Source organism: Ammospiza caudacuta, chromosome Z (genome assembly GCF_027887145.1).
Source record: "Ammospiza caudacuta isolate bAmmCau1 chromosome Z, bAmmCau1.pri, whole genome shotgun sequence".
Lineage (NCBI taxonomy): Eukaryota > Metazoa > Chordata > Aves > Passeriformes > Passerellidae > Ammospiza > Ammospiza caudacuta.
The window spans coordinates 13,226,981-13,287,928 of record NC_080632.1 but is presented as its reverse complement, the minus strand read 5'-3'; the positions used below and the strand labels follow the sequence as shown (position 1 = coordinate 13,287,928).

At 37.7% G+C, this 60,948-nt stretch overlaps 1 protein-coding gene across 2 annotated transcripts; it reads left to right on the top strand.

The window, feature by feature from the left end:
• Positions 1-876: 876 nt before the first annotated feature.
• On the top strand, positions 877-38,801 carry CEP120 (centrosomal protein 120). 2 transcript variants are annotated; one of them, XM_058823587.1, is made up of 21 exons: positions 877-1,061; positions 2,158-2,314; positions 3,227-3,341; positions 4,237-4,378; positions 6,421-6,569; positions 7,593-7,790; positions 9,818-10,045; positions 10,301-10,508; positions 11,553-11,654; positions 12,913-13,099; positions 14,970-15,119; positions 15,938-16,120; positions 18,431-18,527; positions 18,618-18,770; positions 19,402-19,491; positions 19,869-19,961; positions 21,570-21,731; positions 25,345-25,467; positions 26,898-26,996; positions 35,798-35,943; positions 36,635-38,801. In XM_058823587.1, the coding sequence occupies exons 1-21, from the start codon at positions 1,010-1,012 to the stop codon at positions 36,870-36,872; spliced, it is 3,072 nt and encodes a 1,023-aa protein (XP_058679570.1). In that variant the 5' UTR covers positions 877-1,009; the 3' UTR covers positions 36,873-38,801. The 2 variants fall into 2 exon arrangements, with proteins under 2 accessions (XP_058679570.1, XP_058679571.1); XM_058823588.1 differs by lacking the exons at positions 35,798-35,943; positions 36,635-38,801 and adding an exon at positions 28,280-28,437.
• The last annotated feature ends 22,147 nt before the right edge of the window (positions 38,802-60,948 follow it).

Genomic DNA, 60,948 nt, shown 5'->3' with positions numbered 1-60,948 from the left:
AGAGTGCTTGTGAAAAACCTTTTAACACTTTTATTTGTGAGGTTTTCGACTACGGTTCCGCGCCGCGGCACTGCAGCTCACCCTCAGGCCGTGGGTCGGTGCGGGGGGCGGCGGCGGCGCGGAGCCGGGTCCCCGGAGCGGCGGTGTCGGGGCGTGCCGGGGCCTGGGAGTGGCGGTGCCGGGGCGGTGCCGGGGCGGTGCCGGGGCGGTGCCGGGGCGGTGCCGGGGCGTGCCGGGGCCTGGGAGTGGCGGTGCCGGGGCGGTGCCGGGGCGGTGCCGGGGCCTGGGAGTGGCGGTGCCGGGGCGGTGCCGGGGCGGTGCCGGGGCGGTGCCGGGGCGGTACCGGGGCCTGGGGGTGGCGGTGCCGGGGCGGTGCCGGGGCCTGGGAGTGGCGGTGCCGGGGCGGTGCCGGGGCGGTGTCGGGGCGGTGCCGGGGCGGTGCCGGGGCCTGGGAGTGGCGGTGCCGGGGCGGCGCCGGGGGCCCTGAAGTGGCGGTCTCGGGGCGGGGCCGGGGCGGTGCCGGGGCCTGGGAGTGGCGGTGCCGGGGCCTGGGAGTGGCGGTGTCGGGGCGGTGCCGGGGCGGTGTCGGGGCGGTGTCGGGGCGGTGCAGGGGCCCTGAAGTGGCGGTGTCGGGGCGGGGCCGGGGCGGTGCCGGGGCGGTGTCGGGGCGGTGCCGGGGCGGTGCAGGGGCCCTGAAGTGGCGGTGTCGAGGCGGTGCCGGGGCGGTGCCGGGGCGGTGTCGGGGCGGTGCAGGGGCCCTGAAGTGGCGGTCTCGGGGCGGGGCCGGGGCAGTGCCGGGGCCCCGGAGCGGCGGGGCGGGGCCGGCGGCGGAAGCGGCGGGGCCGGCGTTGCCGGGCGGAAGCGGCGGCAGTTGGTGTTTAAAGGCTCCGCGGCGGCAAAAGGGCGGCGGGCGGCGGCAAGGCGGGCTCCAGAGCTCACGGCTCTCTCCGCTCCGCCTCGGGAGTGGTCGCGCTTGCCTGCCCTGGCAGCGCCCGGGCGGAGCGGGGAGATGGTCTCCAGAGCCGCCGATCGGCTGCTGATCGTCGTCTCCGTGCTGGAAGGTAGGCGGGAGGGTCGTGGCCTCCCGGTTGCTGCGCGTCCCCTCTGTCCCGAGGGGAAGATGAGGGCTGGCTTTGCCTCCGAGGTGAGCGGGGTAAACTGAGCAGCGTTGAGTAAACCGATGTTCTTAAAAAAGCTTTGGACGTACGTATTATAAGGCCAGGGATGGCTACCCTCTGTTAGGTTTTGGAGGTATTTACGCAATGTATTAAGTGAATGCGAAAAGTTACAGTCGTTCCCCGAGGATCTGGGTTTTGTTGGTTTTGTTTTTTAAAAAGTATTCTGGTATTTTTATCCCTTCGTAGAAATCAGCCTTAGGTGTTGACACAAACGTATATCCAGTTGGTCATCTTGCATTTTCAGGGGTTATAGGTTCTGTAGTCTAATTAGAGTGTGTGTGCGTGAGTTATTTGTTAGGATGTCTTTTTCTCTTTTGGAGATTGGTTTGGGAGTTTGGGTTGTTTTGGCTGAATGCTTTCCTTTTGTCAAGTAAATCCTATTATTTCTCTGTCCGTTCATGTAGTTTGCCAAAGGAGCTTACAAATAAGATCCTGTCGTCTGATATGCTTGTAGTATGGTCTCCCCACACTGTGATATAAGTAATGTTTTACTTCTTTTTGTCATCTCAAATCAGAATACTGGATGATCCTGAGCCCAGGACCAATCCTATACGGTTTTAGGCACTCTCCTAATCTGGCAATAAATTTTTTTTCCAGCAAGTGGCAGGAGAAACACCATTCAATACTTTTACAAGATCATGGATTTCTGTTTGGATGTCAGACAGTTCATAACCGTTTCACTTAAAGCAAAACTTTCACTCTTTCTCATGCCTGCTCCCTTACCTATTGCCAATCCTACATTTCTCAAATAATTCTAATTGCTTGCTACTTTGCTTTGTTACTTAGTTTCCTGTTTCTTCACAAATAGTCTGTTTCATGTTACATTCTTTCATATTTCTGTATAGTGCAAACTTTTTCTTTCAAGATCAGAGCAGGGAAGGTGACATGGGAAGGTTATTTCACGTAACTGATTTATGGCATCCATCTGAGCTCTTGCATCTCTTTTACTGATGGCACATGCAATGCCACTCTTTTACAGGGCGCTGTTTCCCAAAACGACCCAAGCACATGCTTATAGTTGAAGCCAAGTTAGATGGTGAACAGTTGGCTACTGACCCCGTGGAGCATACTGATCAGCCAGAATTTGCTACAGAATTGGCCTGGGAACTTGATAGGAAAGCACTTCATCAGCACAGGTAATGTTAAAAAGTGAAGTCTAATATGCAGATAAAATTTAACTTTCTTGTCTTTACAGTTAGTGAAATACAATTTTTGGTGTACTGTCATCTGAATTGTTCTATAGAAAATTTATTTTATCTACAATAATGTTATGGAAAAATGTACAAAAAAAGGTAATGTGTGGCAAGATAAGTGATGTTTAAAAATTCTAAAGGGTATATTTTCACACTACTAAAAAACACCCCGCAGGCTCTTAGAGCAAACTAATAATTCTGTAATTCAAACATTGCAGTCAAGCTTTCTTATGTATACTGTGGCACAAAATTAACTTAATTTCAAGTCTGAAAAGCCTGTGTAAATAGTTTTTGAAAATTTCAAAGAGATAACCTGAGAAATTGAGTGTTTTCATAACTGTTATTTCATTTCATAAATCTTACAACTTACAGGTTGTAATGTTATGACCATATTAATAAAGAAGTTTAAAAAAGCTGTATAATTTTTATTTGACAGAGAAAGATGCCTACATTTGCCATGTGCTACATGTCTTATACGTGCCTTGCAATAGTCAGGTGCTTTACCCAAAAATCTTGTCCAGAGTCCTGTTTTTAAGATGCCCTTCCAAGTGAAATTCAAATTTTGTGTGAGACTCTGTACTTTTTTTCTTTTATGTGAGTGAAGTGTTTATTTGTAGCTAATGTCTTTTTAATAGCGCTTGAGACTGAGGCTCCAATGCACTCTTCCTCAAGAATTAAACCACTTGCTCATTCTCTCACTTAGTGATGACTTTTGTATGTTCAATATAAGTTCAGTTTCTGACCTAATGAATCTAGTTTGTATCATTGGCTTGCTGGAAACTTATGAACTATTTTTGAGAAGTAATTGCAGGTATACATTTTATATTTAATGTTTCAACTGAGTTACTTTTTCAGGCTGCAGCGTACACCTATCAAACTCCAATGTTTTGCATTGGATCCTGTATCTTCAACTAAAGAGAATATAGGCTACATTGTACTGGATCTAAGGGCTGCCCCAGAAAAGAAACAGGTACTTTATGGGATATCAAGATTTAAAATTTTGTTTTGACAACAATGCTGTTACAGATAATATAATTTGAATTAAAGCATAGGCTAAACTTTTGAGTCTCACTTAGGAGTATAACTGATCATATGTGGGGGATTTTGTTGCTTTTTGTAAGAGGAGAGACATCTTGATTCTGAGAACATGCACAAATTAAAAAATACAGTTGATACTAGTCTTGCTTACTTCTGAATTGAATAATAGGATCACTAGCAACCAGTTAATCTACACAATTTCATTATTTAATCAACTGGAAAGTTTTATCTAAGCAATAGATATGGAGCAATTGAATTGAGTCTCCATCATGAAATCAAGTCTTAAGTTGTTTTTTTATAGTGGACCTCCATGGAGAATGATGTGTTAGGTGATTGTTTCTAGCTCTTTAATACAGCATAGAGAAAGCACAATATCATTGTTTATATAAATTTAATTAGCCAACTCCCTTGTATCAAGCTTGACCAAAACATAACTTTGATACGGGTCATACGAGGAGCCTGGTCCTATTCTGGCATCATTCTTCTAGAGCATTTTCAATGCATATGACTTACTGTGCAGCCGAGGACTTGAAGGTTTTCTAAATAAAGATTTGTGGTATATTTCTCTATCTAACCTTTTCACTGTACAAGTCAGTCAAAAAACCAGTATGTTCAGGTAGTTATCCAGTAACCATTCTATAGAATATATTAGTACAATAGTGTACTAAATACACCAAATTTTTAGAAATAAAAACCAAAGTGTATTTCTGTAGATGATAAAGTAGAAGTGCTAGATTAAGACTGAGTTACCTGTAAAAGTATTATACTATTTTTTTCTGTTGTATTTAAACACTTTGTGGTCTTATTTTTGTTTTTCCATTCTGTAGGCACCTAAATGGTATCCTTTGCTTAGTAATAAGTACCCTAAGTTTAAACCTGAAATACAAATTGGTGTTGCATTGGAGACGGACTCAAAAGCCCTAGTTGATGATTTTAAAGCAAAGGAGGCACCCCCTAGAGAAGGCAAGTGTAAGTAACATGACATCGCTCACTTTGACTTAAAAATCTTCCTCTGGCAGATGACATATCACTTGTTGAAAATCTGTTAAGTCTCAAGAGAATTTTAATATCACAGCTGTTTCAGTGCAAACCCTTTGCAGCTGATTAGTGTACCTTGTGGTAGTAAGTTTTTCAGGGATTCTTTACTGTGATAATTGTGTGACTTTTAGGTGGACAAGTTGCAAACCAACTGGTATTTAAAATGAGAATCAGGGGTTCATAGTTAACTCCCTTGAGTATTTAACTTGTATTTATGTGCTTTGGAAAGTTATGAAAGAAATAGGGAAAGAGCTTTACCTTTATAGAAAGTAAGGTTTCAGTAGTTTGGGCTTGGAACTGTAAAGTAGTAAAATGGTTCATTTGCTGGGTAGGCTTGCTTCTTTTTTGGTCAGTTCTTCTTCTAATCTTTAGGTACTTAAATTATGTACTATTGTTAAGATTTTTTGTAGTAACATCTGCTTACTGTTGGGACTCATTCCAATTCTGGATTCTCTTGTTTACTTTTCTTGAAGGAAATCAGTGAAATGTGTCAAAAATCTATTGGACCTCAAATGTTAATGTTTGGTGCCTTTCTGTGCTATGCCTTCAAGTCACTTTTTCATCTGTGTGTTTTGGTTTTCTTTTTAATGCAAGTTAGTAGATGTTGAAAGAACAAAAGCAAGATTTTAGAAACAAAAACATATTTCCATCTTGCCCTGTTCTCTCACCCGAATGCCTATCTACTTAACTTTTGAAAAATGACCCTTTTGGTAAAACTAGTGGATTTTCTCCTCCATACCTTACAATACTTGTGTTGTTGCCCTGAAGGTACATTTTCTCTAATTCTAAATCCATCAGCTCTCTGCTGGTGATCTGTGGCCGTAATTTTGTAGAAGTAGAGTGATCAGTAAATGTTTTATAAGCTTCTGGCCCAGAATTCACTGACTTGGCTGCATTTCAAGATTGGTTAAGACAGGATTTAAGTTTCAGTGTAAGATAGCTTTCTCCATTCTTTCAGGATTACAGCAAAACTCAGGGAACTTTCCATATTGTAACATCTGTCAAGGAGGCAAAAAACTACTCTAAATTATTCCTTAGTCTGCACTTCCCATGTGGTCTTTGTTCCTGCAAGTTCTCTTATCCCTCGTGACACTGGCAAAAAAAAATCTTTCTGCCTTTACTCAGCACGATTTCCCATTTCATGTTTTCTGTGGAATAATTGCTACAAACAAGTTTGCCAGCTCTTTCCTTTTTTGCATCATGTCAAAATTAGTCAATATAATATTTATGTGATGGGGAAAAATGAACTTCTGGGTTTTTACAGTTGTAAAGCTAATGTTCCATACTGGCTGTAACAAAGCTGTATTACCCGGTTCTAGTCTGGTCAGATACTTTTCCGTTTAGTATTCATACACTCTTTTCTTTCTTTACTGACTTAAGTTGTCTAAAGCTTCTAGTATTTGAAACAGAACTATTTTGTTCACAAAATGCTATGTCATTATTTCTATTTCGTGTAACCTGAGGGCACTATAGAACAAAAACTAGCAAACCAGAATACAGAGTTTTATGCACTGAAGACTTGAGATGAAAAATCTTTAAATGAAGCATTCTGAAGATCTGTGGAATGTCACAGCATCCTTGTTCCAATAGATTGCTCATTAAAGAAAATGCAGGGCAGTAACTGCATATTGCAAAGTAAAGAAAAAGCGTGGTACACTCTAGCCTAGTGAAATAAACTTCCAGTTACTGTAATCTTTCTCATTGTAACACAGAATAAAAATAGGAGCTAGAATTCTGTTTAGCATAGTGTTCAGCGTAACAGTCGTGAACAAAAGTTAATTTCAGAATTTTTTGTAGCTGTTTCGAAGTATACCTAGAGACTTCTTTGTGTTTTGCAAAACTTTGGTAGCAGACATCAAGATTTTTTTTTTGTAGTTTTTCTTTCCACATGTAATTTCCATGTGTAATGCTTAAAATATATCAAAGCAATTACAAAGGCCACTAGTTACTCATGTTTTTTTCTTCTCTCCTAGTACTAACCCTTTTTCGTGAACTGGACCCTAAAAGTCTTGTGCCAGTCTTGAATGAAGAAGAGGGCTATCATCAAATTGGACCAGCAGAGTATTGCAAGGATCACTTTGTTTTGTCTGTAACCATTGCATTTGCCACACAGTTGGAGCAGGTCTGTTTCCTTGCTATGTGTAGTTTTTAAGAAGTGTTATCCCACATTAATATTTTCACCCTCCCATTCCTCATTTCTAATTTGTTTTTAATGTTTTTTTGAGCTTATTTCCAGAAATAACCTTGTCCTAAAGTGAATTTATATTCATTTTAAAACTTTTTGAAGTTCTTAACATCTCAGACTGCAGATGAAATATAATTCTTTTGAAGTACTAAAGCTGTATTTACTTCAAATGATGCATTCGTATGAAATCCATACTTTTCTACTGCAGTATTGTGTAAGAAGTTTATGTGTGGATAATACCAGTCTACAGTGTGGTGCCTGTGCACTGGAGTTCAAACAAGGTGAAGTGCTTTTCAAGTATGTAAGACAGAGCTTGTATATTGCCTGAGGGAAGGACTTATTAGCTTGGATAAAGTGGCATGCTAATGGTTATTTCAGCTTTAGACCTTAGCTGCTGTGTTTTTGCTGTACTGACAGCATTGTTTTAATTGGTATAGAATTCATGGTGTGTGATAAACTCTCTTCAGTCTGGTCATGTTTCTTTTTTTCAGGGAAAATAGTTTTCCATGTCAGAATTGTAGGACCTTGAGAAGCAAAATTGACAGTGATCGTGCTTGTTGCATGTGCCTCTTTAGGCATTGAACTCACAGTTGCCTACAGGATGAAGTTCGTCTGTTTCAGTCTTTTATTTAATCACATAAATTATATAACAGTTTCTAATCTGCATTATTTAATAATTGGATATATTTTATGAAGGCATAGCTTATTTCTGAGTATTTATGAGGTACTTGATGTTAGTAAATACGTGTCAGTTACAACCTTTGGTGTTGACAAGTCTTGCTCTTTTTTACTTTAAGTAAAACATTTTTGAGTATTAATATAATAAGTTTTATGTGGAGTGCAAGTTATGATTTAGGTCAGCTGGTCAGTCTTTAAGTTCTAATTTCCAAACTAGTGCTTCAGAATTACTGTAACTGCATCAAGGAAAGAGATACATAATTCTCTTCTGATCTCTTTCAGTTAGTTCCTAGTACTATGAAGCTCCCTGACCGACAACCTGAGTTTTTTTTCTACTATTCGTTACTGGGAAATGATGTCACAAATGAACCTTTCACTGATTTAATTAATCCAAACTTTGAGCCAGAAAGAGCTTCAGTTCGAATACGTAGTACAGTAGATGTTCTTCAACTTTATCTTTGTGCACAGTCAAAATTGCAGGTAAGCTGTTTAATTTCAAGTGTGAATGAAAATAAATAATTAAAATTAAAGAAGTAGAGTGTGTCTCAGGTTGAATCTGTGAAGCATTTCTGTTTCCAAACTAAGACAGTATTATAGTATTTTAGCTCAAATATAAGGTGATCAGCTTGCTGATGTGAGGGAAACCATAGCACCAAGTTTCCTAGCTAGATGGAGTGCTGTCTTTTTAATTAGTTGCTGTTACTGCAAGGTGGTTTGTATGCCATGATAAAAGGTGTTGCTGAAATATGGTCTTCCCAAAGAGCTAATGTGGCTCTCTGAAGAGCTCTGAGCTTTGGGGTCTGCGCTGCAATCAGACCATCTGCAGCCCAGAGTCCTGCTTTGTGCTACCTATGGTAATCCAGTACCAGCTGCTCAGGTCACTTTTGCCTCAGTTCTAAAGTCACTGTCCTCAGCACATCTTGTGTGAATTATAAGGAAGGTCTGTCTTTTTTACCTGCTCTGTAGACAAATGTTGTTTCTAAATATACTACAGACATTTTTGGGCTGTTATGGGATATTGCTTATCTTTTTTAGCCTTGCCTTTAAATGGAGGACAGTGGTGAGTTGGCAGAGTTAGGTTAACAGCTGGACTGAGTAGACGTAAGGGTCTTTTCTGAACTAAGCAAGTCTATGATTCTAAACATCAGGTAGTACTTAGAGTATTTATGGTAATCTGTGCATGTCTCAAACTAATTACAAGATTACAAAACAAGAGTCTGCTTTGTTGAGTGAGGGTGGTATAGGGTTTCTGATAATGTAGCTGGTAAATAAGACAGAATTAGTTATACAAAGTATTTGTGGATCTGGACTCTTTAAAGTTATTTTCTTTAAGTTTATACAAACCATTCTAGGGTTTTTATGCAGAGTGGTTAAGAATGCTTTAGTTCAAATCTTGTATTGTTTCAATTTTTTTTTTTTGCCACAAGTTTAAGTATTTTTGGAGCAATGTCCACTGATGTGTTTGGAATTTATTCTTAGTCTAAAACAGTCTTTAAACATATATGATACATAAATGGGGAATTATGCATGTTTGCATCATATGTAAAGAACAATTTTTTGAACAAAAGTTCTTTTGTGGTCAGATCCACATATTGATTTGGAGTTCCTTTGAGTTCTCACTCAGCATCTTAAGTCTTAGGATACAGGATCAGAGCACTGTGTTCTGATTCTTAATTTTAACATATATTTCCAAAAATGGAGACTTTGGTTGTAAAAGGTGCTAGCTGCCAGACTAGAATGTGTGTATGTATGTATTGTATGACCATATTTATATGTATGTACGTATATATGTGCACTTAGATATGTATACTGGCAACTCCCACCTTTCAACACAACAGTTCTCCTTAAGTGCAATAAATATTAAGGATGGGAATACAGTCTTCTGATCTGCTAAATCAAAACTGAAGTGACTCTTATTTGGGAAAAAGCAAGTTAGTATTTGAGTTTCAAAGAGTAACTTTGAGGAAAATAGAATACCTTTTGTGTTGTTTGTTTTTTTTTTTTTTTTTTAAGATCAATCTTTCACTTGTAGGTATAAATATAAACTCCGTAAGAAACATACAGTTGAATCAAGTTTTCAAATTATTATATTTACCAGGAATTAAAACCACAGTTAATTCCAAAAATCCTTTCCAGTTAAGTGGTATCTAAATATATGCCCAAAGCCTTCAAGTAATCTTTTTCATTACTTTGCAGTCATGCATTTTATATGCCTATGCATGAATGGCAGTGTTTAAAAGCCACTGAGTACTGAATTTATCCCACAGAAGGAATGATATGACAGGTCCTCAGAAGAGCAGTGCAGTGATTTGCTGCTGCCCTATCAGTGAACAAATCCCACCTGATCAAAACTGACATTTCATAGCTGTTCTTATTCTCAGCATGCAGGGACTGGGTTAGGCATGATAACTTGTTTTATTTATGCTACCTTTAGTGGAGGGTGCACAGATGGTTCCAGTGCAAATTACACATACCAGTTACTTTCTAATGCCTTTGTGTGTGTGCAGATCCATCTTTGCTGTGGGGACCACTCTCTTGGAAGTACTGAAGTTCCCCTGTCAGGACTGCTGAAGAGAGGAAATGTGGAGATTGACCAACACCCTGTGGCAATAGAGGGACCATTTGTTCTTGTTCCACCAAATAGAGCTAAACAGAAGCTGCCACAACTGCCTCTAGATCTGGCTCCTACTGTTGGGGTATCTGTAGTTCTGCAAAGGGAGAACTTGACTACACAGGTATGTCTTACCTGTTCATTGTTGGTTTAGACACAGTTTAATGTTAAAAAATTATTAGTGTTTCTTAATCATATTTGACTGGGTTTTGTGTTAAACAAAAAAAAAAAAAAAACTGAAAGAATTAATTGCTTTATATGAATAACTCTTTCATTGGCATTTTTCTGTGTCAGAAAAATAATCTCATACTATGAAGTGTCATAGACAGAATTTTTCAATGCAAGCTATGGTCAATAAGAAAACTATCATTTATTTCAGCCTTTGATTCCCTTAAATGCTGCAACTGAACCCAAACAGCCACAGGAGAAAGTTCTTTTACCTGTTAGTGGAAAAACAGAGAGCCAGCAACAGAGATCCCAAAATGTCCCGTCTCAAACTGACCAGTGTTCTTCAAAAGAAGATGTAGCAACAGAGAGTGAAGTGGAAAGTCTTAAGTTTGAAAAAGGCACAAAACCAAGGAAAAGGGGTATGTAGTATATAATTTCTTTGCCCAGTTGCTAAGTGTGGTCTTGGATCATGTACTACTCCTTTCTAGTATATTCATGAAGTAGTACTAACTTCTGGTAATAAGTTCCAGGCAAGTCAGAATCATTTGCATAAACAAATAATAGAAGGAGGATAAATGTTGTGATTTGAACATGATTATTGTTAAGTACACTTGTAAGAGCCAGATTAGAGATTTGGGGGTGCATTGATTACAAGTGAGGTGGATGGTCATAAGCTTGAAAAATCATAACAAAAGTTTTTGGAATTTCCTGGAGTTGTGAATGAGAAGGTTTAGTGTGATGCCTTTGAAGAAACTGACTTGCTCAATGAGATAAAGTTGTCTAGTGTTAATTTATTCAATAGAAAAGCAGGGATAATGTGGGATTTTTGAGTTTTCTAAGGAATTTACTATGTGGATTATAATTTGTGAAGACAAACGTTCATATAGTACAGATTCCTGGACAAAACCAAGCAACTGGGTTGTTTTGTTTGTTTTTACAAGATCCTTTTGTTCAGACTTGCTAGCCCAAGCCCTAGGAAGACTTGTTTCTGATTTGAGAACTCAGAAGTGGAAAAGTGGAAGAGGAACAGAGATAAGAAATACCATGAGAACCAAATAAATCTCAAAAAATGTTGTTTTGCTAAATGTTACTGAGCAGGAATCTTCTTAAGAGGTGGTCCATTAATAAAGTGGAATTATTGTTTTTCTAATTATATTTGTATTGCTGATCTTTTGAGCTTTGTCCTAAAGACAGTTCTGTAGAGGAAATTCTGTGTCCTAGAATGGGCTATCAGGATTTGTCTGCTAATTCAGGCAAATTTTCTTTTAATCCTGACTGATCTTACTTAAGCAACGATTAAGTCCTTTATATGGAATGTAAAAAGAATGTATTGTGAACCCAGCAGCTGGTTTGAATCTCTGGTTAGGAAATCCAGGATTGTGCTTTTTTATTAATAGTAACAGTAATTTTATAATTCTGTTTCGCTAAGGTGTAAAACATGTCATTTCACATTTGTCTTTCAGGACTGGTGGCTGGCTGCCCTCAAGAGGTTAGCAAACAGTGTTTTGAAGAGCTTCCAACTTTGAAATCACAGAACAGAGCAAAGTCACCTCTGCAAAATCCCAGTAAGGCAAAATTCATTAAATTTAGTACATTAAATGAAATTTGACTATACGACCAACTTAAATGGATTTTAACAGTAAGCTGTATGTACTTAAAAGCTGTATGACCTTTAAATTCCATTCTGCCAATTCTTTGCACCAAGCAATCTACTGACATTCTACCTGAATCACTTAAGATAGTTTCCTTCATACATTGTGTTAACTAACTGATGTTAAAATATTACAGCATTTTTGTTTTTTGTAATATTACTATTAATGCAAGCAAAACACTTAGGATAAAGGAGGAAAGAATAAAGTCAATGCTAGTAATTATGTATTTCCTTAAAAATTACAAAAATGAAAATGGTTAAAATAATTATGAAGGCAATATCAGAACAAGTAGCACTTATAAAAGACTGTCACATTCTTATCTGATATTTTCATTCCCTCATTTTGTAGGGGCTTGGTAGCCTAAATAGCCCTTAAAGTCTTAAACAAAATGTCTTGAACATTTTTCAAGAACGCCTTTAGGAGACCTGTCTATGGGATTTGTAGTTTGATGTTTTACTCTCTGAAGGCAATACTGGGTCTCATTGTAAGGATGCGAGAAGCCTGGATGCAATTGGGCAGCCACTCAATGTTGCTTCTGCTTTCTAAATTATAAAATGGGTGCCACAGTGCATGGGTTCTGTGACCAGAAGCAGATGTGCTTTGCACATTTTTGTTTGCTTCAAAGTAAAATGTGGGGCCAAACTAAAAGCTTGGGGCCAAGGGTGATGCTGCCTTACATGAGCACAATTGACCTGTTAATCTGATTGTCTTTGTACTTCCCCTAAAGAAGTTAATTAATTTTACAAAGCACTAAAATTCTAAAAGTATTTCTTCTCCTATGCATGCCCTCAAGTTGACTATGAAAAATTAGTATAAACTGAGGTCTTACACCATCTTTCTGAAGAATTTAATTTCTTTGATCTTATTGTAAACTTTTATAGGTGAGTTAAACCTTACATAGCTTCAAAGATTAAGGAAAAATATTACAATCCTGTAAGAAGATTTAAAGTATATTGGGTTTTTGGTTTTTTTTCCTTTGGAAGCAGTAAAACTTACAGAAGGAGTGGTTATTTTTCACAGTATTCATTTATTTTACAAGGAATAGAAGTCTCTTAGGGAAGCAACCGCTCTACTTGCATTTAAAATGTGACACTAATCTTTGATATATTTTGTTATTTTTGGGCAGAACAAGTTATAGAAAATGCTCATGAAGTCTCTTTTGTGTTTTCAGCTGATAACACAGCTGGTGGTCCAGTAGTGATATCTCAGCCTAACCCTGTGGGTGTGTCCAGTTCTTCTGAGCCTGTGTCAGCACAGAAGATTGTCATTCCAGCAGCCTCTCACCATTTTTGCTTTTCAATAGACTTAAGAAGTATACGTGGTCTGGAAGTTGGTTTTCCAATAAATTGCATTTTAAGGTACAATTTTTATTGTTATTCTTGGAAAATACAAAGCCTTCATAAGCTGAGATTGCTGGTGACATAGTGCCTCTCTCCTTCATCAGGCCTTTTAAAATGTAGCTGATTTTCTGTAGCAAAATAATTTAGATTGTTCACCTGGCTTATCACTAAACTGAGCATTAAGGATTGTTGCCTTTTGCTGTAATTGGTAGTAAATATTTCTGGCTACATTTCCAGCTTATCAGTGAAGTGATTTTTTTTTTCTTCATTTTGTTTTGTTTTTTTGGTTTAGTTTTTGTTTGTTTGTTTGTTTGTTTTTGTGGTTTTTTTTTTTTTTTTTTTTTTTTTTTTTAGTTTTCCACATTCCACCAAGAACTCTTTACAGTGTTTTAGTGAGAGACAGATCACTGGTTTGTGTATGAATCCAAAGGAAATCCATTCTAGCTTTAATGAAGAATCAGTGTATCTGAGAGACTTGTAAATACAGGGATGATTTTGATGGTTTAAAAAAAGAAATTCTACTTTCATTAGAGCAATTATTGATGGTGTATTTGAAGTGAGTGATTAATAATAGTTTTTACAATTTGTCTTCTCATTTCCATCAGGGTGCTTTTGATATTTGTGATTAAATATCTTTAAATGGTGATTCAGTCAAATTTCTGAGTGTTTCTGACTGGGGAGTTGCGTCTCCGTTTGATCTGCCTCTTTTCTGGCAGAGCTTGATTCATACATTTTTAACTAGTCACTGGGAAGTCTAGTTGCGGTGGTGGATCATGGGGTTTAGATTTTGTTTGAACTAGGTTGAGAAGGTGTGGATGAGATGTAGAGCTAGAATATTTTAAAATACGTCTACTATAGCCTGCATCATTAATGTCTTTCCATATTGGCTACATTAGTAAGTAGTATGCTGAAAGCAAGTTACAATGGATGGAATTTTGCCACATAAAATATTTTATGTAACATTTGAATAGTTAATTTGTTTCAGAACAGTAACAACACATAGGGTTTTTTTGTTTTATGCGCTTGAATTTTTATACTCAGTGATGAACATGGAAGGAAGCTGAAGAGGAGAAACATCCAGATACATGAACATTAAGAAAAGTTGCAGGATAAAAAATTGCATATTCACTGTAGATTGGAAGCATTATTTTATTCCAGTCTAAATAAGCTCTTTCAACAGCTCTTCATGAAAGGTGGAGAGTGCATTTTTTATATATAGAAGCATCATTTGATTTTATTAGGAGCTTAGCTGACAGCTGGCATCATCAGTTTGAACAAACCGAAGTTTATGAGGTTCATGACCTCTCCTTTGTTACAGTTTATGGTACACTGAAAGTTGCCAGTAGAGTAGTTTCAGGCTACATTTTAAGTCATATTGGTAAAGTGATTTGACTTGCCTTTCAGTCAATTAAACTATGGAGATGAAAAAGCTAGTGAAATTTCTAATGATTCTGACACTGTGTGTATGTATGCCTAGTTATCAGTTATTGCATGTTAGTCTAGTCTGAACCTTAAGTACAGTTACAGATGTTCTCAAGGAACAATCTACACGTGAGTATAAATTTTTCTTCTGTTTGTCTGCTCAGTTTATGTAATAATTGCTGAGTTCTAGTAAAATATGAATTCATCTGGTTGTGAACAAACAGGTTATAAAAACTTCTTTTGTCAAAGCAGCAGCCAATATAAAGAAGCTGGATTGTTCCTGAAGTAAATGACAACGTAAATACTTGATGGTTAAGTTCTATTGTTGAATGTAGTAGTGTAAATTTCGCAAACTTTGATGCAAGTCATGCTTTACTAAATTATGTGTAAACTGGTTTTCCTCTTGCAGAGGTACAAAAAAGTTATCTATTTATAGAATTACTATTTTTGTTATTGTTTTTATTAGGTACTCGTACCCATTTTTTGGCAGTGCAGCACCTATTATGACAAGTCCACCTGTAGAAGTTAGAAAGAACATGGAAGTCTTTCTTCCAAAGTCATATTGTGCATTTGACTTTGCAACTATGCCTCATCAGCTTCAAGATACATTCTTCAGGTAGTAATTTGCAATTTTTTTAATCTTAATTACACTTTTCTAGATTTTGTTGTAAATGCAGTCACATTAAGATTATCAGTGCTAGAATTTAGTAAATAATTCAAGGACTAATGCGAATAAATACTTAATAGCTTACTCTTCCAGTTTCTCTATTATCATTTAAAGTCAGGAATTCTACAGTTCTTGATTTTCTCTCTTGCATACTTAGGTATTGTTGCTTACAGAAACAAGTACAATTTCCATAAATTTTAAAAGTAAAGCTTGATAACATCGTTTTTGACAGAGTACTTCTTGAAATATGAAAATCTTTTCTTTTTAATATGCAACATCCATATGATATCTTTAAAAATACAGCAGGTACCTGGAAAAGAGTTTGCAGTGTTGAGGGCTGTAAAACATTTCTCCTAGTAGTTCCACCAGATTTCAAGAAATGATTAAGATGTAAAAAAATGATCAAAATAGTATTTTTAAAGTAGCTCTGGAGGTGCTGTCTTTTGAGTGACAGTGGCTAAAATTCTTTTGTAAGTATTTATAAATTAAGATGATCAAGCTGTGTTAGGACTATTCTTTGTCTCTCACTGTAACATTGTTAGTCCCCAGTTGAAGAAAGGAATGATAATCTGAATCAAGTGATTGAGAAGATACAAAGTCAGTCAGTCTCATTCCTCTAAGTGAAAGGCAGTGAAACCAACTCATATTTTGACTTTTGTAACCATCACTGATTTAAGAAGTTACTTCTAGAATGTGAGATTCTTCTGAATAAGAATGCCTCCTGTTTCATTTTGGTGCCTGATGCAAAGATCACTGCTTTGTTTCAGATTGCCTCTGCTGGTTGAATTGTGGCACAAGGATAAAACAGCCAAAGACTTACTTCTAGGAATGGCAAGGCTTCAGCTCTCTAATGTTTTGGCTTCAGAAAAGACCCGCTTCTTGGGTGGGAATGGTGAACAATGCTGGCGTCAGACTTGCAATGAAACAGTCAGTTTCACAGCAGCACAAGGGTAAAACTATTTAAAAAATACTTACCTCTGTAGCAAGTTTTCTAGAGTAGTTTGTTTAGTGTTTCTCTGAAAAACAGCTTTTCCTGCATAGCTTTTTGAATAGGTAAACAGGCTGCAGAGTACTGCAGTATGCAGGGGGGGAATAGGCATCCAAGAGATGAAAAGCTAAATTGCCTCTTCATATTGAGCAGTGTATACACTACTACCAAAGTCATTGTAATAAACTTTTATGTAATCATGATCCTGGGTAAGTTAAACTTCACAGACAGATTAAGAAATAAACAATTGGAAAAAAGGTTCTGAGGCACTTCCAAAAGGAAGCCACTTAATTATATAAAAGTTGATATTCCATAATATATTTAACATTATTTGTCCATAGTATGCTTTTAGATACAACTAACTGACTTTGGTGAAAGTTAGGAGGACAGATGCACCTAGAGAATGGAGATGTCTCCTGTTTTTTCAGGATAGTAGCAGGGGTTTCAGCTTCTGCACATCAGAAGGAGCAGTGTTAGCTCATACTCTGTCTGAAGACAAGTGTTCATTTACATGGAGCAGTGCTGGGGCTTTATATTTATAGGTATATTTATATTTGTGTGTGTGTGTATTTTTCTATTTTTCTTTTTGATTAGTAGTTACTTCTGTCCTGTGTCCTTGTTGAAGATGATTAGTGTTTACAATCAGTGTCTAGACCCTCTTTTTTTCTTTGTAATGATGGAATTTGATTATGCCCTTAAAAATAAACATAATCGCTATTAAGACTGAGGTCAATTTTAAACAGCTAATGCAACAGATTTTAGAAAATACATTTTATATTTAACTCACAGGAAATTTCATGTTAGTGACTGGGTGTCTCCTCTCCTCCCAACTTAATAATAAATTAACTAAACTTAATAAAAAATTAACCTCTGGCTTTGCTTAAACTTCTGTGGGAAAGCTGGCATGGCCTCATTCTCTGAAGAGTTACTTTAAGGTCTCACCGTACATTAAGCTTTATACTTTTTCTGTTAGTTAAATGAAACCTGGTTTTGCACAAAGCATAGCCACTAGATGGCATTCTCAAAATGTAATAAGATCTGTGTTTTTCTGTGCTAACCCCTTCTTTTTCTTGCTCTTGTTGGCGCAACCTTCTTTTTACACTGGTACGTTCAACAGACTTGTCTAATCATTTACTCGGATCTCTGAGGTCAACTAATGCAAATCTTGTTTTCTTTTTTAGTCAGTATCCAATGGAAAGTTGTAAGAATTTAATGCAGCCATTTATTTTAAGTGAAGTACAAGCATTTATTGGATTTTTTCCTTTGCAAATAGAAGTATAGTGTAAAAGCCTGCACCCTTGTAAAAAGCATTTTAGTGTCATCTAATCTATATTTGCTGAAAGTGAATTTCTGTGAAAACTACAGCTGTGGTTAATTCTTTCAGCATGTTGTTGCTTGGTATGTTCTGCAGCTTCCAGGTGACGAGTGATTGTGTAATTTGCCTTTGAGCGATTATCACTGAAATGAAGGGTTTTGTTTTGACCAAGGTCTACAATTCAGTGTACTTTCATGTGAAACTTTTGATCATTTGCAGTTACATGATTTTCTGTTCCTTCTCTTAATACCTTTCTGTGAAAAGGACTGGCTTTGTTTACTACAGTTTGACTGTGATTAGAGATGAGGCAGTTGGAAACAAACTGTTCTTAAGCAGAAACCACAACTACTTTCACATTAATTTTTTAAAATATCTGTTATGTAGGTATTGTTTCTGTGCAAGGGCAGGTAGATATTTTAACCTCTTTGTGATTTGAAGTTGCCAATTCCCCATACTGAAGCTTCCAGAAATGTGTTTATAGAAATCCAAGGATGTTTTATCACAAATTATATGCTAAGTTACTTATATTGTGGATAACTAGAAGATTACTGTTAAAGTCTAAACAAGGAAAACTAAGGAAATTTAATGAGTATCTTAAGTTGAAGTCAGCAGCAGTGCCTGTATATGAACAGTTACATCATTAGATTTAGGACTGTAGGTAAAATTTTGGATTATTCCCTCATTGCAGGGATGTATTGATCATAGTAATTTGTTAGTTAAATAGGTTTCTAATGCCAAGTTTAAGTCAGAAGGCTTGACATTAATTCATAAACTAGGCCCTAACTTAACAATATATATAGGAGAGCATGTTTGAGCTCTGACATGGGCAAGTGTTTAGAGATTCTGAGCTTGCACAGAACAACTTCAGCTTTGCTGTTTTGGGTGTTGGGTGTTACAGTTCTTTTTCTGTATCTTTAGGCAGTTTTAATTAAAATAACATTCTAATGCTATTTATAGGTCAGGCAGCAGAATAGCAGAGCTTTCGTACACCATCACCTTGGAAGACTACGGACTTGTCAAAGTGCAAGAAGTTATGGTGTCAGATTCTTCTCAAGTAAATTTTATAAAAAATCTTTTCTTTTTCTTTTGAACATGTCTTTGACAACTTTAAGTTCCAATGAAAAATCCACTCTTATTATATCAGGATGTAGGTGCTGATCAGCAACAGCATGTCCCTCACACTCAGCTTTGCCGTGCCCCAGAAGACCATCCAGAACCTCGAGAAACTCTGGAATACAAAGCAGCACTGGAGTTAGAAATGTGGAAGGAAATGCAAGAGGACATTTTTGAAAATCAGGTTTTTGCTCTCTTTTTTATTACCTAAATTATGTGATTGCCAGAGAAGTTTTAATAGAATTGATACAGATAACAACCTTAATTATATTTTATTTTAGCATTTGAAGTAAGAACTAAATTTTACTTATACAGAATATTAAAACTTTAGATGTAAACTACTCCATTCACAAATTTCATGCTCTTACTTAATGAAGAAGGTTAATTCTTAAGAAAGTGAAGAAAGTCCTGGGTTTGAACTGCAGAATACCATCTTCACAATTTTCCATTACTCTTTATAAAGTACAATAGATTCAAGATTCAAACTATTGATGTTAAATATTAATTCTATATTCTGTTAGTTGCATCTCAAAAACCATTACTGTCTACTCTTGAAGTTGTTCTATGTGTTTTTGTTTACTTCTTTTGAAAAGGTAGTGAAAATCTAGTCGTTCTTTGGATATTTTTCTCAAACATGCATTTACTTTGCATTTTGTACTTCAGTTTAAGATGTCTTTCACTATCAGAATCATATCTTGAGCTATACAAGTCAGCATACTAAATACTTTTGCTTCAAGACTTAGGTCTGCTAGTACTCTAAAGGTGCACTTTCAGCAATTTTGATCTGGTTTGGGATTTTTTTTTTCCTCTGAAAGCTTAAAAAGAAGGAAATGGTCCATATGCAAGCACTTGCAGAGGAATGGAAGAAAAGAGACCGGGAGAGAGAGGCATTAGTGAAGAAAAAGGTAAGGAAATTCCTCCTTATATTTGCAGAAGGTCTAAATTGTTATAAATCTAACAAGGTATTTGGTAACATGTATCAAAGGTCTGTAATTATCCTTTGCAGCTACTCATATGCGTGCAACTAGTCTACAACAGTGCAAAAGAATTCAAAGTAGCCTTTAATCATAGAATATTTGTTAGAAATTTCCTTAGATTAGATTTGCTGTATATGGGAGCTGTTTGATTGCATTTTACTTGCCTGGTCAAAAAGCCCTTCTGTGGCCTATGAGTTAGAAGTAAGTACCCCATTGCAAGTTTTTAAGAGCTAGATACTTGTTTTATATGGAAATTTCTAAATAAAAGCTATCAATATTTTATACCTTTTCCCTCTTTTGTTTAGGTAGCAGAATATAATGTTTTGGAAGGACAGCTTCAGAAAACCCTGAGAGATCTGGATAAGCGAGAGAGACAGCTTTTTAACGCTGAATCAGAGGTAAAAACTGGTTGTATTAAACAATGTAATTGCATTAGCTACTTCTATGAGGTTTGAGTTTTCACATAGTGACAACTGTGCTTTGTGTGTAAGATACTAACTAGACACGTTCATAGTGATGTGTAGTGGAACACTAGCAATTAAGCCAAGTTTTGTTACAGCTACACTTTTTTACTGAAATAGAAATTCAGTGAACTTTTAAATGGGTTGATAGGATTACAGAACTGTAAACCTTCTATTCTTGACAGAATTAATGTCAGTGCAGACATTTGTGTTACATTAGCATATCTCTGTTTGAAGTTTAGCACTGTCAGGTGACTGTTGTACACATACACAAGAGTGCCTCACTTCAAAAAGTAATTGCTAGATTGTTTGTTGAAATAGGAGAAGGTGACAAGAAGATCTGGGAGAAACTTCAGGTTTTGTTTTCCAACGTTTTCAGAGTTCCTACTTCTGTTTATTTTTTCCAATAGTGACAGGGTGAAAGAGGATGCAGGAGAAACCAGTAACTACCACTGTACTAACACGCCCAATCTGGCAAAGTGTGTGTCACTTCAGGGTTGCTAGTCATATGGAAAGAGAAAATAAACTGCCTATTCTTGTATTTCAGGACAAACTCAAAATTACGTAGGTAAAATACTGTGGTGTTTTAGCTGTGCAAACAGCTAAACTTTCTTTCCTCTTTGTAACTCAGATTAATTTTTCTAGCCTACTCATGCCTTCTGTGCTTGTAACAAAATTGATAATTCCTAACACAGATATTCACTGGCTGAGCCAGTGTTCTGTTCAGTACCCAGGCTGTCTGTACCTCAAGGTGCAGTTTGTGCTGTAAATAATGTTTTGACGTCAGCATCTGTGCAACAAAATCTGGTGCTCACATTGGCCAAGTGCATTTCAGGCTTAGTAGAAGTAGTTATTTTGAATCTTATGTAGATTTTTCTAAAAACTTTCTCAAAGTTTAGTAAGATTCTGACCTGAGAGCTAGAGATGATAAAAATCAGTGGATTCAAAAAACATCTGGTCAAAATAATGTAGTGTTCAGTTAGCAAATTACAGTTTGAGAAATGGGACATTGGAGAAGTTTCTATTCAGCTAGCAGTCATCTGGGACAGTAGCATCTTTCTAGAAAGTTCAAATGTGTCAAGGATTGTTCTTCTGTTTATCTTGATGAGAAATTATCTCAATATGCTCAGTTTGAACAGTGCAGTCTCACTGACCTAAAGACTTTTTGGCTGTAGCTGTGACTTTCACACTCTCTGCAGTGAATTGGAATATTTAGCTTTTCACATTGTAGTAGGAAGGTGGAAGTGAAACCTGCCTCGAGCAATTGTGTAGAATCATTTAGATTGTACAGAGGAGCTCCTGAGAGCTTTGTTTTTACAGTAGTAAAGCAAGAGTATATTTGTAGCCCAAATACAATAATTGGCAGATTGGTAGTTAAACTGAAATTCAATAAGAACATATATAATGAACAGTTGAACAATTTTATTGTTTAATTTCAAAAATTAATAACAATTTTCCTGTCATGAATAACAGTAACAGTTGTAAGACTTCTCAAGTGAAGCTCTCACTCCTCTGGATTAATGTAAATATGTGTCTCTTTTTAAGCTTCAAAGAGTAAAGAAGGAGCTGCAAGCAGAGCATGAACGAAATCTGCAGGTGCTTCAGGATTCTGTGCGTCGAGCCAGGGAGGAATGTGCACACCAGCTAGAGCTAGAAAGGTCAAAAATCAAACAACTGGAAGAAGACAAGCTTCGCTTACATCAGCAGGTATGTACACAATAAAAGTAAGCATTTTTCTAAGAATACCAAGTTCAGTAGTGGTTTGGAGGCAATTGTATTCAGGCAATTTTGTAACAAACATTTTATTTAAATTGGGATTTCTGTGCTGAGATCCATCTGTGTCAGTCTTGCTCAGTTGTAAGGCCAGTTTGCAGTGTGGTGCTTGTGATTATTTTTTCAACATTGAAAATCAAGTTTCATTTAAAAACTTACATTACATTAATAGCTAAAGAAATCGGTTATTGTCTTTGGCATTATGTCTCTGTTTTAAAAATAAATAGGTAAAAATGAAAGGTGTTAAACAGCAGTATCTTTTGTTCAAGTTCAATAGGTTATTGTAGTTCTGTGAGAAAAAGAATGACATTACATGAAGAGCCTGAACAGCAGTGCACATTTCAGTAACTTAAATAATTATTGGTGATTAACACCTAAGTAGTTTGACCATGCAGCTAGCTATTGCAAAAGAGTATTTCTGTTATCCTTAATGGGACGGAAGGGGGAACTCTCTTGTTATTGCAGTTTTCTATTCTGAGAGTAGTACTTTCTAAACAGAAAATTTAGACCATGTTCTGTTGTCCTGTAAGCTAACTTGGGCACTAACAACAAGGATAGTCAAGACATTTTTTCTGACTGTTAAAGTAAACTGTAAAAGTTAGTACGTATTTTTTTAAGCTGTTATAGCATTAGACACATAATTTGTTATTAAGTAGATTAAATCTTACAAATGCCTAAGTGTTCTGAAAAGTATTTTGTTTATGTAGATTAATTACTTGCTTTGTTTTTTGTGTCTAATATGTGATAGTGATAATCCAATATTAGCTTTCACTGTTCGAAAAACTGTATCACCAAAGCCATATTTTTGTACATAGGAAGAGTTCTAATAGATTTTTGTGAGATTTTAGTTCTGTAATAAATACTGTTCTTAACATACTTCTTTATTCGTTAGCATATGTCAACCACAATACAGTGAACTTTTTTAAAATGTAGCTAATACAAAAATGTTGCTAACCTTGAAGATAGTTATTTTGACTGTTCTACTTCAGAGCACTCACTGAATCGAGATGAAGAAACTGCAGAATGCCGTCCTATTCAAAGTGATAAGCAGATCACTTTTGCATTTTATGTGTTGTTTACCGCTGCCAGTAGCTCTTGTTCAAGTGGCCAAATGCCACCAGCTAGTATTCCTAATTATTCATTCTTTCAGCTCCCACTGACCATTTTTAGCTTCAACTGACCTTTTCTAAATAAAACAGAATCTAAATAAAGTAAAATCACAATCACTTTATTTTTCCTATTCAGAACAGACATAGAGTTGTCTGACTGAAGATCACTTAGCTCAGTATTGTGGTGGAGCAATGGCTGGATTTAGAGGATAAGAAAAAAGGAAGTGAGACTCTGAAAAAAATGGAGTTTTGGTATATCCAGCAATACCATTAAGGGTTATATGTACTCTTTGCCAGAATCAGTTTCAAACTCAGTAGCCATCTATGAAAGTTTTCTTCATGATCTCATATGATTCCTTTAAAAAAGTATTTAGTATTGCAACATCCTATGGCAGTGAGTTCTGAAATTTAATTATGTCTTTTGTATTTAAAAACTTCTTTTTATTAATTTTAAGCACATTTCTTACTAATTATGAAGGCTCCTTTAGTGCCTGTGCAACATACTGTTCCTGATTACATAGGTGGCTGTTGTTCTGTTTCTCTTCCAAACACAAGTCCCACTATGTTTTCTCTTGTTTTGTACTAAGGCCATTTTTTTCTGGAGCGTCCTGGCTGTCTTCCTCTGTGCTGTTCCTGCTATGCTTCAATATGTGATGGTTGTTGCCCTATATTGAGCATGAGACAGGCTTTTTTCTTTTGCTTTGTTGGGGGTGAGGTTTTGTTTGCTTACTTTGGAGTTTCACTCTAGGGCCCTGCTCTTTGTAATTTGCACAAGCAGAAAGTTTCTGTTGCCACCAGATGAGTCTCTTCTTTTAAGACCTTTTTGGATGTGGAATTTTTTGTCTGTGTGACTTTTTTGGGTTTTTTACTGCATGTTAAATGTTCTGGAATAAGTGGTCTTATTCCATACCTTTTAAAAGGATTTGTCAATACACAATTTCCACACTTAGATACTTAGAGATCTCTAGAATTCAACCTGTTTTGAGGTAAGCCCCACTATGTACAAGAGGAGATCCTTGAAGCATCCACCTTGAGGAACATCTTTCTGAATAAGGAAGTTGTGCTTTATTTGTGGAATTTTTATTGTTTCTTCATGTCCATAGTTCTGAGTTCTCATAAGATAGGCAGTTTTTGAAAGTGCTTCCAGAACAAAACAAGAAATTAAATATTGTTTTAGAAGTTCCAGGGAGAGCTGATATTTTTAATAGCTAAAGAAATTGGTTATTCTTTGGCATTATGTCTCTGTCTGTTTTAAAAATAAATAGGTAAAAATGAAAGGTGTTAAACAGCAGTATCTTTTGTTCAAGTTCAATAGGTTATTGTAGTTCTGTGTGAAAAAGAATGACAGCAAACTCTGTTTTTGTATCGCTCCCTGGGAAATATCTTTGCTTTCTTACATCCATTCTGTAACAATTATAAATGCAAAAAGCCGAAATCTGGGAGAAAAATAAAGCTGACCCAATTAGAAGATCCAAAGAATTAAACTATTATTGTACTAGTAGAAATTGTTAGCTTTGAAACAGAAATGAGTTCTCTAAAGCATTTTCACCCAGTATTTAAACTGTGGGATAGAATTCATGTAAATACTTGCATTATCTAGTTGGACATAAATACAAGATCAGCACATGGGATCATTTTCTAGTGTGGAATGCTTCAGTTCCATCAGGTGTATTAAGGTATTTATAGTTGAGTAATATTTAACAAAAGAAGAAAATCTCACAAAAAGTTCTTAGTATTTTTAATATATTATAAAAAATGCTGTTAAACATTTGACTTCATTACTTTCTCTGTAGCAAGTAATTGTGTATTGGCATAATTTTTCAAATTACCCATTGTATGTAAAAAGCAAAGCACTCTCTTTATAAAAATCTTCTTGAAACTGTGGAAATACACTGTGAGGGCAGAGGTACTCAGCATTAAGTCATTAGTCACTGAAGCCTTTCTACTTTAGGCTTTCTTCTAAATCATTTGGCTGTACAAATTAGTAGTCATTTCCTTTCACAGACATTCCTAAAAAACTTATGCTGTGAAATTCAGTAAGTAATAAAACTTCATATAGTAGATAACACTGGCTTTCTTCAAAAGATGTGTAAATCTTAGTATTATGCTTTCTGTATTTCTTCTGCAAGTTGTTTTAGAAATGTGAACAAAAATATGCATAAATCTTGATATTATGTTTATGAGGACAGACTTGTTTTTTTCTTTCCAGTACTGAGCAAAAATCCTTCTTAAAACTCTTCCTATTAAAACATTGCTGTGTGCCATCATCAAGAAATCATTTATTATGAATGTGTAACTTTCAGTGTCTGTTTTATATCAGATAATTGACAGTAAAATGTTGGTTCCAAGGACTAAGAGGTAACTTAAATTCGGTCATCTAATTATTTGTCTGTGAATGGGCTTTTCTGCTAACTTGCATTTTGGTTTCTTTAATGTAGCTTTTTGAAGCAGAAAATAAGCATAAGACTTTAGAGAAGGAGTTCCAGCAATACAAAGAACAGCAAAGTAGCAAACCAGAAATCCAGCTACAATCAGAAATAAATCTTCTCACTTTAGAAAAGGTATGTTGGATTTTTCTAGTACTTAAAAATTGTCACAATGGTGTGTTCATTGATAAAAGGGATGTAGAATACTACTGTGTGAGGAAGTGTTAATTTGTCCATTTTGGTTTACTTTTTCCAATAATTTCTTCAGGGTTTAAATATTCAGACACAAATAACATCAACAGTTGCCTTACTTCTGTAGAGGAAGCGCTAATGTTAGCCTCCAACACAGGAAAAAACCATAACCTATATATTTGAATAATGATTTATGATGGGGTGTCTGAACATTCTGTTTAAAAAACTGAAGAAAGATGATTTTCTTGAGGATTAATTTAAACTGGTTTTCCATTATTTGCATTTTCATAATTAAGTATTTCTGCAAAGAAGTTTTGTCACTTATCAATAAAATGGAATCACTGTCATAATTGATTTGCTAAAAAGCCATATATTCCCACAGTAGAGAATTTAATTAAAGCCACAGATATGGTCATTTAATGCTCAGAGTTATTGTGAGATTTGAGTAAAATTGTTGGTGAAATAAGCTGAAAAAAAAAAACGGCCAGGCTTCTTGGCACAAAATATACTCACTAATGTGGCCTGTCTGTATTCAGTCTGTATGTTGCTCTGTGCTTTAATAACTTCTAATAATGCAAGCAACTTATGGAAAATATTTTTGTGCTTCTACAGACTTTTTAAGCTCTTACATTAAATATTTTTAGATTTCCTATTTTTGTTAGATGAACTAAACAAACCAGTTCTTTAAGATCTTCACAAGTTTAATGAAAATAATTTTTGTCAGATTCAAAAAAAGTACTTCCTCAGAGATGTGAAAAATACTTAATTTTTAATTGTGTTTATAAGTATTTTCATTTGTCTTTTAATACAAAATTTTTTGCACAGATAATGAAATTATTTTTTTAGTGGTAAAAACTTTTGAAGATGTATTTAGTTGGTAATATCGTAGGTTCACACTAGATGCAGAGATTTTAAAGAATGGCTGGAGCAGATGGGTATTTCAGAGAAAATAATGTAAGCCATATCTCCCATCAGCAAACTAAAAAAAAAAATCTATGTACCTTTTTAAGTGGGATTTATCCATCAGCATTTTCATTAAATTAGTGTTTATAATCTTACTTTGAATCAAAAAAGGATTGAGGGGATGGCTGATCTGAGAATCTTAAATTTAAGGTTACATCAGTAGATTTAGTGCTAGAAACTAATCTTTTTCTTTGTATAGACGGCCATCCAATAAAAATAAGGTTATATTTTAAACAAGAAAATGTTCTTGTGCCATAATATTTATGTTATAGTGTATAACAGCTTTAGATGATGTTGTATATTATGCTACATAAACACTTTTCTTAAACCAGACCCTTTGTATATATACATCTTTCAGTGATTGTTACTGCTGTTATTGCTTCAGCTGATATGATTTTAATTGCTTTTAGGTTGAACTTGAAAGAAAGTTAGAGTCAGCTACCAAGTCAAAGCTTCACTACAAACAACAATGGACGAGGGCTTTGAAAGAACTTGCAAGGTTAAAACAGGTATGCAGGTTTTCATTGGTCATATGAGACAACCAAGTTATTGTCATGTTGGAAGCTGCTGGGATTACTGTTAACTACTGTTTTCATGTTATTAGTGTTTGTTTTCGCAAAGTAAAGCTCTCAGCTGTGCTTTTAACAAAAATGAGAACAGCAAAACTAGCTTGTGTTTGACTTTGAACTCAGGAAAGACCAAGGCTCAGACCTGCAAAGAAGGCTGAACTATTTAAAAGCAGACGCGATTAGAAGCATAAAAGGTTTGGTTTAATTCCAAATAATTCTGCATCAGCTCTTCCAGGAAAATATTTTGCCATAATCCCAACCATCTCGGACAGTTACATAATAACTGTTTTGTATTTTATTTGTATAATGAATGAAGGGTAAAGATGAGAAACAAACCTTCACTTTTAGAAATAAGGGTTTAAGTTTTGATGAATGCATAAAATGAAGAAAACTTAACTTACACTGGATGTGAAATTTTTCTCTGCTTTTGGAAATTCTAACCTGCTAATGTAATATATAACTGTATCTATATAGATGTCCACAGATACATAAGAGCTCTGTTAAAACCTAGAAGTAAAATAGTATACTTTTGACTTGAAATTACTCTGTTTAAACGTGCAGTAGTAGCAGTTTCATCCTAGTTGAATCTGTATTACATGTTGTGTTTTGTCATCATGTGTCTTTCGTGAATTCCAGTAAACATTAGCTAAACTATGTGCAGACAAACAAATTAGTAGATCATTAATCCTAATCGATTCATGAACAAACCTTGACATGAGCACAGACCTTCAGTATTCACATTTAGTAAAAGGTTTTTATTGCCTGTATTCACACTTACTTCCAACTTGAAGGAACAGTGTTGGGTTTTCTTAAAGATTATGGTACCTGCTTCGTTTCTACTGATAGAATATTCAGGTTTTGGAGAATAAGAAGTTAAGCCTGTGTTCTTCTATTTTATAGTGCTTCTTTAGTCTGTATTTATGTTTGAAGAGAGTCAATGCACACCGCAGTGATTTTTAGTTAGTAAGTCAAAACTAACCTTCATTTGCAGTCTTCAAATTGTACCTCTTTTGCTGAGTGATAAAAGGAATCATCTACAATTTGTGAAACATCTATGCTTGAGAAGGTGATAGGAGGAATATAAACCTTATCCCTCTGATTAAGATTTCTTCAGCAGTCATGAAATATCCAGCCTATTTTTTCTTGCATGTTTTAAAATTTCCCATAGATTAAAAGCAAAGATTGTCACTTGCCACACTAACACTCATGTATATCACTATCAGGTTCTTGTTACAAATTTCATCACCCAAGACCTGGTGAACTGATTTCATTAATATGTGTTGATGGTTTCAACTGAACCTCTTGATGAAAGTCTGAACCATGAAATACGTTGGCATGTGCAGTGGATTATGCTACCTAAAACTTCTACAACAGAACAAACCCTCTCAATGCAGTTTCTTGTGGTTTTTATACTCCTTGTGCTTCATCTATAATTAAAACCTTTATCAATAGACTAAGTGGCTTTAAAGAGCCAAATAAAAGTTGAAGCAAATCCGATTAAAAAAAAAACTTACTGTGTTTTAAATATAAATTTGGAAACTGTAGCTTAAGGAATTCTAGGTTTGCTTTAGTTCAGATGATTTGTGCAATTGTGCATAGTCTGACCAATTTCTTGTTTGAATTGGATTAGTACCATGTTAATTTTGTGTTGCCTCTGGTGAATAGCCACAGGGCTGTAATCTGTGCCAGTAATTTGTCACACCAAAGCTCTCTAGAGAACTACACAAAACATTTGTGTAGTGAGGATTAGACGCTGAAAGCCGTATCTTAGATTGTTAATAAATGTTAATGACAAAACCCAGCTGGTAAGTCTTGGAAATGAGATCTAATGCTTTGTGCCCATTGCCAAAAAAATGTTTAAACAGAGATTTCCATTACTTAAAGGTGACCCGGTGCAGTCAATTTGTGAATTAAAGAAGCATAATCTACAGGCTAAGCATTTAGTAAAATGCTCTTCTGATTTGCAACCATAAAAGTCAATGTTTCCTTAATTAAAAAGTTTTCTTTTACTTTGGAACTAGTTCTTAGCATACATCTGGGATAGTTTTTTATTTTGCAGAATATAAGAGACATTGCACATAACTTAAAGTATGGGACTGTTAATAGAATATGATCTAAGTTTCTCCATGGGTAGGACTTTGAATGCTAAACACAGTGCCAGTTTTATTGAAGTACACAAAGGCACACATACATCATATTTACCTGTACTTAGAAAATACAGAAGTTGGTTAAATTTAAATTAGTTTGTAAAACTGAGTGACAGTAGACTTCACCCAGCTTACTTTTCTCTTTTACTCAGTAAAAGTCTGTATTAATGCTTCAGTTGTTATAGCCCTGTTCAACTTTTAGGGAGACAAAAATGTCATCAAATTAACTACATAATCTGTGCACCCAGGTAAATGTTAACATTTCTGGAGATTTCAAAAACTCTTTCAGTGTTTGGTGATTGGGTGACCTAAGTACTACACAAATGAGATTTCCTATTTGTTTTTTTTTAGGTGAACATTATTTCTCAGAGGAATCATCACTATTTACATGAAATTGCATCTATGTTTACACAGAATTTAGATATTAAATTTAGTACCTGTCTGGGTGTAAGAAATATTTTATCAAGACAAGAATCAAAATTGGCAGAAATGTCATTTTCAGAAGTCGATTATCTCAGTTAGATTTACTCTAAATAGCCAAAATCTCAATATGTACATGCATCCACTGTTTTGGAAGAAGTATTTTTATAAGTTTTCTAAAGTTGTTTGTGTCTTACAGACCTGTTAGAACCAGCACTGAGGTATTTGTTTAAAACAGCATAGACCATATTAGCTGGCTGACAATTCATTCTGTCTTGTCCAGTATCTTGCTTTTCCACTCAGTAATTAATTTGATTAATTTATAAGTAATTTACCCAAGGTTAGGATGTAAATCTTTGGTAAAAACATAAAAAGGCACACACACACACACACACACACACAAAAAAAACCCCCACAGTTGAAAGTCTAAATCTTGGTTAAAAACTGTGTCTTGAAACCATCCAGGCCCTCCTACTGACTTGTCAGCTCTGGGTTATTTTCAGAAAACTTTACTTGAGTTCCTCAGCTTCAATCGTAAGTTTTTCCCACAGACTTGCATGGTATGTATGAGTGGGAGAGTGAATAGTGGCTGCTATATAGCCATTGTTTAGTCTAGTGTATGTATGTTTACATCTCCCTTTTGGATTTATAGGCAGCTACGGCAAAATAAAGATTGTGCTTCCTTGATTGAAGAGCCTCTTAACTAAAGCACCTGGTGGCATACAGGGATTCTTTAATGATCTGATTATAATTCAAATTTTGATGGTTTTTTATTATCAGTAATTTTTGTTAAATGCTGATATTTCTGTAGTATCATAAGTTTCAAAACGTGATTGAGATTTCCACCATACAAGCTTTTAAAACAGTATTGCATTCCTCAAGCACTACATTAGAGATGAAAACTGGTGAAGAAAATTAGTAAAACCTTCAAGTATGTTATCTGATAACTAGAATGCAGACTTGTTTGGTATGGATTTATTTTGTTTGTGGAGGAAAATGGAAAAATGTGAAATTTATAAGGAATATTGTTGATAAGTATAATTTAAGGAGATTGGTGAGGGGCTGAAGGAAAAGGAGCAAGAGGAGTAGGAGGATTAGAAGTGCTGAGAAAGTAGTGCAGGAGAAGGTGTCTACACCAATTAATACATATTGCAGAGATAATTCTTGATGTTCTTACATATGATATTCTTGATTAATCTCTTGCTGCCTTACTGTGGGATAGTGGCTGATGGTTGGGTGATGGTGTAAGTATAATATATTTCCAAGTGTTCTGAGTTTCTGGTGGGTTTTATATTCTGTTCATAAAGTTGCCTTTAGTGTCCAGCAGCTGATGATTCTGGAGTGTTCCCTTAGGTACGATTTAAAAATACAAAAGGTTAGGAACAAAAATAGTAGTACTTCTTATTGAGATTTGAAACAGCCTGACTGTATAGAATAAGCAGCTGGGAAGAAATCTGAAATACTCCTTATTTTAGGATATATTATAGGAGTAAAATTTGGAAAGTTAGCTAGAAAGTCTTGACTAAGAGTTTTCAGCCTGCAACATGTATGCACTTGTGTGCACTGAAGTACACTTGAAGAATACCAAGTATTCAACAAGAACTCAATTTTTCAGTATACACAGAATAAAATGAAGATTGTTGTTTCAACAAAAGGATTTAGAAATGTTGGACTTAATTTTATGCATATAGTAAATGTGCAGAAGTGTTTTATTAATTGAAGTTTTGCTTTGAAACATCTCACAATAAATTCTGCTATTTTTCAAGTCCTGCTATACAGTAGAGCTCTGTTCCTTCCCTATTTAAAAAAGAAGAATGCTTGTTGCTCAGTGGTTTTTTACATTGTCATGGAAAAAGTGGATTTAATACCTGAGTGTCTGATAAAGTGACACCAGATTCATCACTGATATGTGTAAAAAAATTCTTCCTTCTCTCTCACTATAACAAGATACAGTCTTTTTATGGTCTCTCAACAGATCATAACAGAATTGTATATAAATTAATTTAAAGTGAGCATGCCTCCCTTCTTATCAAACTGTTGTAAATCCTTTGCCATCTTCTTGTATTGATGGATTATTAGGAAATGGGCTTCTTGTGCTCTGCTAAGAATGGTATACATAGAACAAGTTTTCTGTTATGCACCCTACAAATTGTTATGACAGACTTTTTAAAGGAGTCAAAGACTAATGTTGGGAAAGACATTTGAAAAGCACAGAATATGAAGTGTGTAATGTAAATTACACACAGGATCAATCATGAAAGAATCCCTTCTCACTTGTTTTAGTGTCTGTTTTCCAAGCTGGACTGTCATGAACTGAATGGTAGGAAAATCTTGCTACAGAAAATGTTGATTTTTATTTTTTTAATTTAATATGATTGTGCTTAAATGTTGCTATCCAGGGCCATAACATGGCACACCTCTAAAATTCTTGACTTTCATGACTTCAATTAATCTGGACTTTTTCCCTTTACACCCCAAATAAATAAGTGCCAAATATTTGCCATGTTTACATCATAATTTTATTAGTAATCAAATTAGATATGAAATCACATTTATCTGAAAGGAATTCCTACCCAACGTTAGCTTGGAGACAAAATGTACTGATAAAGGTGTTTCTCTCCTTTATTGAGTAAAAAAGAATTTAGCACGCACTATATTTAATCTTGCTTCCCTACAAATCTGGGACCATTATCCCTAGCAAAGAGTATATTCACTAGTGATGCTGGTTTTGGTTGATTTTGTGTTTGTTGGGTTTTTTGATAGAATTTTTCTCCAGAGAAAAATATCAAAAGGAACAGGAACTGAACAAAGGATTCTGCAGAAAAGGCTCGCTTTTCCTTCCTCTTTTCTTGGCTTCTTCATCATTCTCTGTTGTGTCTTTCTTGGTTTAATTAAACATTATTAAAGATATTTATTTAAAAGTTATGTTTCTCAAATGAATTTGTTCAGTGAGCGCATAAAGGACCAATATATTAAATAATGCTCTGATGAATATGAAAGCATTGGGAGTAGTGTGTCCTCTTTGTGGTCTGATAGATACAGTTTAAAATAGACATTGTTCTATTAACATTAAGAATATGTACTTAGTCTATATACCACTTCTTTAAGCTAGTCTAAAATGCCTTTTTTGCTCTCAGGTTGCCATTGTGAGCATGTTGCTGGGCAGCAGAAATGTATGGATCATTGAACTTCCCTGCCTCAAATAGTAGCACATCAGGATGTCATGAAACTTGTGGTCCCACAGGCTGCTGCAGTTATGCTTTTCTTCTGCAGTGCAGGTGGAAGAGCACTTTCAAAATTTTCCCTCATAGGTCAGAGTAATATACTTCACAAACTGAAGGACTGGATTAGAAGGCTCCTACTCAGTATAGTCACAGCTATGTGATGGTTTGTGTTTATGTGTAAGCATTGCTGTCCTAGTAACAAGTGCTACTCTGTTTTGCATCAGCTTTTTAGTATTTAGTTTTTGGTCAATTTTTGCACCATGTATTTTCAGAATTAATTTTCTCACAGAATTATAGAGATACACCAATTTTACAGACTTGGAGTAATACCCACTCTCTGCCTCTTGCATCAAATACTTCAACAGTGCTGCTTTATATGTAGGGATTTTTTTTTTCAAGCACAAATATCTATCTTATTTCAAAACTTTCTGTGGTCAAGAAGCTCCTTGTGTGCTCAAGCATATTGCTTAAGTGATTAACTTCCATTCTTTCAATAACTTGAATTATGTCTCTAGTTTGAGGCATACCTAGTTTCAAGTTTCAGCCATACTTTTCATTGGGTGAGAAAGATCCAACTAGTTGAAATGATGTGAAATATCAGTCTGGTCCATACAGAGGCCAGCAGTAGGTGCACGAGATCTAGAAATGCAGCTTGGATACCTGAATGGCCTCCAGCAGCCCTCAGTCAGTTAAGTACATTGTGAGCCAGCAGGGCCGTTCCGGCTGTTGTCTTTAATGGACTTAAGTGAATGTATTCTTTATTTATCTGTTTCCTTTTCAAACTGCTTCCTTTTTGTTTTTATCTCTGTAGTATCCCACTCTTTACACATCCACTTTTTCCCTGCTGAATTACATTGTAACAGAAGCAAACTTCCATAGCGATTTCCTCATTAATTAATATGTTGAAGGGTAGATTCTTGTGGAATTCCACTTTGACCGTTTTGCTGTTGTGGAGATGATCAATTGCTGTCCTTTCTCTGGTGTTGTAAACCCTGAGTCAGCTGAGAGGACTTTTTCCTGTGACTGCTTAGTTGTGTGTTTGGTAGGAGGTTTCTTTAGTGTGGTGCTTGTTTGGGTTTTTAAGAAGGGTGGGAAGAGTGACTTTTCTAAAAGCTAGATTAATTCTTCCTGGTATACCCCTATGACCTGTTGGCCACTATGGAAGTTAAGTTCTGCTGGTACTTTCTGGATATTTCTAAGGCCTCTATTTAAATAAAGAATAAAATAAAAAATGGAAAAACAGTTATTCCTGTGGTGTAAACACCAGTGTTGGTGATGGATTAAGACTATCCTCCAGTCAGTGTCACAACTTTTTGTTTAGATTCCCTTATAACTCTTGAAAATTTTACAAACCAGTAGTCTGTAGTAACCTGTTCCTTGTTTAATCTACAAATGCATACATATATACTGTATGTATTTGTGGATTATTCTCAGCCCAAGGCAGAATAGGTTTTGCTACAGCATTCTTCAACCCTTTCTCACATAAAAAAGGATCTCTCTCGCATGGGAATATCCTCCTGCAATGAATTCTTGATGGAGAAGGAAGGACTATGGCCTTATCTTCACCAAGTGCTTTTTCTATGCTTCAGTCATCTATCAGCTGCAGACTCTGACAGGATTTCTGCTTCTGGTTTTTTATTAGTATGTATGTCTTTAGCAAGATGTTCTTCAAGATTTATAACCCGTCTCACTGAAGTTTTAACATTTAATTTGGCTGGCTGGTGTATTGAATTTAGTATAAAAACAAAGTTTTTAGATTCTTTAGGGTTGATTTCTTGTTGAGTACTTCTCTGTTGTGTTGTCTAGTCACATTAACAGTTGAAGCCTTTTCTAATACCAATTCCTTTTGAAATTCAGATCTTCTTGCCCACTATTGATCATCAGCAGGGAGTGTTTAAAATGCTGGCAGCTGGAATTCAGGAAACTACCTTATTAAAAATCTTTCAAATAATATGAGGTTGACTGTGTAAATAATATGCTTACACATATCAAGCAAAGAAATTACCTTTTCTTAACCTGCATAATAAATATAATATGGATTATATTAATAATCAAACACTCCAGATGAAAGCAATGTCAGAATTGCAAAGATAAACTGGCACTTCACAATATGCCTAGATCCAGGATGTTTGTGTAACTCCCATCTTATTTTGTAACTGCCAGAGGTCTTATGTCTTATTCTGGATGTAAGACTGACTGCACAGTTAGTGCACAAGGTCATATGGAAAATGACAGCGAGAAAAATTAATGAAGAGAGGACCATGTTTACTAAACCACTTTAATGTCATGAAGTGGATTCAAGCCTTCATTTTTTTAGTATCCGTATAGAGCTTAAAAATTAGAGCCAAGCAAACTTTTAGAATGGATAGACTGATTTCATTAAAACCACAAAGTAAGTTACCTAACATTTGACATGGTACTATACAATTGCAAAAGGACACCTTGCCAGAAATTTGTTTCCAAGGCTTATTTTTTAACCACAAAAAGCTGTTCTTAAAGCTTTGCTACTAGTCACTATGGGGCTGATGATGGAAGTTTCCTGCAGCTATTTAGCTTTCATTTTCTAAAACAAATTTCATATACCATATAGTGAAGGAATAAATCTCAGTAGCTTGAGCAGTTCCCGAAGAGTAAGTTTTATGTCTACCAACTTAAGCTAGAGTTAGTAAGAGGACTTGTTAATAATTTTGCTGTTTTGTTAATGGGAAGATATCTCTAGGCTGCAGTTGATCCAACCTGGACAGGTTTACTGTGACGATGATAGTCAGTGGTCTTACTGCATTATAGATATCATTAACTAAGATGTTTTGTTAACTCCTACATTTCTAAAACTCCTGGAGATGTATTTGTCATGACTTCATTCCTAAAGTTCTGCTCTGTTGATATAATTAGCACTTCTACATGTAATCATGTAGTCAACTGAGTTATGTCTTCACCCTTTCCCATGCAGCGTGAACAAGAGAATGCAATGGCTCACCTTAAAAAGCAGCAACAAGAGCTTGAGCACATGAGGTTGCGCTATTTGGCAGCAGAAGAAAAAGAGCTGGGGAAAACAGACCGTCAAGAGCTGGAGGATATTAGAAATGAACTTAACAGGTATAAGAAGTATTTATAAGATTCCTCCCCCACTGTTGCCTTTGCTTCTGTTTTCCTGCTGTGAGTCTCAAAACAGGAGAAGATTCAGTTAAATCAAGATTATAATTTGCTGTCAGTTCAGTGAAAGAACGCAGTTTAGTGCCCCTTAGGTAAAGATTGCATATTTGTAAAATGCAACATTACAGCAGTGTAGAAAAAATGCATGTTTAAACCATGTCGATTATTTTTTGTTAAGGTCACAGATGCACAGCACCAAGCTTTTTGTCTGTATTAAATCATAAGTTCTAAGCATAGCTGCTGTGTTAAGAAAAGAACAAGTCACATTTTATTCTAAATAAAATGTGATTTTGAATACATAAAATTTTAAATTTATCTAATGTTGTCCTCCAAAAGCTGTCTGCACTAGTTTTGTATGTTGAACCCTTTTAATTTGAGTACAGATTACATTACCAAGCAGAAACCTTGATAGCAAGTATAGTTACATATGCGCATACAGAAGGTTTTGTTAATTTTTAAGCATTACATTTCTTTTTAGTTGTAGTTATTTTTCCCAGAGACAGAATAATTTTTTTACCTTTCACAGATTTCTTTATTTTACTTTGCAGTTCAGTAGATAAACTAAAGACTAAATACAAAGATAATCAAAATGAGGATTAATATTCTCTAATTATTTCTATTCTATCTATATCAGGCTAAAACAACAAGAAGAGGAGAGAAAGAAATTGCAGGATGCTAGAGATAATTCTTCTGGTAGAGTGGATAGTCTTTGTAGAAAAATAAATGAGAATACAGATGATTACCTCTCTCGTCTGATAGAGGAGAGGGATACCCTACTGAGAACAGGAGTCTATAATCATGAAGACCATATTGTAAGTGAACTTGATCGTCAAATCAGAGAAGCTATTGCAAAAAGGAACATCACTATTTAAAGCATGCAAAAAGTTTTAGAAAGAGCCAAAATCTGAATAGAATGACTTTTATAAGCCTATAGTGCTTTGTGAAATATGTAACATCGTGCTTTGTTTTGCACATTATGGTCAGCTCTCTTTGAAGTCAATGTAAATACTTGCAACATGTCAAGTTAAGCACAGTTGTAAGTTTATGGGGGCAATGACTGTTTGTTAATGTTTTTATACTCATATGTATATATATAATGTGTGTGTGTAAATATATTTATCTTGTATACCCTCTTCTTAAATGTTTCCTACCTCTTTTTAGACCACCCTGACTAGGTTTATTTGTAATATTTTTAATACTAATTCTAAGAGGTTTTTAGTCCATGTTGTTATGATTTCATTCAATTTTTAAAAAAATCTCTTCAGCTATACTAGGGCAAAATGACATCAGCATTTTTCTGTGATGAAACTCTTAATTCTGAGCTGAACTGAAGCACTGACCCAGTGTTAGTTCTTTACTAAATGACAAATAAAAAACTTTTGCCTCTCTGACTGCAGCTGACATAACTAAGTTATGTAATAAATAAGAGACAAGATTTTGAGTGTGAGGGGGAAAAAATCAAACCTTAAGAGACTGAAGCCGAATCAGTCATTAAGGAGCCTGATTGCCCAGGGTTGCCCTAGCAGTTTTGCACATGTCTGGTAATGCTACACCCAGGAGGGTGAAGAGCTTATTCAGAAGTATACATGCATTCTTATATCAATCCCTCATGAGGGAAGATACCTGAAGCCATAATTCTGACCACGAACATAAAACAAGATCTTCTCTAAGATGTTTTCTTTAATCAGGATGTAACCACTTTCAAGTTACTTAATATGTGTTTCAAAACATGTTAACTCATTACCACTTAAATTGTATGTGAAGTTTTTGTTGGATTGTGGAAGTACAAACAGCGTGCAAGGGAGAAATCCATAATTAATATTAGTTTGTCCGTAATCACAATTGAAAAACTTTTGGTTTCCAGTTTTCATTCCATTTCTGTTAGGTTTGTGTGGATCTACCTGGTAACAGTAACTTTCAACACTGTCCATTCAATAAGCATTCTTCTCTGTCCTGTAGTCACAACTGTTTCCATTTGAATGTCAAGTACAAAAATGATCTTAGGATTTATTACTTTTAGAATTAACAAAGATACCAATGGAAAAAATAGTGGTTTAGGTTTTTTTGCATAAAATCAGTGAGCTTTCATGGAGAGGCTTGTATACATGCGACCTTCCTGTTTTGTGTGGCATTAATTAAAAAGTGGGAGGAGGGGTATTTGTATCTGGGTTTAGCTCTCCATGCATTGTTTGTCCTCTTCCTTACTATGAGTGTAGGTCCTGCTAAATAAACTATTCATTTATATTCCTTAGAAAAGTTATAAACAAGCTGTATAAACATTGTGATCATATTCCCTGAGGAATACTTGAATACTTATCAATACCAGACTTCGTAAGAAATGCTGTTGTAAATGTATTTTTCTAAGTAGTGTGCTTGGAGATGCCTCTCCACTAGCAAAGAACATACCACCCTCTGAAGTCCCGTAGAAATCCATGAAATGCAATTTCACAGTACTTTTTACATTGTGCAGTGTGATATCACTGATGCAGGGTTATATGCAATTATTATAAATGATGCAGTTGGCTTCTATCTTGACAGGAAAACTTTTTCATGGCTTTTTTTCTTCAAATGCTTGCTCACTTGTGTAATTTCTTCTCTAGACACTGGAGGGTGCCTGAGACTTAAATATTGCAAAGACAGTGTTGACTAAATTTTCATTACTGGTTGCTTTTTGAAGTGGTGTTTTATGACTTTTCAGGTGTATTATTTTATGAAATAAAATGAAAATAAAATAAAATGAAAATATTAAGGACTTTGCATTGATCTTTTAACTATGAATTTGAGCAAATTTTGTTTACTATTTCCAGTCATATGACAGTCTTTAGTGCTTGAATCTATAAAATAATAAACTTGTTAATGAAAGTTAATTGTCACTTTTTGGTTTTTTTAATAATTAATTTTTAAATTGAATCTCTTCTGTGGCATGTAAAAAAATTACAATCATGTTGCTGTATGTTTTAAAAAGAAACCTGGGTTTTTGTTCTTGCAAATCAAAGTGCTGGGTAAAATGAAATATGGAATGCATGTTTTTAAAAACGTTTATAAGCTTCTTCATTTGAGCTATTTTCGGTCCATTTAACCACTTGAAAGATCACAGCTTACAAGGTGCAAAGCATAAATTTTGTGATAATTAAAACAACTTACATAGACTATATTTTGTTTTATAATAATTACTCATAGTGTTCATTGTATTAGAATGAGGAAATTATGGATAATCTAAGATGCATGTTTTAATTTCATTTTTTCCAGCATAATTTGTCTCTGCTTCAGCCTGAACTAGTCCAGAAGCCAAATTATATGTTTGTAGTAGATATGTATAGCAGACATAAGCTCAGTATTACTGTCTTTCAAAGAAAATTATGATGAGTTCCATTTGCCTTTTTGTTACATCAAAGCCATTTTAGAGCTTAGAGTTACTCAGTGGAAAGACCAAATACCACTTTTTTTAAATCAGAAATGTCTCAAAATTTGTATCTTAATCTCTCTTCATTGCATGAGATATGCCGTTTCAAACAGATGCATGCAATAAGAAGCCCATTTTAATTACCTGATAAATAAAGGCTGTTGGAAGTGAGACTTGTGTTTACAGGTTCAGTCTTGGTTCCATAGCCCCAAGAAAATGTGGGGGGAAGAGGAACAACTGCTAGACCCTCCTGGAATTCTGGCAAAGTGCTTTTGATTTTATTGCACCCAGGTTTCACTAGGGAAGCTGAAGGAATTATTTCAAACCATGAACCCTTGCTGATATGTTTTTGTGAACCCAGATGGCAGGGGTGTCAGTTCTGTGTCAGATCAGTTCCAGCTTCATCTGCCTTAGGATTTGGGCCCAGAACTTGCAGTTCACCTTGCATAAGGAAACTTTGATTATTGCCTGTACTTGTACAGTCTAGTCTAGCAAAAGCACTGGTACACTTTGAAATTAGGGCACTTAGAAGCACTGTTGTTTTTCCATTATGATCTTCAGGTAGATGATCCCTCCCTGTGTCTTTATATGGTAATTTTTCTTCCGGTGGTGAGGACTTGCTGTTGCCTCAAATTACTTACTACAGGTTTAAATGTAGGGCTGGAAACCTCGATCTAGTGTTTGATTGTTATGGAGCATTTGCTAAGTCCGGAAATCTTACAAACAAATAGATCTTTTTCCCCTGATAATTGTTAGATTGTTTCATAGAAAAATTGGATCTAAGTTCTTATTTGCATAATAAAGCAGTGGAATGCTTATACATATATCTGTGAAAAAAATGTTCAATTATTTAGAAATTGTGCAGTTTTGCTTTGAGTCTGAATTATTTAAGTGTATAGTTACATTAATGATCTTTATAGTATTTTTTTATTTTGGAGTGAATATCTAAGTACTGTTTCTATAATATTTCAGCAATGATCCAACACTTCTAACACTAATACGCTTTCTGAATTGCTGTTGTGGAAAAGAAGCGTTGTTATATCTGGCACTGAGCTTTCAAGTTTTCAATCTGCAGTTCTCCTTCACTGCATTTTAAATGGTTCTCCCTTCCATCCACTGAGATAAACCTTAATGCACAGCTAAAAACAGAAGGCCTTTATCATATCTTCTAAGTGCTACTGGAGTATTTATACCGGTTATTACATATTTACACAATTATTTATTTTGCTACTACTGTGCCTAAATGATCGTGACCTGTGTCAAGGCTTGGATGGGAAGCACTAGCCTCACTATTGTTAAAGACAGAGCTGTAGAAAGGCGGCTGCATGCTTAGATCTCATTTCATTTGTTTCTCCAGGGGGTTGTATTAGTAGTGTTTTCATTAGAAATGTTTTTACAGATGTCGGCTATCCAGATATGAAGTCCCTGTAGTGGAGAAGCAGTCAGGAGTTTGGCATTCAGAAAAGAAAGGGAAAAAAAATCATCTTTGAGAGACTAATTTATAGAAAAATAATTTACTGACTTTCTGATATATAAATGTACAGTAACCCCATGGCAGCTTTAATGTAGAGTAATTGAATTCTTGCAAGTATGGTTATTTTCTATTCTGAACTTGAAAAAATGCTACAGCCTGTCGTTCCCCATCACTGAAGACTAAAATAGTCCCCATTAATAATGCTGCTGGAAAAGTGATGTCCCTTGCTTTGTAGTCCAGTACTCTTTTTTCTGAGTATAAAACTTGTGGTAGTTTGACAACATTTTAAAAATTTATGTATTACTACAAAAAGTTTTGTTCTGGCAACACACATAGTAAGTAGATAGTTATAGAAGTGTAGTGTCACTGAGGTTTTGAGCAAAAGGTTTTAATGCAGTTACTGACACATAACTGCATTGACAAAATAATATGGCATCAAACATTAGAGTGGGTTTACTGGGGCAGATGGAGTCTAGGAGAACAGTACACAGCCTAATACTCTTTCAGCAGTTACTGTACATTGCTCATGGCTTTAAATGTACTGTGAAAAAAGCTGTTAAAATTTGAAATTTGTTATGTACTGTGAATATATATTTTGGTTTACAAAGGCAAATGTAGATAAAGCAGCAAAATTAAATCACCAGGGTTTGAGGAGCAGGCAGTCAAGCTAATACATTTTTTGGTAAAATTTAAGAGGTAATGGTAAATCTCCAACATTTGTGTATTCGCTTGATAGCATAAGTGAGGGTGTTTCTTTGGTTTGGTTTTCTGATCTGGAGGTAGAGAAAATAATTTTATTGATCTCATGTTAAGAGATGTTCATTGTACAGACACCAAACCATCAGTATGTTTGCCTGAAAAGGCTATTTTTAACAACAAGATTAGTACTGTAATACAATAGCTCATCCAGATCAGGGGTGGAAAGCACCGTGAGCTGCTATTTTTTTTTATAATTAGGCGTGAGCACAGCCAAAGTTGTGTCTCATTCATGAGAGATATGAGGTGCACACCATGCTTCTCATCTGAACGAATAACACAGTTTAGTATTCTGTCAAGAGCCAGGACTGTGGGTATGGTGCCATGAATACCCACGTGTATTTGGGGCAAACCACAGAACCTGCCTGCTGCTCTAGGAGCCCTTCAGTCCAGGTATAGGGCATGCTCAGTCTAGATAACATTTTTGATGTTTCCATAGCAATAATGGTTTTTACTGCAGTTTTCCTGAATGTGGATGCAATGGTTTAAATACTCTTATTGGTTTGTCCTGACTCTCTGATAATAAAAAATTGGATGAATAGATGGGGCTAATAGCCCAAAGTAAAAGGAAGAAACAAACCTCCTAACATAGAATATCAGAAGCAAGAACACACCAGTACCCTAGGGAATTTGTAGCTACATCTCTATGAGAAGGCACTGCTATTTGTGGAAAAAGTTGCGCACCTCAGCAATATGATTTAGTGTCTCTTAAGTGAGTTTTACCTCCTGTCCCATACTAGCAGATCTTGCAGAACATGTGGCTTTTTTTTTTTTTTTGCTCACTGTCTAGTGTCTTGCTGCATGTATACGGTTAATCATCAAAATGGTCCTGAAGTTTTACGTGAGGATGCAGATTTTTATGCTACTGATCCCATTTAATTTATCTATATCATCATCAATGCAGTCAGCTTATAATGGCCTAATTAGAAATAGGTAGGCTTAGCAGGAGGGCATCTTAAAAGCCATTATCTCTCAAACACTGTGTAAGGGACTAGCAATGGCTTGCCATCCTGCCCAATAGCTTGTGTTGCACTACTTTGTGCAACATAACAAAATCTCTCCTGAGTTGCTCATGAAGGTGATCCCACTGGTCGGCTGAGGGGTAGGACGCCAAGTCTGTGGTTTCTCTGCCCGTCTTGGTTATAGGGGTGTTGAGTGATCTTAAACAGGGCTCCAGGCTTTCACTTCCTATCAGCAAAATGAGAATAATGTGGGAAAAGCTTTTCTGTGTAAGTGGTTCACAAACTGCTTTAAACTCCAGCTATTTGTGTTGTTTGCAGTTGTCTTAATGCCCTTAAAGGGATAGATACTGGCTTCTACTGAGATGCTTCTTCAGCGAATGAGTATGAGCTATTTACTTTGCTCTTTTATAATAGATAAGTCAATACATTCTTCCATTCTTCTTGCTAATTACCAATTCACCTGAAACCTCTAGAAAAAAGCAAAAATTACTTCAATCCTTCTAGGGAAGTTAAGGGAGCCTAAGGCTGCAGCCTTCCATGAAAGCTTAGGGTAATCTTTTTGTTAAGAAATTAATTAAATAAAATTATTTTATGAGGGCAGGAGAAAGGACAAAATTTTTTTTAAAGTTTTGGGTCTGCCCCAAGCAAGATTTTTTTCTTGCTATGGGGTAGTGCTACTTACTTTGTTTCCCTCTTGATAAGATGAAGGTGATTCCTCATTATACTGATACTTTGATGAATAGCTAGTTAATGCTTGGTTGTTACAGCTATTTGATAAAGAAAAGGTCAAGCATTTTTGCCATATCCCATCTATTGAGTAAATAAGTAATTGCAAGGATTTTAGTGAAAACTTTTATAGGAAAATCATTTAATGACTTATTAGTATTGAAATACTAATAAAAGCAAATCCCTATTATCCTAATAAACGTGACATATCCTTCTGGAAATTAATCTTGAAGGTGGGGGAGGCCAACTCCTCTCTAGGTAATTCTCAAATGCTGTGAAACCAGCAGCCCACTGCCCACACACCAGACATGACTGTGCCCATGAGATGGTCACAAACTCTCTATTCCGATCTGGAGCTCCATACAAAAAATTCAGGGGACAGAAGACAAAAACTGGGCCACAGATTGGGCCACAGTGGGAGGAGGAGGTGACTTTGCATCGCTGCATTTTCTATCACATGGAAAAGGTACCTTTACTGCAGCTCACAAAACCTTAGCCTTGCCCACTATGGCAAGAAATTCCCACTTCTTTGCCAGAGTGGACTTTTATGCACACACATTTTTTTCTCTCTCTCCTTTTCCTATTATCAAATGTAATCATGATGATAAGAATAGCAGATTTCACTAGCAAACAAGTTAATTGAAATGTTTCTTTATAGTGAATAATAGAAAAGTTTGATAAATTAACCTGCAGAGAAATTATGTGCTACTTTATTATTGTGTTTGATCAAGAAACCTTGCATAAAATATGCATAAAATAAGTTTGTTTGCTTTTTTAAGATAATTTTTATGCTTACTCAGGCAATCTTTCACAAAGATTGGAATGTTTTCATGAGTTTTATTTTTTCCTTCCTTCTTCTTTCCTTTTATGCTCACTGAGTAAGTCATTCACATCATCTGCACCATTATTCCTGGAAGTGCCTCACAACTCTAAAAGCAGAATATCTTAACTAAAATAAATGCTTGTAGAATAAAAAACAACAACAACGAAGAGAGAAAAGCCTGCCCATGTGTTTAATTTGATTTCTGCTTATTTTTCCACACAAGTTTCAGATAAAAAGGCTTTTCATGCTTTATGGAATGCAATTTTTTACAGAGCACGGACAGCAAACTAACTTGTGTACCACAAAATAACAAGCTTGTATGAGTACAGGCAGGACTGCTGTTTGCACTACAAGATTCAAACTTTGAGTTAGATAATTTTTTGGCAGTGAAAAATTTAGTCTGTTGCTTATACACAAGTTAATCCTGACTTAGAAAAACATTAAAGTCCATCTGGGGCTTTTAAAACCTTAGCTAACTTTTATACTGTGCTAAGAGATGATTTAGAGTATGTCACATTAAATACTATAATTCTTAAAATCTTCCCGCTGTTTTAGGCATTAGGTCTTTAAATGCTAACTCTTTTTTAATGCAAAAATGTAAGAATTAAAACTGTGACAAAATACAAGGCAACTTTTAGTGGGCTTAGTTAAAATTTTTTTCTATGCTCACAAGAGGAGAAAGCAGGCATTTAGTGTTGTCTGCTTTTTTAACAGAGGAACAAGGACTGTAATGAGGAATATCAGTATGAAGAAAATGGACTACCCTGTGTGGTTTGAACGAAGGTCTATATATGTGTGTGTGTGTGTGTGTGTACATGTTCAAATATGCTGATAAAAGAAGGAACATTATAAAAAGAATCTACACAGGCTTATTGTGGTTTTTTTTACAGCAGAAATACTTGCTTTATCTCATGGTGCTTTCTTGATTTTTCTTCTGTAGCACAGAGCAGTACTTCAATGGCTCAGCAACCTGATTACATAAAGTCATTTTAATAAGAAAAAAAAATCTCTTTGGGGACACAAGAGGCAGCCTGGAATCTGGTTCACAATATCTTACATTTCTAATTCTCTTCTTATGAAAAAAACCCAACTAAACCAAATCCAACCATCATTTGGAGGTTTCCTTACAGGGATTTCTCAAATCTTGCATTTATTCCTGTAAGTCTTATCAATACATATTTTTAAAATATCACAACCTCGACTCCCTTTTCTAACTCCATTTTTATTATCACAGTATCTATTTTAATGGCTATTAAGCTACAATGTCCCTACCTTATCTTTGTCAGTTAATGTATCTAATTCCACCATCCCAGAGGGAATAAACCTGAAGCTAAAGCCTGCAATATATTATAGAATCAAGAACGCTTATGCAGAACAAACAGAGGATTTAGCTTGGATAAACAGCAGAGAGCTCAGTGTCTTTTATGTCCAGAGCTCAGGACTGGATGAAGAAAATGACTATAAATCATTCCTGAGAAACAACATAACATAAATGTTGTATGTTTATTTAAAACTTTATACAATCATTTATCTGGGCTATAGCTCAGTTTCAAAAAGTGGTCTGCTGTAATGAGGTACTGAGACTAGCAGTGATCAAGAGTAAAATGATATATAGCCTTCAACCAGAATTTGCTTATGGGAAGAATGGAAAGCACTTAAGCAGACACCAAGTATCTATAGCTAGTAGATCAAGTGGGAGGATAATGCAATAATAACAAAAACTTTGATAAATTTTTTCCTGTTTCTCTTCAAAATATCACATTTCTTGTAATGTGACATTGTTTTGAGACCTAAGCAGCCAGCAATTTATGCCTAAATTTTCACATTTGAATAAAGACTGATTTGTTGTAAGTGTCTGAGGTTTGACATGATCTTTTACCAGACTTAAATTTTTAAAAAGGAGGCTAAATCTTTGTCTGGCCTTGCATTCCAGGGACAAGAGCTCTTTAAAACGGGTTGCTGTTTTGTTTGTTCTTTGGGGTTTTTTTTGACTCTCACAGGAGCAAGCACTTTTGTGATTTCATGGCTAGTAATTGCTAATTTTTTTTACTTCAGGAAATTTAAGAGCCACTGATGAAACATTTACTGCCTAAAGGAGACAGGCAAAAAATATAATGCAGCTTTTACTGCAGAAAGAGATTTTTCCCTCAAATTCTCTGCACCCTGGAGTGTTCCAGAAGATGCCAGTGCATGGCCCCAGGGGTGCCCAAGCAGCCACGAGGTTCCAGGACAGGATTTGGCCATGCCACCCCGGCAGGATGCTGCGCCTCCCACGGCACACCGCAGTTCCCAACCGCAGTTCCCAACACAGCACCTTCTGCTCTGCATCTCAGTGTTGTGCCAGCAGATCTCCCTCAGCTGAGAAGATTCTGTGCTCTGTGGGACAGTGGGACCCACCCAAGCCTTGGCAAAGTGTCTTTGGCAGCAGCAGCTTCTGATGAGACTGCAGCCACTGCGCCTCTCTGCTGCTTGCAAAGGTTTTCAGCTCTGCCTGACACATCTCCCACCACTTTGACAGTGCATTTGGGCCTGAAACGTTATAATTTTTTAATTTCCTTCAGAAATGATCTGGTGGCAATTTAAAGCTTGCTCTCTGTTACTAAATTAATGTTAATTTAATCTCTCTCTGTTTACTAAATTAATGTTAACTAAGCTGCTCCTTGTTACTCTAGCAGTATTGGGGGACTGCAGGTCTATTTGTCAGACACTAAAGAATCATCCACCCCAAAAAAAAACAAACAGGAAATCAAGTTACAACATTTTCACCTAGATATTTTTATTTATTTCCTGGTCCATGGAGATGACGGCCTGCAGAGATGGGGCTGACTGAAACACTGTATCTGCTGACAAGAACAGCAGAGGTGAAACCTTCCTCCTCCTGTTTCCCCTCCACAGTTGACAGTACCCTGTAAAACAGGCTCATAAATACTTCTATGCCTATGCAGCTCCGGATGTTTTCAAGCAAATATATTTATTATGTCAATAACTATAAAAAAAAAGATTACTTATTCAATAATTCATAATGGTTTCAGAGCTGCTGGAGGCTAATACGGCTCACTTTACTTTAGATAACTTATAGACGTAGATTATTTTCATGACAGACTGAAATTACTTTCTGGTGAATATTTACTTGAGCTTTAATTTTCCTATTAACCCAACATATGCTAGAAAAGATAATGTTGGTGCTTCTGTCCTTGTGCCGCTCTCCCAGTTGCAAGTAACAAAATCTCTGAGAAGTGTTTTGTGGAAGCAAGGTCTTAAAAATTCTCTATGTCATCAACAGCACAGCAAACTCTTGTAGGTTTTTTTGGTAGCTAAAACTGTTTTGTTTTTCCAGCATCTGATTAAAAGCAAACACCTCTACAAGGGATAGGGAGGGCTGGGACACTGCTCTTCCCATGAGAGCTGCTCCCAAAGCCAGCAGCAGCTCTTGCCCAGATGCCCAGGACAACTCTGGCAGAGCTGGAGCATGCTTTGTGGCAAAGGCACCTGAGGGAGGGATGGGACATCAAGGAGCAGTTTGGAGACAAGATAAAATGTGTTGGACACATCAGGCACTCCCATATCCTGAGGGATGCAGGACACTGTCACCATCAGACTCCTCCCAACTTCATCCCTGTGGGGTAATGGCCTGATTGTGGTATGCCCTTTTCTTGCACATGGCACATACTGAAACAGAAGAACCCTAAAAATAGTTTAAATCGCCGCTGGAGTTTTCCTCTTCAGAGTAAGTAGAAGCTGGAATATCTTCTAGGGAGGAGGAGCAGAGAATGGACAGGACGCAGCAGGAAGAGAAGAGATCCCCACACAGAAAAACTCAGCCCTTGTCCCTACAACAGGCTGGCTTTCTTCTCCTTCTCCCTAGTTCAAAAAGCAAATTAAAGATATTCTGTTAAGCATGTGTCTATATTCCAACAACCACAACATTTTAAGTGAGGGTTGCTGTGATGGTGCTTGAGACATCTGAAGAAAGCATTTATTGTACACATAGGAAAACATACTGGGAGCAAATTTAGGGTCGCTTTTCTAGCTTGTTGATTGAATTCAAATTGTACAAAGGAATAGGTTTTGAATTTACAAATGTCTTTTCCACAATGTCTTTATATCAAACAGGACACATCTATTCTATATTTCTTCAACATGAAATAGTTTTATTAATTTAATTTTGCACATGCAAGAAACATGCAAGCACAGGAATCCATAAATACAGGCACGTTAAAAATAAACCTTGCCCTAACACCAATAAAAGCTAGCAAGAAATATTTGAAAACTTGAACTCTGTACAAATATGCAAGAAATCAGCTTGGAGCCTGTTTAGAGCCAGTTCCTGACAAGAGAAAGGGTGACAGAAGAGCGTGTCCGAGGCCGTGCACCCCTGGCCGAGCCAGTGCTGTCCCCACGTGGCGAACCTGCGGGGAGGGAGCGCGGGTGTGCCCGGGCAGCTTCCTTCCGACACTTCCTTCCTTCCTTCCTTCCTTCCTTCCTTCCTTCCTTCCTTCCTTCCTTCCTTCCTTCCTTCCTTCCTTCCGACACTTCCTTCCTTCCTTCCGACACTTCCTTCCTTCCTTCCTTCCGACACTTCCTTCCGACACTTCCTTCCGACACTTCCTTCCGACACTTCCTTCCGACACTTCCTTCCTTCCGACACTTCCTTCCTTCCTTCCTTCCTTCCTTCCTTCCTTCCTTCCTTCCTTCCTTCCTTCCTTCCTTCCTTCCTTCCTTCCTTCCTTCCTTCCTTCCTTCCGACACTTCCTTCCGACACTTCCTTCCGACACTTCCTTCCGACACTTCCTTCCGACACTTCCTTCCTTCCTTCCTTCCTTCCTTCCTTCCTTCCTTCCGACACTTCCGACACTTCCTTCCGACACTTCCTTCCTTCCTTCCGACACTTCCTTCCGACACTTCCTTCCGACACTTCCTTCCTTCCTTCCTTCCTTCCTTCCTTCCTTCCTTCCTTCCTTCCTTCCGACACTTCCTTCCGACACTTCCTTCCGACACTTCCTTCCGACACTTCCTTCCGACACTTCCTTCCGACACTTCCTTCCTTCCGACACTTCCTTCCTTCCTTCCTTCCTTCCGACACTTCCTTCCTTCCGACACTTCCTTCCTTCCTTCCGACACTTCCTTCCTTCCTTCCTTCCGACACTTCCTTCCGACACTTCCTTCCTTCCTTCCGACACTTCCTTCCGACACTTCCTTCTGACACTTCCTTCCGACACTTCCTTCCGACACTTCCTTCCGACACTTCCTTCCTTCCGACATTTCCTTCCGACACTTCCTTCCGACACTTCCTTCCGACACTTCCTTCCGACACTTCCTTCTGACACTTCCTTCCGACACTTCCGACACTTCCTTCCGACACTTCCTTCCTTCCGACACTTCCTTCCGACACTTCCTTCCGACACTTCCTTCCGACACTTCCTTCCGACACTTCCTTCCGACACTTCCTTCCTTCCGACACTTCCTTCCTTCCTTCCGACACTTCCTTCCGACACTTCCTTCCGACCCTTCCTTCCTTCCAACACTTCCTTCCGACACTTCCTTCCGACACTTCCTTCCAACACTTCCTTCCTTCCGACACTTCCTTCCTTCCTTCCGACGCTTCCTTCCGACACTTCCTTCCTTCCTTCCTTCCTTCCTTCCTTCCTTCCTTCCTTCCTTCCTTCCGACACTTCCTTCCTTCCGACACTTCCTTCCTTCCGACACTTCCTTCCTTCCTTCCGACACTTCCTTCCTTCCTTCCTTCCGACACTTCCTTCCGACACTTCCTTCCTTCCTTCCGACACTTCCTTCCGACACTTCCTTCTGACACTTCCTTCCGACACTTCCTTCCTTCCTTCCTTCCTTCCTTCCTTCCGACACTTCCTTCCTTCCGACACTTCCTTCCTTCCTTCCGACATTTCCTTCCGACACTTCCTTCCGACACTTCCTTCCGACACTTCCTTCCGACGCTTCCTTCTGACACTTCCTTCCGACACTTCCGACACTTCCTTCCGACACTTCCTTCCTTCCGACACTTCCTTCCGACACTTCCTTCCGACACTTCCTTCCTTCCTTCCTTCCGACACTTCCTTCCGACACTTCCTTCCGACACTTCCTTCCTTCCGACACTTCCTTCCTTCCTTCCGACACTTCCTTCCGATACTTCCTTCCGACCCTTCCTTCCTTCCAACACTTCCTTCCGACACTTCCTTCCAACACTTCCTTCCTTCCGACACTTCCTTCCTTCCTTCCGACGCTTCCTTCCGACACTTCCTTCCTTCCTTCCTTCCTTCCTTCCTTCCTTCCTTCCTTCCTTCCTTCCTACACTTCCTTCCGACCCTTCCTTCCTTCCGACACTTCCTTCCGACACTTCCTTCCTTCCTTCCTTCCTTCCTTCCTTCCTTCCTTCCTTCCTTCCTTCCTTCCTTCCGACCCTTCCTTCCTTCCGACACTTCCTTCCGACACTTCCTTCCGACACTTCCTTCCGACACTTCCTTCCTTCCTTCCTTCCTTCCTTCCGACACTTCCTTCCTTCCGACACTTCCTTCCGACACTTCGTTCCAACACTTCCTTCCTTCCGACACTTCCTTCCCTTCCCTTCCCTTCCCTTCCCTTCCCTTCCCTTCCCTTCCCTTCCCTTCCCTTCCCTTCCCTTCCCTTCCCTTCCCTTCCCTTCCCTTCCCTTCCCTTCCCTTCCCTTCCCTTCCCTTCCCTCCCCTCCCTCGCTGCCGGCTGCTCGCCTCGCGCCAGCACAGACAGAGAGCACCCTCTCTCTTTAATCACTTAAGAAGTTACTTATGATATGCAACTAAATATTTAGTTGTGCAGAGGACAGCTTGTCACAGACAGCTTTGTTGCTAATGTATACAAATGCTGGTATGGCACTGGCTTCCTCCCTGCGCACACAGAGCTGCACACACACTGACCACAGCCTAAATAAGCTGATTTATTTGTTTCAGTTATTTGATAAGTGCATCTTTCCTCAAACCCTACGAAACCACTTTAAAAGGATTATAAGTTTTATGATGTGAAAAGATTACCCTGAGTGTGCCGGGCAAAGTTTATATTCAGAGACTGTGCAGGAGGTGAGGCATTCACAGAGGCTGGAGAAAGAGACTTGATAGATCAAAAAGGGATTTTCTTTGTTGCTGTACCACTTGCTGGATTTTTTTCTTTCTCTTTTCTTCCATTAAAAGAATGGCTCTGGCAAGCCCAGATTTCCTAACCTTGTGACACTCCTCTGCCTTACACTCAACAATGGGAATTTCAGGATCGACACTATTTTAAAAATAAGAAGCCATCATTTCACTGGCAGATGAAGACAGGGGAGAGTTGAGTATGGGAGTTACCTGCACAGTGTGTCTGTGAGGCTCATCCTGAAGTGGGAGTGTGGGGAGAGAGTGGCTCAGCCCAGTTTCCCTCAGAACGCAGTGAGTACATCGCTGCCAAGCACAGTGCCCCGGGAGGCTGGAGCAAACAGGGGATCTGTAGAGATGCTGGGTACTCACCCAGTCTTTGGGAGCGCTGTCTCATCACCCTTCCCCATGGTGGGAACCAGCATCCACCAACCCCGGTGCAGCTGAGAATCCAGAGCGGTCAGCAGGTGAGGAGAGAGGTGACAATAAGTCTTGGCTTTTGCCTTGAATGACAAAGTTGTGCTCATGTCACGTGGCTTTGTTGGGCTTGACACTTGTGTCATGGCAGAGAGAGGAAAATAATTTGGCCTTTTATACCCTTATTTTTAATATTTGACAGATGCTCAGGGAGTAATTGTAAATAGGAGGAGGAACAAAACCGCTCATTTTTGTTTCCACCCTTTTTAAAGGAACGGTCTTGCACAGCAAATGTTTAATACCGTGCTCTAATGATGTTATTTTATTAATAGAGCAATGTGGATAGAAAGGGCAACACAAGAAAGAAAACAGGAACACAAGAGGAGGTAGTGCACACAACACCATCGAGGTCTGCTCTCCTCAGAGGCTTTGCTCAGGTGCTGGGGCAGCACTCAGGGAGGGTGCCTGGGGGTTTTGCTTTTGCACAAAGCTCTCTGGGTTCTGCCTGACCTCATCTCCTCTGTCCTGGCTGCATCAGAGTGGGGTCTCTATTACCCTCACCCCTGCCTCCCCCCATCTTGTGATTGGGCAGTGCTGCCACATAGAGCTCTATTGAAAAACGTACTCGTATCCAGCATTGCACAGCCCACAGTACTCTGCTGTTACTAGAAAAGCATTTATATTATATTCTGTCTCCTGTGTCTTTCACAAGGGAGTTTTTATGTGTCACCAGAAAATACTGGGTAACACACTTTATTAGCCTCATGATACTGTGGGCCATCAATACTTGTCGAGGGCTGATGAGATCATGCTACAATTGTTAATCAGAGCAAAGGAAGGAGGTGGAGTAGTGGGAAATACCTTTAGGAAAGAATCAATTAGAGAGAACAGAACTGCAGGTAAGCATGGAATGTGTTTTCTAGTGTAAAACAGCAGTAGCTGCTCAGCTACCCCATTGCTGAACTTTAAACATAACTTTCACTTAATAACAAGAATTCCTTTACTCAAGGAGAGAATAAATGCTGCGTTATAAATGCTTGTGATCAGTGTGTGGCTCTTTCAACCATTATCAGTCTCCTTAAGATCCATTATTTAGGAGAGTACTTAGGTGCACAGCTGGCTTTAAACAGATGGAGTGTTGTTGGGACAGTCTCATTTACTCTTTGTTAGACTAAAAGGTTTCAGCTTAAGAGATTGCCCAGCACAGCTCAGCATTGATTACTCACTTTCAAGAGTGCTCTTGACTTGGGATTTTCTCTTCAGTGAGGACTGGTTTCCTGGAGAAGGAGGCTGAGCCTGCTACCGAAGTGATCTGAGTGTCACACAGGTGAGGTGAAGGATGTGGTGAGACTGGTGCCACCATGCAGTGATTGCCAGAATGTATTTCAGCTTTGTGGCTCCAGGTGATGTTTGGCTTTTGAAGCCTGCTACTGTTGCTTGTGCACAATTCCTCTCTGATGTATTTCTCATCCTGTCAGAGGAGGGTGAAGTTTTTGTGACTTTTAGTGAGATTTAATAGTCATATGACTTTTCTTGTATTGCAGCAGAAGCCTGCAGCTCTGGTGCTAGCTCACCTCTCATCCCTCCAAACTCTCACTTGAGTTTCTAGGAGGACACTTTAGATTGTGGTCAGTGTGAAAGGCCCAAGATACTTTGATGACACCTTGGGTGAAAACCAAAGAGTTCACAAACCCTGTTTTGCACACCTGGCTAAGAATGAAACAAGATGTTCAGTAGTTTCCACCCCACAAAGTAATGCAGACCAGGCTGGTGACAGATGCCAGGCTGATTGTTCAGTGCTACCAGCCTAGATAGCACTTTGTCTGGCTTAAGAAATACAAATATCTGTAACTTAGACACTCCTTGCTCATTTGGTGCCAAGTGGAGAATTTCACGAAAAAATGAGGAAGGAATCAGATCAGACTGGTAATTCACACTGGCAGAGTGCTGGAAACACATCTCCCTATACTTTTCCAAGATACAAGTAAGAATGAATTTTGCATGTCTGGGACCAGTCATGCTTTAACTGGAGAAACAGAAAACCTATTGCATTATTGCTATTAGAGTAAGACAGCAATGTCCTACTCTATTAATTTGGATCTTAGGGAATTTATGTTGAGAAACAAATGGGTGCTTAACAGTCCTAGCAGAACAAATACAGAGAAATAAGCAGTAAACAATAACACCTCCTCAATCAGCTGAATATTTCAGAGAATCCCCAGAGTTATTTTTAAAAATTCTCATAGAGAACCCTTGATCTGAGCTGTGTCAGCACTTGTGAGAGATTCCCTAAGGACTCTTGGCAGAAGTTACCTCATCCATGGTTAATGTCTCTATCTCCACAGCACAGTGAATGGGCTCTTATGAATGTTAGATACAGCACCAAACTTGGGGCTTTCATTAGAGGGCAGGAGCAGGTTGGGTTTTTAGTGTATTTCTCCAAGTTTAAATTAAATACATGAGCTCAGTAAGTATAAAGAGAGCGAAAAATCTCAAAAACAAAATTCCAGGTGAAAAACCCCCACACTACTGAAACAACAGAACAACCACAAAACAGAACAAAAAAACTCATTAGAAACCAGAGGGAAGCAATCATGAATCTGTAGATGCTTTTACAAGCCAAACATATTTAATTTTACTAAAAGGCACCTTCCTGAGCTATTGACCAAAGGAATAGAAATCAGTGCATCTCAGTGAGATGAAAATATGTTTCACTGTGACCCCGAAGAGCTGCTTATCTTGCTGTGTATCTGTATTCTCATCTGCCCTAAAAAGAGCTGGGGCTCTGCATTTAACAATAGCAACCTCATTCCATGGCTTCTCTAGAGCAGAGGTACTGCCAAATGCATTTCGGTGCAAGTTCTGATGTATGGGATGACTGCACTGGGTACAAAGCTTTTTAAAGGTAGAAATTTACTGTCCATTGATTAGCACAATTCCTGCAGGCCCCATGATTTCTTTTTTTTAATGGATATCAGGTACAAAAACAAAGTTGTGAAATCAAATACAAATCTTTTTTGCTCAGGGCAAAATTCTGTGTTCATAGTTTATTCCTATGCCTTGTAGAACTATTCCAATTAACAATGCATCTGATAAATGGGAAAAAAAGTCCTAAATACTCCAGTCTTGGTGGAATATTTCAGTTCAGAAGGGACCATTAGATCATGCAACCTCATTTTTGTTTATCAGGGGGCTTTCTATATAGTCTAGCTGTACTTGGATAGGGCCCAGTGGTCCTTTGGCTGGAGAATACTTGCATTGACTTAACCATATCTAACATTCTCTAGCTTAATCTGAGGACATTGGGTTTAGGCACTAAGTATCCTGCCTGCCCACATGTAAATCCTATGTATCCCTGCCAGGCTGATGGGAAGAGAATTCTTCAGTAAGCCTGAGAGGGTCAGATCCTGAAACAGCCAGCAGGAGGGAGAAATTTTTTCTAAACCCATTTGCAAACAATTTTCACTAAACACTTCCGTAAACCTTCTGGGCTCTGTAATTCAACACTGGCTTTGAGCTCCAGCCTTTTATTGGCAGTGTATCTTGGCTTGATCTCATGCCTCCAATGTTAAAAGCCAAGTTTTGAAAATTAAACTGTTGGGTTGACTATGGTTTAGATATACCCTGGATCCAAGTACAGCAGTTTTTGAATCTGTTTGTACTGGTTTACAATTAAATCAGTCTTTCAATCTTTTTTTTTTTTTTCAGTTTTTCCTCTTTTTCTATAAGAATAAATAATAAAATCTGTTCATTTTAACTGCTTTGCTTTCTATTGAATTCTGGAGTCCTTATGGACATGTGTGGCTCTGGCTCTTGTAAGAATGGTGTTTCAGGTAATTCCCCTTTCCCAGTCCCTCTCATGGCAAACAAGTATTTGATGTGAATAGAGCAAAAGGTGATGGAAACAAATGAGATTGTGCAATGGAGACATACTTTAGGAATCAGATAAAGATGGGAAGAGTAAAGAGTAAAGATATCATCTATATTCCTCCTGATCAGCAGTGAGAAGGCATGACAGTTTTTTATTTAGATCTTGCAGTTTACTTGTCATGGGCAAGAGAACCTGGTGAGATTAGCTAACTTAGTTTTGGATTTACCACAAAGAAATCTTCACACAATTTTGTTTTATCATCTGTGGGCCTCATGTGATACCTCACTCTTGTGTCTCCGTGTGTTCTGCTCTTGCCATACAGTGACATTCACTTCTCATTTGGCCCTTCTCACGGACAAAAGGTGGACTCTTTTTTCCCAGCTTTCAAGGCTACTGGGTGTACTGGCAGTACACTGGACTTTCTGTGTCCTCAAAATAAAATGCTGACAGGAGGCAAACAATGAATGATTTGCCACCTGTGTCATGTGGTAAGATATATGTATGTATGAAATATGTATATGCATGTCTGGATTTTTTTTTTTTTTTTTTTACTGGCGTGTGTTACTCCCTTCATTTTTGCCTGACTAATAATACAATACCATGTTAGTTTAAAGCTAACTTAGGAAACTATGTAGCATAAGGGACTCATAACTTTGTATTCTTCTGGGAACTTGCCTAGACACTCAAAGTGTTCCCACAATAAGGTGGACTAAGTGTTTGCTGGTGAGACATCATAGGGCAGCTTTGAGATGTCTATCACTCGTCGTACCAGTGTTCTAATTTTTTTCTTACAATTCACTGTATCTCTTGGGAAAGTTTACCTTAGAACACTATTGTGGGAGTAGAATGAAATGTTTTGGTCTGGTAAATGGAAATGTGAAGTTTTGATCACTTTCCTCACTCTAAATACCACAGAAGCTCAACACAGCTCTCCTGTCAACCATCCTCATCAAACAGACAGGTGCTGCTCTACTTTTGTACTCATTTAATCCAGGACGCATCTGCATTTCTCATTAATTTGTCACCTTCCATTTGAGAAGCATTCTTTCACAAATATTTGCAGAGGCTGTGCCTAATAGGATAATTCAGGCAGCTGCTGACCATAGTGTCACAGGGACAGGAATACATCCTTGGAAGAAAACTCATGCACGTTTGTCTGTGCACAAACTTATGGCGCTCTTCCTCACACACCCCTTTTTCCCTCTGCTCCTCGGAAACCCTGCCCCTACAGGGGCACACATGGACTCAGGGCATGTGCAGTGCCAGAATGTCACTGAAGCTAAACTTTAACTTCCTCATATGAATAAAACTAATGGTGCTATTTAAATACAATAAAAACATGCAGAGCTTCACTGCCAAGTTGTGCAAGGTCACATTGCAATGTGTCGGCTGTAAAGATTTCTAAGGAGCCTGTTTTCTTGAGTAATAGCATTTGGAGAAATGCACTTATCTGAAGAATGAGACTGTTATAGGTTTCTGTAAATCAAACCTAGCCAAAGAGCAGTTCCTTAATATCCATTTTCCACTTCAACACTTTGGCTGTGGCACACATACTGGGCTAAATCCTGCCCAGCTCACAGACAGCCCCCGAATCCATGCTGGCATGACCAGCCCTGTGCAAAGGCAGAAGATAGCTCGAGAGACTCCTTACAAGCAGGAACAGAAGGGTTTGCTGCTCTCTGCACATGAACATTGGAAGTGGTACCAGTCCTAGATTTGTCTTCTAGATGGGCTCAAGCCATACAGGGTTCCAGATAAACCAATCTCATGGGAAGCAATGTAAATCTGATGGACTGAAGTACAAAAAAAGCAGTGGATCCACAGCTGCCAACCTTTGGGTTTCCATCATCCCTCCTGCACTCCCAGGCAAGGCACATCTTTAGTGGCTGTCCCTGGGGTTCACAATGGGCGATCACTGAAAGCTCTTCAAGGTGCCTGTAAGTACTTTTCCCTTTAAATTTCTCCTTGTGGTTGTCAGTATCAGGGAAACGAGGCTCCCACCCAGCACAGCTTCTTGCCACAGAAACAGAAGGTGTGCATGAGACCGGCTCAGCTTCCTCATGTTTGGGGAACATTTGGGCAGGACAAAGAGAGCTGCCTTGGGGATGCCCTCTTGTGCAGATCTACCCAGCAGAAGGTGCCAGCCAAGGGGAGGGAGGTGGTGTGGCAGGGCCCAGCGTGGCCCCACAGCAGTGGGAGCAGGCTGGTGGCACCACGCTGCTCCCCAGCCGTGCCACAGCGTGCGGGGCTGCCTCCTGCGACCGCCCCGCCAGCCAGGAACATGGGCATCTGTAAGGGGCTCTTTACTGATTCTATTAAACTCTGTTATTCACAGGAAGCCTTAGAAAAATCTAACACTACATTCACTTCTGAGGTATAATAGATGTGAAGTCTTTTTTTTAAATCATTTTAATGCGATCATTTGTTGGGCCTTAGGGTAAAATTACATTTCACAGCTCCCTTGTTCCCATGCTATGTTAAAAAAGAGATTGATGTCTGAAATTTCAACTGTATTTGTCTTACGAATTTGTCCGACTCCCTGGAGAATAATTGTCTCATATCATTTGAAGGCTGGTAATTCCTTTGGAATGACCTCTGTGTTATAATTACAGCAAGAGTACTAGCATGTAGCTAGGCAAAGTGAAAGTTAATGTTCTTGGTTTCTAGCTTTGTTATTTTTATTAAACTGTTCCCCTTTAAAAGAAATACCTGGAGATATGGACTCTTACTCAAAAGGGCTTTTTGCAGATAACACAAAATGTCGTTTTTCCTGCAAAACACTTACATGCATTAACAATTATCTGAAGGTTGCAATGTATTCTTAAAGTCATGTGCATTTCTGGAATATATTAGAAGAATTGGAGACTTCAAGATATCATTTGCCTCAGGATTATTTATTTTATCCCACTTCAAATGTTTTGAAATTTTTTGAATATATATGCTGCCATGGCTCATGTCATTTTTCTATCATGATACGGGATTGAACTGAGAATAACCTAAATATACCTTCTCCTTAGGAAAGAAAATCCTGCAGAGCTGAGAAGAAATCTGGAGAAAACTGGTGAGCAGATCAAAAGGCATAGAGAATTAGAGATGCACTTGTAGGAGTAATGAGAAAGAGGATGCAATCCAGTGTGCAGCTTTGTCCTGTTTGTGCTGGTCTCCCTGGACCACCAGCCCTAAGTCTGAGCCGTGCTGGGGCAGCGTGAGGGGGAGCAGAGGGAAAACCCCCCTGCAGCCCCGGGGGCACTCTCACTGATGTGCAGGCACTGGGATGTAGAATTACTGTGACCATTACAACGATTTACATGCTTGATTCCTGTCTGCCTCAGCAAGGTGATAAATACCTCAAAATATTATACATTATAGGGCCTATTCTATTCTTGATTTACAAGGTCAATTGCCTATACTAACCTCTGCTAATGTTGGTGGGAATTTATTTTATAAATTTTCAGCACACCCAGAAAGGACATGGGAGTTAATCTGTCGTGATTCTTCTCTCTAGGGGCAAGAACAGCATCTTACTTCCCCAGCCATAGTTCTTACACACATTTTTGGGTGATACTTGAAGGTAAAAATGTGGTTTGGTAAGTGGGATGGGGCTGCATGCTTCATTTAAAAAGAAAACACAGACACTGCTTAATACATTTACTGCATTTTATTTCTAAAATGGGAACATTTATCATTTGTTATACTAATAGCTGAGATATTATTAGTATTTTTTTTTAGCCTCTGCCCACTGTGAAACTATGATATCTTATAGTGGATTTCTATTATTTATAGGTTTTCATACAGGTTATGGCCTTAGGCCAGCCCAGTTACAACTCTGAAACATTAGAGTAGCCCATCTTCATTATTAAGAGATACATATCTATAACTGTTTAATAATGACTAAAAAAAGAGTAACACTCCATCTCTTGTATTCTCATGAACAATGTCCTTGCTCAACGTCTTCTTTTGTCCAGTGAGCACAAAACCAAAACTAAGGTTTCTGAAGCCAGCTGATGAATCTTTAGGGGTAGTCCTTGCCATTGCAGGCAACAAGAAAGTTTTGATCCATGTTTCAGCAGCTGAGTTAATCTTTATTTTTTCTTCATATTTTCTGATAATTCTGGAGGGGTATGCCTAGTTTCCAAGCTAGTAACAACAATATACAGTTTCACTGTTTTGGCTGATTTAAAACATATATGCCTTTTTTTAAAGCTTAGAACAGGAGAGGCTCAAATTTGTGTCATAAATGGTCTAGAACACTCACAAATATATGGGCTTTATTTTCAGTGACTTATATAAAGTCACTGAAAAAGCTTTCATAAGTTCTTTTAGTTAAATGACTGCATATATTTGTAAAGCAGTCTTGCATGGAGGCAGTATGGTGACAGAATTAAAGGAAAATGAGAAACTTTGTTGAAGCTTAATGAGAATTAATGTTTTGGCCATTGAACTTGATGGATATGTTGGAAAAATAGTTAAAGTGCTTGCTGTGTTAATGTCAGCTGACATAACAATTGTTTCCAGAGAACCAGACTTCTGAATCCTCATATAAAGCACTGGGGAACTTGAACAACACAAAAGAATGTAAGGTTTGGAGAGAATGGGGGCAGGGGAAGGAAAGAAAAACATTATATAAGTTTAGCTACTTCCAGCTCATTTTTCCCCATTGAAATAATGAACATAAGGGTGTCTCAGCAGCAGTCCAAGCCACGTTTAGAGAGAGCTTCGAGACTGCTATCTTAAGCATAAGAACCATCCTGCGCACTTACCAAGCTGCACCAAAGAGTCTTTAATTCTTGTTTGTAGTCCTACATTGAAATGAAGACTGGTTTATTGGATGAAAGGTAATAATGACCTTGGGGTAAAAAACTAATCTCTTGACTAGCTGAAAACCGCTCTCCTCCCTGAACTGAGAGGAGCCAAAAGCAGTGCTCGGAGCCTGGTGCTGTGCATGCACAGCAGAGAGGCACAAAGACAGCCCTGACCTTTTCCACAGCACAAGCCCACCACTTCCCTGCTCAGTGGAGATGGAGGAAGCCTCCGTGGCTGCAGCCTTGGACCCAAACCCTCTATTACTCTGCAGTTCTCAGTCTTCATCTGCGCTGTGCTTCAGCACCCAGGCATCAGCCATGCCCTGGGGGACCCCAGTTGCTCCTGGGAATCTCACACCCTTTGTAAACTACTTTCTGCAAGGGAAATGGTATTTTTTTTTCCCCTAAGTGCATAATATAATTCAAGATGCTAAAGAACAACTTTATTTGGTCTGGATCAACTGGTGTTTGAGCTGGCAACTGCCCACAAAGGTCCTCTGCCATAGTTATCATGTTGCATACGCTCATTAACCTCCCTGTATAAAATAATGAGTAGAATATGCACAATGTTACCAGTTTTTCGTAAGTTCAAAACC

Bases quoted from the DNA above. Each gene is read 5' to 3' on its own strand.
- CEP120 (XM_058823587.1), top strand. From the start codon at position 1,010: ATGGTCTCCAGAGCCGCCGATCGGCTGCTGATCGTCGTCTCCGTGCTG. The intron at 10,509-11,552 runs GTATGTAGTATA...TTTGTCTTTCAG, and splicing joins CACAAAACCAAGGAAAAGGG to GACTGGTGGCTGGCTGCCCT. The intron at 35,944-36,634 runs GTATAAGAAGTA...TATCTATATCAG, and splicing joins ATTAGAAATGAACTTAACAG to GCTAAAACAACAAGAAGAGG.